The sequence below is a fragment of the Pungitius pungitius genome, chromosome 12 (genome assembly GCF_949316345.1).
Source record: "Pungitius pungitius chromosome 12, fPunPun2.1, whole genome shotgun sequence".
NCBI classification, from domain to species: Eukaryota; Metazoa; Chordata; class Actinopteri; order Perciformes; family Gasterosteidae; genus Pungitius; species Pungitius pungitius.
In genome coordinates this window covers 1,217,422-1,278,369 of record NC_084911.1, presented here as the reverse complement: position 1 = coordinate 1,278,369, position 60,948 = coordinate 1,217,422, and the positions used below count along the sequence as shown (strand labels likewise).

Here is a 60,948-nt window from a genome sequence, read left to right as displayed (position 1 = left end):
AGGCTTCTGTCGATCTGCTTTTTATCTTTTGGGGTTTTCTGCCTGAAGCTGTGAGTCGCTGATAACCTGATTCTCACGGTAGAATTGGTGGGAGGACGGAGCAGATTTTGCTCATCAGATGTGTGCTTCAGTTATTAGTTCAAATCAGCAGCCTCTCAGTGCATCAGTTTGGTTTGTGACAAATTCATGTTTTTGCTGCAAACTGCATATAAAATCACTGTTCAGCAGCTAAATTTCTTTCTTTTTTTGCATATCAGAGGTCATACATTTCAGTTTCTCAAACAAGTCATTTTTATTAATTGGTTTAAAAAAAATTGCACTTCATGGTTTAGGACAAATAAAACTTTTTATTGGTTCGATCTTTGGGGACAGGTTTTACGTGGAGGTAAGTTCATTACAGAAAGAAACCAAATCCCGCTCAGCGTCACTCTCCTAAGTCTTATTTTGGTCTTGTTTCTGGGTTATGCAGGTTGTGAAACGTCTTAAGGCCTTTACACACTGGGAGTGTGACAGTTAAATCACACGATGGATGGTGAATTCTCAAATGCAAAAAAATGTAAATATTAAAACAACATTTTTTTCAAAATAAAGTTTTAAATATATGTCATGAAGACAGAAACTGTTGCCTAAAGCTTTGTTTAAACGGTTATCCTTTACGCGCTGCTTTATTCTCCCAAACACCAGAGGGCGCACAAACTTAATGTAGCAGTAAAAAAAAGTATTCAGTATTAACGAAAAAAAACGCCTATATAGGAAAAATGTACTAATTAATTGATTCCTTAAATAAGAAACCAGACTAAATAAACCATTTATACCTAATGAATAAATCTCAAAGCTCCTCTGGGAGTTTTTTCCCCATATTTCTACTCCGCTCTCCCCACCACGCCGTCGCGGCTCTTCGCCCGTAACTTGTTCAGCTGAGACTCGGCGACGTCGGCTCGCTCCTCCGCCGCCTGCAGCTCGTGCTGCACCTTCCGAGCTCTGGCCGAATGGACGCCGGTTTTCTCCTCCTGGGCAGAAGGAGCAACGCGACGGAAAGATGCACCACGTTGACACTGTATTGATGTGCTTTTTTCTCCCCCCCCCCCGCCTCCTGTTTTCCACTCACCGCCTCCTCACACTGACGTTTGCACACTTGCACCTTCAGCTGCAGCTTGTTGACCAAATCCTGAAGCCTCGCCGCGCTCTTCTTCTCCTCCTCCCTCTGAAACAGTCGAGGCGCCGCGCTCATCACACCTTTCTTTGCATCTGATCTCGCTCTCCTTCATACAACGGGATAAAAAAAATGACTTACCTGGTAGGTGAGCTCCTTGATTTTCCTCTCATGCTTGCGGACGCCCTTCAGGGCCTCGCCGCTGCGCTTCTGCTCCAAGTCCAATTCCTTCTGCAGCTCGCGCACCTTTTAAAACGAAAACACCCGAAGTTAGCTTCTTCGTCCGTTTCCTTCCCCGGGGACCAAGGGTCGGATTCACACACCTTGTTCTCCAGTTTCTGGAGCTCCTTCTTGCCGCCCTTCAGCGCCAGGTTCTCGGCCTCGTCCAGCCGCTGCTGCAGGTCCTTCACCGTCACCTCCAGGCTCCTCTTCATCCTCTCCAGGTGAGCGCTGGTGTCCTGCTCCTTCTTCAGGTCCTCGGCCATCATGGCCGCCTGATCCATGCGGATTATTAATGATTGGAGTTCGGTTTTCCTCATCTGAGGGTTATGAGGTTAAATGCAGACGCTCTCCACTGTGTGGGTGTGTGTGTTGGGGAGGGGGGCTTACATCCATTATGGATTTTTTGACCTTCTCGTCGGCGTTCCTCGCCTCCTGGGCGGAGTCCTCCATCTCTGACTGCAGCTGAGCTAAATCTGACTCCATCTTCTTTTTGGTGTTGAGGAGGCTGGAGTTCTGGCCAACAGGAAACATTCAGATGAATCCACAGTGTGAGTGCTTCAAAGATACAAGACAACTACTGACGTCACGTCTTCACACAAGTCTCATTTTAGAGGGTGTCCCGTCCTGCACATCGTCTCCTGACCTGAGAGTTCAGCAGCTGGATCCTCTCGCTCACGGCGACCAGCTCCTGCTCGGCCAGCCTGCGGCTCCTCTCCGACTGCTCCAGCGCCGCCCCGATCTCCTCGTTCTCGGCCGCCATCAGGTTGTTGCGGCGCTCGGCGATCGCCAGCTGCTCCCTGAAGTCCTCCCGACCCTGGAGCGCCTCGTCCAGATGGACCTGGCCGTCCTGGGAGCAAAACAGGTCAGTATATACGCGCGGATCGCCGTACATCGGCCTCGCGTGCGTCCACAAACCTTCAGCTGAGCCTGCAGGCTCCTCAGCTGCTTGGTGGCGTCGGCCGCCTGCAGGTTGGCGTGGCCCAGCTGCACCTCCATCTCGGTCAGGTCCGCCTCCATCTTCTTCTTCGCCCGGACGGCGTCGCTTCTGCCGCGCGTCTCGGCGTCCAGCGAGTTCTGCAGCGTGTCCACGGCCCTCTGCTGGTTCCTCTTCAGCTGGTCCATCTCCTCGTCCTTCTCCGACACCTTTCTGTCCACCTCGGACTTGATCTGGGTCAGCTCCAGCTGGAGGCGCAGGATCTTGGCCTCTTGGTGCTCCAGGGACGACTGGAGAGAGAAAGCCGGAGCTCGACTGTGGTGACTTTAACGGAGGAACCGTGGCGTGATGTCATTTAAAGACAGAACGACAAACCTCGACCTCTTCCAGAGCTGCCTGCGTTTCTCTCTTCTCCTGCTCCGCTTGCTTGGCAGCTTTCTCCAGCTCGTGGAGAGTTTTAACAGATTGTCCGAGCTGCTCTGTGAGTTCTAGGATCTCCTCTGGGGATGTGACGAAAGCAACAACTTGATCTCTGCGTGTTCAACAACAACAACAACAAACACCACCAAGCGGACGACGCGTGTGCTGCTCACGCTGCAGGTTCTTATTCTCTCTTTTCGTGGTCTCCAGATGATCCACGGCCTCCTCGTAGGAGTTTTTCAGCTTAAAGATCTCTGTGCTGAGAGCTCGAGACTCTCTCTGGGAACCCTCCAGATCGGATTGACTCTCCTCATATTTCTGTTTCCCTTCAAGCAGAACCTGACGGAGGGAAGCGGGTCACCAGCTGCAGACATGGGCTCACGAGGATCCAAAACACCACGCACCTTGTCAAAGTTCCTCTGCCTCTTGTCCAAAGCGGCGCTGGCGGCGTTCGACCTTTCCAACTCCACCACCAGGTCCTCCACCTCCCCCTGCAGCCTCTGCTTGGTTTTATCCAGAGACGCACATTTGACGTTCACCGCCTCGTTCGCTTCCTCGGACTCCTGCAGCCGCTGGGCCAGCCGCTTCCTGACAAACCCGACGGGGGGGGGGGGGGGGACTTTGCTCAAGCGGAAACGACGCGGAGACAAAAACACACAAAAATAAACACAAAACCGGCTCCAAAGGTTCCTACTTCGCCTCCTCCAGCTCCTCGGTGCGGCGGATGGCGTCCGTCTCGTATCTGCTCCTCCACTGGGCCACCTCGCCGTTGGCTTTGGACAAGCAGCGCCGCAGCTCGGCTTTGGCCTCCTGCTCCTCCTCGTACTGCTCCCTCAGCAGCTCGCAGTCGTGGCGGCGCGACTGCAGGGCGTGGGCCAGGGCGCTCTTCGCCTGGAGACGTGAGGACGCACACATGGATCATCTACACTGAGGCCACGCGCAAGGAGGCAGTATGACTCCTCCGAGGAAAAGCCAAAACATCTGGATCGCTTTAGGGAGCGCTTGATTCGCGTTTGAAACGGTTTCCTCTGAGATAGACGGAGAGAAGATTCGAGGCCTTCTCACCTTGATCTCCTCGTCCAGGAGTCCCTTCAACTCCTCCACTTGTTGACTCCCCACAGTCCTGACTCTGCTCAGCTGGGTGAGAGAGACCTCTTTCTCCTCCAGCAGCCGTGTGAGCTCACCTGATCGGAACAAAGGGCAAGATTGAGCAGAAGTTGGATTGTTGTTGCTAACTTCTCCTCACATGGCGTCCTCCACTCACCAGATCAGTCACACGATGGACACACACTCATAAAGACTCGTAATTATGCTGAGGAACGTACTGATTTCTGTCTGTTGGCGGGCGCTGAGCGTGGTGGAGTCACTGAGGGACCTCTGAGCTTCATCTGCTTTGGTTTTATACTCATTCATCTGGTCTTCGAGGCTCCTGCACAGTTTCTCCAGATTGGCCTGAGACAGCGAGCATCGATTACCACAGTTCAAAGGTGGACCAACTCTTTTACGGACCAGGACCCCTGCGTCTCTCACCTTGCTCTTCAGGACGCTCTCCGTGTTGCTCGCCGCGTCGTCGACCTCCATCCTCAGCTCGCTCTTCTCCTTCTCCAGCTTCTGCTTGGCCCTCTGCAGGCCGTCGATCTGCTCGCCCAGCTCGGCCGCGCCGTCCGCCTGCTTCCGGCGCAGCGCGGCGGCGGCGGCCTCGTGGTGCAGCGTGAACTCCTCCAGCTCCCGGCGCAGCCGCTGGACCTCGGCCTCGCGCTTCCTGTGGACCTCGGCCTGAGCGGCGGTGGCCCCCCCGGCCTCGTCCAGCCGCTCGCCGATCTCCTCCAGCTCCCTGCAGAGGTCGGAGCGCTGCTTCTCCGCCTTGGACCGGGCCGAGCGCTCGGCCTCCATCTCCTCCTCCAGCTCCTCGGTCCGGGCCTGCGGGGAGAGGAGGTGGGGGGGGGGGTCACTGGGTGTCAAACGTGCTGACAAAGGTCCACTGTTTGCTTTTTTTTACCTGAAGTTCTTTGATCTTCTTCTGCAGCTGGGTGGAGAGGACTTGCTCGTCGTTCACTTTGCTCTGCAGGCCGCTGATGTCAAAGTCCTTTCTGGAAAAGATTCAAACCATTTACCACCAGGATGTGTGTGTGTGTGTGTGTGTGTGTGTGTCTGCTCCCTCAGATGGATCCATCGACTACATTTTTATTTGTACTTTCCAGATGTGCTCATTGCAGACACAGCTGGTGGAGATCTGCACACAGCTCCACCATTTTGGTAAATTAGGCGTATTGGCTTTCTTGTTAAAGAGAAGATTGATTTTCACATCAAACTGTCCAAATGAAAAACACATTTAAATCTAAGGGGCGTTATTAGTCTTAATTGATCCCATTGTGTGTTTAAGGAGGTGCATTTTGCGTCTACATTAAAACAGCTTCTCACTTCTTCAGTCTCTCCTCCATGTGCTGCCTTATGTTCTCCAGGTCCATGATGGATTCCAGCGACAGCTTCAGGTCCCCCTCCAGCCTCCTCCTGGATCTCTCCAGGTCCAAGTTCACCTTCTTCTGCTGCTCCAGGGAGCCCTCCAGCTGCGAGAGACGTCCAAAAGCAGCACGTCAACCGGTGCAGCGTGGAGGCCCCGGCGGGGAGCGCCCTGCCAACGCGGTGCGGACTCACGTCATCCACCTGCTGCTCCAGCTTGGCTTGGGTCTTCGTCAGGGCGTTGGCTTTGTCCTCCTCGGCCTGCAGGTCGTCCAGCGCCCGCTGGTGCACCTCGTGCAGAGCCCTGATCTCCTTCGAGGACTTCAGCAGTTTTTCCTCCAGAGTTGTGAGCTCCTCTACCAAGTTCTTCACCTGTGGGGGGAGAAATGAAGTGCAGATGGTTTCGTGCCACTTCATCCTTCTGCTCCACCACATCTTTTACTGAAGCGAAAGAACCGAACACTCCCTTCACCTTATTCTCCGTGGCGTATTTCTCCTTCTCCACTTTGGCGATGGTGAGCTCCAGGTCGTCGATGTCCGTCTTCAGCTCCGAACATTCGACCTCCAGCTTCCTCTTCTTGGCGATGACGTCGGCGTTGATCTCCTCCTCTTCTTCCATCCGCTCGGAGAGCTCTTTGGCTTTGGCCTCCAGGTGGATCTTGCTCTTTATCAGGACTTCGCAGCGCTCCTTGGCGTCGCACAGGTTCTCCCTCTCCTGGGGAGCCGTTAAAAGGAAGAGATGAGCTGGAGACGGAGCATTCATCTTGATGATGACCCTCTAAAGTGTATAATCCTATTTATTCATTGTTTAGAGTGTTTGTGTTAATGTGAATATATCTCTGTAACATTGTCCTGTTAAATGGATGTAGTCCCCTCTGATCCCTTCTGTCTCTCACGTACTGCTTGGATTTGAAGGTAAAGGTCGTTCTTCTCCTGGAACAGCGCGACCATCTTCTCCTCCAGCTCCTTCCTCCTGGCCTCCGACTTGGCCAGCTCCTCTTTGAGTCGGGAGAACTCCTCCTTCATGCTCTGCATCTCCTTCTCGGCCTCGGCGCTCCGCAGCAGAGGCTTTATCTTGAAGAAGAGCCTCATCCAGGGCCAGTTCTTCACATTCATGAAGGATCGGATGTTGTACTGGACGACGAAGATGGACTCTCTGCGGAGGGGAAGAGCACAATAAATAAGACCTAGAGATAATTAATTAAATTCAACTGAAGCCACTAGAATGTGACAGAGACCTCTTCTTCGTCATCTCCTTGAGCCGCTGCCTGGTGACGTAACCCCTGGAAACGGCCTGGATGCGAGTCATCAGAACCGCCAGACGTTCGTCCCTCATCTCCTCCAGCAGACCCAGGAGGCCGGCTTTGAAGAACACCTGTTTGTCCACATTGACATGGACCACGAATTCATGTCACTCAGGCCTTCAGAAGCAGATGTTGTAATTTAAGCCTGTTGACCGGCTGATGAGTTCATGAGTTTACATGTATTGTTATATTTAATGTCATACTGGAAGCTGGTGACACATCAAATGCAAGAGAACACCTTTGTGTATCCGAAGCGGTACTGGGCGTGGTCCACGTCGATGGAGGTCAGCAGCTTCTCTGAGGCCATCTTGCTGTCGATGTACTGCCCCTCGGGGATGGCGCCGGCGTTCAGGACCCGGTACCTGGCGCACACACACACACACACGCCGAGGGACAGAGAGAGTTGCCGGTTTCAGCGGCTTTCTGCCCTTTCGACGCGTGGCAACAGGAAGGAGCGCTCCGCGTGTCTTCACCTCTGCTTGAAGTCCCCGTAGAGGATCCGGCTGGGGAAGCCCTTCCTGCAGATCCGGATCCCTTCCAGCACGCCGTTACAGCGCAGCTGGTGGAGGACCAGATGGTGGTCCATGGAGCCTGGGTGGAGGTTACAGTCCGGGTTGATTAAGGAACTAACATGTTGTGACTTCATTATTTATCAACCTTCTATTTGATAGAGTCAACGTGTGTATTGAAGCTTCTTGTTTGTGTGTTGAGGCAGAAGACAAATGACCAGCAGGGGGCGACTCCTCTGCTCCCATAGACGTCTATGAGGAAATGACTCTACTTCTGTGTAGTGACCAGCAGGGGGCGACTCCTCTGCTCCCATAGACGTCTATGACGAAATGACTCTACTTCTGTGTAGTGACCAGCAGGGGGCGACTCCTCTGCTCCCATAGACGTCTATGAGGAAATGACTCTACTTCTCTCTTGACTCCCTCAGTAAACATGAGTTTATGGTCTCAATCTCTAATCTCATGTCTTCTTCAACACAGCATGAGGCCTAAGGGCTTCTTTATACTCTGAGCATAAAGAATGGAAGCAAGGAGACAGCCATCCAGGCTCCGTGACTGTGGTAACAAATCCTCCTGCCAGCATCTCGAGCTAAATAATAATAACGCCATGCTTCATGTTATTTACAAATCTCCTTTATTTGAGGTGAAGACGATGTAAAGAGTGCCATTAATCCTCATGAAAACGTCCCCTCTCACCTGGCGTCTTGGTCTCGTTTGGGACGATGCATCTCACAAAGTGAGGGTGAGTGGACCGCAGGTTGGCCATCAGTTTATTCAGGTTCTCCTGCAGGACATGAACAATCGCGTTGGTGTCAGCAACAGTCGAGCGTCGTGGCTGCTCAGTACATCTGGCAGGTTTGACACCTTTTGTCAAGTGAGGGGACAGAAACATTTCTATATTTCTGTCTCACATTTTCTGTTTAAACAATCCCAAGTTATTAAAAAAAGAATAAATGTTTTCAATGTTTCCCCTCCAGAAAGCTGACAAAACTCAGCACAGGATATCTGGGACAAACAACAGCTTTCACAAAAATAACCAGTTAAAAATCCACCCAAATGATTCCCAATCAACCCATTTTTACCCTGAAGACGGCGGAAACCGTCTGGAAAGACGAGCCCTTTTTCTTGGCGCTCCTCTTGCTTCCACCGACATCTGCGGGGGGAAGAGAAGCGTCATTTCCCCTCAGCGCGGAGAACCCCCTGCGGGGTCGAATCCCGCCGCCGAGAAAAAAAAAAAAAACCCCACCGTCGGCCGCGGCGTAGGCGGCGAAGAGCCGAGACAGCAGCTTGAGCGAGGCCTTCTGGTAGAGCTGCACCACCGTGTCGTTGAGCGGGTCCTTGTTCTTCTCCAGCCAGCCGCCGATGTTGTAGTCCACGACGCCGGCGTAGTGCACCAGGGCGAAGTGGGCGTCGGGCCTCCCTTTGGCCGGCTTGGGCTTCTGCAGGATGCCGCTCCTCCCCAGGTGCTGGTCGTACAGCTTGTTCTTGAAGGAGCCGTCGCTGGCCTTGGGGAACATGCACTCCTCCTCCAGGATGGAGAAGATACCCATCGGCTGCAGGGGGAAAAAGGCCGGTCAGGGGAGGGGGGGGTCCGACGCAAAAAGAAGAGAGGGTACCTTTTCGATGAGCTCGATGCAGGCGGCCAGGTCCATGCCGAAGTCGATGAACTCCCAGTCGATGCCCTCCTTCTTGTACTCCTCCTGCTCCAGCACGAACATGTGGTGGTTGAAGAACTGCTGCAGCTTCTCGTTGGTGAAGTTGATGCACAGCTGCTCCAGGCTGTTCATCTGCATCGAGACACGTCGGTTCAGCCCGCGTCGGGGTTCTCGGACGGGGACTTTTACCGCAGATGTTTACGATAAATTTGGTTCACCTCGAAGATCTCGAACCCCGCGATGTCCAGGACGCCGATGAAATGCTGCCTGGGGAGTTTGGTGTCGAGCTGCTTGTTGATCCGGCTGACCATCCACAGGAACAGCTTCTCGTACACGGCCTTGGACAGAGCGCCCATGGCATTGTTCACCTGGAGGAGGTAGAAGTACCGGTGCCACACTCTGAGGCTTCTGATGGCTCGTTGCATTCAGGACGCATTCAGAAGGAGAAGCCGTACCTGCTGGGGAGTCTGACCTTTGGTGACGTACTCGTTCCCCACCTTCACTCGGGGGTAACAGAGCGCCTTCAGCAGGTCAGCCGAGTTCAGACCCATGAGGTACGACACTTTGTCCGCCACTGTGGGACACACACACACACACACACACACACACACACACACACACACACACGCAGGTGGAGATGTGAGAGCAGCTGGCGCGCCGGCTGTACGTTGGAATCACCTCGTCGCCGCGGCGACGCCGGACTCCGTCCCGTCTCACCCTCGGTGCCGTCGGGCTCTGCCTGCTCCTCGCGCTGCTTCAGCTTGAACTTCATGTTCCCATAATGCATCACGGCGCCGGTCAGCTTGTAGATGCCGACCTTTTCCTCGGCGCTGAACCCCAGGATGTCGATGGCTCTCTGGGCACATGGGCGCACATTTCGTGGCAGGATTAACGATTAGTATTGAACTATAAAAAGTCTAACACGACATGTACATATCTGTATATTTGAGCGTGGAGCACTCACGTCGGTGGCCATCAGCTCCTCGGCGTCGTTGATGCTCAGCACGCTGATCTCGCCCTGGCTGATGAACGGGTAGTCGTACGGGTTGGTGGTAACCAGCATCAATTCTGAAAATGACGCACTGACGCTTGTGATTTCTGTCGGATACACAAACAGTTAACAGCATGAGGACCATATTTACTGATTAAATCGGGCTTCTTGTTGGACAGGATCTGGTAGAAGATGTGGTAGCTCCTCTCGGCCGGCAGCTGAAAGGTCACTCTGGATTTTTCCAAAAGGTCTGAAAAAGATACAAATCAGAACAAATATATGATAAAATAAACTTATAAAGCAGATAATATTCACAAATAGCAGTAGAATCAATGACACAGATGTAAAAAAAAACGTACACGTTTCGATATCAGCTGATGCCAGTTTGCCTTTTGTTCCAAAGTGGATGCGGATGAATTTTCCCTAAAAAAGGTATCAAGTTATTATTTAACTTAATTTCATATGAGTTGGGTTTGATATCAGTTTCAACAATTTACAACTGATAATTGAATTGTATTATTAATAAATAGAAAATTATAAATCATAATTCTTATAATATACACATGTATAAATACATTTGAATTTTTCCATCTAATAATGATATGTATTTTACAGTCTGAAAATAAGCTCTTTTTCATAACAAGTGAATAAAATGAATGGTGAGCTCACGAATCGAGAGGAGTTGTCGTTCCTCACGGTCTTGGCGTTGCCGAAGGCCTCCAGCAGCGGGTTGGCCTGGATGATCTGGTCCTCCAGGGTCCCCTGTGGACATCAGGAGTGAAAAAAAGTGTCTCCTCAGCCTCTCACGCGTCACACCGAGGCGCAACGCCCCCGAACCTGCATCCCGCTGCCCAGCTGCTCCTTCCTGCTGGAGTCCCCCACCGACGCGATGGTGGCGAAGTACTGGATGACCCGCTTGGTGTTGACCGTCTTCCCGGCACCGGACTCCCCGCTGAGGGAGGAACGGCAATAATGAAGAAAACCCGCTCAGGGGATTCGGTTCCACGGAGGATAACGTGTTTGGGGGGGGGGGGGGGGGCGACTCACGTGATCAGGATGGACTGGTTCTCTCGGTCTGATGGAGGCAAAGAAACCGTTTTTTTTTTAAATCAAACACGTCACATTTAGGTCATTTCGTCGAGAAAATCCGTTCATGTAAAAGTTTCATTGTTTTATTGTCAAGTCGTACTGTTACACGTCGTCTTTGCAGCATTTAAACCAGTGATTCTCAACTGGTGGGTCGCGGGCCACTGCATGGGAAAATAAAAATTAGAATTAAAAAAAAAAAAATCACAAAAAAAACCCTCCTGTGATTTTATTTTGAAGGGACTTTTTTAATGCAGCGGAGTGTCTTTTTCTTGCCAGGTTGGGTCAAACCATTGTGATATGGGGGGAGACATTGGGTTTTTAGGATAAAATAAACATCCTGAATATAAAATATACAATTTTGAATAAATTTGAGAAGTTGAGAATGTTCCTCGATTTGTCATTAAGGGCTGATGGTGGGTCCCGGAGCCAGAACCAGCTGAGAACCACTGATTTTCAGCTGGTTTGTTTCCTCCTTCACGTTTCAGTCCCGTTTGAGGACTACAGGTCGTCTCTGAACGCGTGCTGCCGGTGGGACGGGACCTGTGAGCATGTGCTGGTAGGCGCTGTCAGAGATGGCGAAGATGTGCGGCGGGGCCTCCTGCCGCTTCTTCCCGCGGTACCCGGCCACCACCTCGGGGTTGTAGACCGGGAGCCACTTGTACGGGTTCACCGTGACGCAGAAGAGCCCCGAGTACGTCTGCAGAGGAGGACAGAGAGGACAGAGAGGACAGGGAGGACAGGGAGGACAACAAAAAAGAAACCGCCGCGGTGAAGGAAGGGGCGCCATGTTGGATTTTGGGTGCTCTGGGTTTATTCATTTATTTGTTTACGTAGATCATCCAGGCGGCGTAGCGCTCCTTGAGGTTGAAGAGCACGGCCGGCTCGTGCAGGTGGGTCAGCAGGGCCATGTCCTCCAGCTTGTCAAACTTGGGGGGGTTCATGGGACGGATGTCGTCCAGGTGGACCGAGACCAGCTGGGGAGGGAAATTCTGGGTTTATTTTTTCGCACTAAACAACATTTTTTTTAAAAGAGCGGGAAGCAAATAAACCCTGTTTGGCTCACGTTGAAGCCTCGAAATACAAAATCTGAAACTGTCCCAATGTGGTGAGACGCTGGCGGTGTCTCCTTGCCTTTCCGTCCTCCGTCTCCACGGTGACCTTGGAGCCCTCTTGGTTCCTGATCTTCCCCTTCACGTACTCCTGCTTCGGGTCGGGCACAAAGACGGCCGACTTGGCGTCGAAAGGCGCGTTCTGCGCCGCGATCCTCTCCCGCTCCGACCTGCGCAGGTAAGGGGCGGCCACCCCGAACATCTCCATCTCGGCGTCGCTCATTTTTACCCGACGGGACGAAAGCTGCTCCTCTCGGTGCTCCAGAAGAACAGAGCTGACGCCCGTCACCCCCACTGAGGCGCTTTTATAGGCGCCGCTCGGGCCCTTTGTCCCCCCCCCCCCTCCTATATTTGGAGATCTGGCCTCTACGACCAATAAAAAACAAACAGAAAATGTTATTTTATTTCTATGTTTAGCTGTATTGTGTCACTTCTTTTAAGCGGGCCTCGATTGTGGCGTCCATTAAAAAGCAATGAAGGCTAAGGACGCCAGCTTTAGGGAGCTTTGCGGTCCAGGGGGCTCATTCTCCGGGATCATAGTGGGGGGAGGGGGGGCAGATTAGATCCGTTGAGGCATTCGGCCGCCTGGTGGCTCGGGACGGTTCTGGTTGGGCAGCCGGGCGACATTTTCCACATTCCAGACGGATGGAGGCGTCGGAGCCGCGTTGAGCACAAAGAGGTCATTCGGCCATTTTTAGTGATTCGGTGCCGAGGAAAGTTCCGTCGATGTCGGCTTCAAACCCCCCCACTAGTCAGGTTGGGTGTTATTTGCTCGTGTTTTGGAAGCTTTGGGAGAATTTTTATGACAAAGAGTCTGAAGTCTGAATATGACCCGCCAAAAAACAAATAAGGGTTTGGCTGATTTTTGATTTTTTTGTTTTTCAGGCATCGACCAATCACAGGTCTTTAATTAAGAAACAAGAAATTCCGCATTCCGAACCTGTAAACTTTATTTCCCCCTTCAACCTGAACCAGATTCACTCCTTCTGTTCTCACCTTTCACAATAAAAGCCCGTATTATAAGTGTATTATCTGCGATCAGTCTATCATGTTGCATTGTGGGAACTGTAGGATATTTCATATTTATACACATGCACTTATTCCCCCTTGATTCTTGTGGCACTTTAATGAGCTACTTTCTCAGCAGCCAAAGGAAAATCGAGTGTTATTAACTTTGGCGAGACGGAATAAACCTGAGCAGAGGAAACGCATTCCGGAGGGAGGGGGGCGCCGTCTGGCAGCGCATCACAGACGCTCTAATTGGGGCTGATTTAATTGCCCCCTAATGTCACTTGAAGGTCTGACAACAGCTGTGATTACAATGCCCCCCCCCCCCCCCCCCCCGTTAATGTCTGCCTGGGCGTTTGACTGCGAGGAGGCCGATGGGAACGTGGTGCGGGAGAGAGGTCCATGCCTTGGGGGGGGGGGGGGGGGGGGTGTAGATGTGAGGACGGGTGCATGTGGGATTAGGGGTATTAGGGGGGGGGGGGTAACCCGTCGGTCAAAATGTACAGTACAGCAGTAAATATTTTTTGGAATCAACAAGGAATCATTTTCTAATCCTGTTTCTAAAGGGGGGGGGGCAACAGGTGTGAGAATAAATGTAACGTTGCATCGTAAATATTTATATCACAGATTAAACTATGAGCGGAGGTCGTGAGCGAACAGTTTAACCATATTAATAATCAGAGGTCGTCGTCCCCCTCGCACTTATCGGCTTAAAGAGCAGCAGCAGCTTAGAGAGGAACATTAGTAATATATATATATATATACACTCACCGGCCACTTTATTAGGTACCCCATGCTAGTAACGGGTTGGACCCCCTTTTGCCTTCAGAACTGCCTCAATTCTTCGTGGCATAGATTCAACAAGGTGCTGGAAGCATTCCTCAGGGAGTTTGGTCCATATTGACATGATGGCATCACACAGTTGCCGCAGATTTGTCGGCTGCACATCCATGATGCGAATCTCCCGTTCCACCACATCCCAAAGATGCTCTATTGGATTGAGATCTGGTGATTGTGGAGGCCATTTGAGTACAGCGAACTCATTGTCATGTTCAAGAAACCAGTCTGAGATGATTCCAGCTTTATGACATGGCGCATTATCCTGCTGAAAGTAGCCATCAGAAGTTGGGTACATTGTGGTCATAAAGGGATGGACATGGTCAGCAACAATACTCAGGTAGGCTGTGGCGTTGCAACGATGCTCAATTGGTACCAAGGGGCCCAAAGAGTGCCAAGAAAATATTCCCCACACCATGACACCACCACCACCAGCCTGAACCGTTGATACAAGGCAGGATGGATCCATGCTTTCATGTTGTAGACGCCAAATTCTGACCCTACCATCCGAATGTCGCAGCAGAAATCGAGACTCATCAGACCAGGCAACGTTTTTCCAATCTTCTATTGTCCAATTTCGATGAGCTTGTGCAAATTGTAGCCTCAGTTTCCTGTTCTTAGCTGAAAGGAGTGGCACCCGGTGTGGTCTTCTGCTGCTGTAGCCCATCTGCCTCAAAGTTCGACGTACTGTGCGTTCAGAGATGCTCTTATGCCCACCTTGGTTGTAACGGGTGGTTATTTGAGTCACTGTTGCCCTTCTATCAGCTCGAACCAGTCTGGCCATTCTCCTCTGACCTCTGGCATCAACAAGGCATTTCCGCCCACAGAACTGCCGCTCACTGGATGTTTTTTCTTTTTCGGACCATTCTCTGTAAACCCTAGAGATGGTTGTGCGTGAAAATCCCAGTAGATTAGCAGTTTCTGAAATACTCAGACCAGCCCTTCTGGCACCAACAATCATGCCACGTTCAAAGTCACTCAAATCACCTTTCTTCCCCATACTGATGCTCGGTTTGAACTGCAGGAGATTGTCTTGACAATGTCTACATGCCTAAATGCACTGAGTTGCCGCCATGTGATTGGCTGCTTAGAAATTAAGTGTTAACGAGCAGTTGGACAGGTGTACCTAATAAAGTGGCCGGTGAGTGTATATATATATATATATATATATATATATATATATATATGTGTGTGTGTAGGAGTCACACCCTCCTGCAGACATTTAGGGGACAAATCCTCCCATAAAGATCAAACTGCTTGGTGCTGATCAATACACAAATAAAATATCCAACACATTGTTGTATTTTTCTTTTTTTATATCATAAAATCAAAACCACAGGTTATTTCCTCACTCTTGCATCAGGAAATCACAGCTATTGATCTCATCGGATGACCTTTTTTCAAACAGGATGCAGCTGCGGCGTGATGCAGAACGTCCTCGCGACGCGCCGCTCCTTTTAAAAAAGGGGAACGTGACGCTCTTTGTTCAGAATAAATACACGCGAGACGCGTCGGTGGTGATCAAACCCGCCGGTCCGCCGCCAGCTTCCGGTTGGCCGCCGCCTCGGCGTTCTTGTACTTCCTCATGTGCGCCGCGACGGAGTTGGTGATCTCCGCGGCGGTCTTGTTCTGTCCGAAGTACTGCTCGAACTCCCCGTCGGGCGCCACCAGGTACATGATGATGGTGTGGTCCACCTGCGGGGCGGCGAGGGGGCGGGACATCAGACACAAAGACGTGTGTGTGTGTGTGTGTGTGTTTGTTATTCTGAGGTGTGGACTCACGATGTAGTCGTTGTCTTCGTCCTTTGGTCCCTGGCTGTAATAAACCCTGAAGGCTCGGGACACGTCCTCGATGCGATCCTTGGGCCCCGTCAGGCCGATCAGCTTCGGGGAGAACTCTGGAATAAACACAACCAATCGTGACGATAGACGCTCGCGGTCCGCTTATATTCAGTCTATATATAATACTGCGGTTAAATACAAATGAATCAAAAGAAAATGACTAGTTAGTAATTATATCAACATCTGAGGTGGAAGCCTTCGGGTTTCAGTGAAACCTCAGTGGAGGAAACGTTCCTACGTCTGGGTTTAGCTTTGGAGGAAGTGACTTGAGCTCATTGCTTGAATCAGATTTCCCACACGAGGAGAAGCAAAGTGTTTTTTTTTTTTTGCACCTTTCACGTACGCCGCCATGGCCTCGGTGGTGTCCCGGTCCGGATCGATAGTGATGAGGATGGGCGTCAGGTTTGGAAGAGACTTCACCTTCTCTGCAAGAAAAGAAAAAGAAGAAGTTTGACGCAGATTCTCGACGCTAAATCACTCCTTTGTTATAACTCCCCTTTCTTTTTATTTTTTAAATCACCTATTTCGTCCACCACCTCGATCATCTTCTCTATTTCGTCGGGGCAGATGTCGGGACAGTGAGTGAAGCCGAAGTAGATGAGGACCCACTGGCCCAGGAAGTCCTCGCTGGTGGCGGGCTTGTTGTTGTGATCCACGAGGGAGAACGGACCGCCGAGCGCCGGCCGGCCCACCGACCGGTTCCGCTCCTTGTCCAACTCTGCGGTACCAACGATTGAAAGGTTTAGACCCGGAGCTCGTGGCCGTCGTCTGGCTGCTTCTTCGACGCTCACGCGTTCAACAGGAGACGGACACTCACGTTCTTCCTTCTCTTTCTTCAGATACTTCATCCCTCCGAGCAGAGAGCCTCCGATTGCAAATGTGATCGCTAAAGATTTCCACGTGACCGGCTTTAAAAAAAAAAAAGCGAAGCAAATCAAATCATTTCAACACGCTGATCATCAGATTCATATTTTGGGGGGATAAATGGTCACCGATTTGTGTTAAAAATACATTAATTACAACGATAAACCGCATTGTCCCACAAACGCAAAGCAAAATTTTAACAATGTACACAAAAAGCATCAAATAATTTACGACTTTCTCAGACTTTCATACAAATGACACAAAGGACATCTGATGTATCTCACCTGTCAGGTCATTCATTCTTTAATAAAGCCACACACACACACGCATCTTAGTGACGTCACCTCACCCCAGACTTCTTCTTCTTGTTGTTGTTGTTCTCTGATGAAGGCGGAGGAGGCAACGAGGAGGAGAACGTCCTGGAGGAGTGTTCACGCAGCGCTGCTGTGAGCCACTGACTCGCACCGACCTGTTCACCAGCAAACACATCACGGTGGTTATAAAACCAACACGCAGGTCTTATGCCAAACCCCCCAAAAGGGCCAATTCCAGGCGGTGCAACCGGAGGCGTTTCTAACTTTAGGGTTTTTTTTAAATAATGTTGGTAACTAACAAATACAACTGTTATTTTTTCCAATAATTCTCCACGAAAACGTCTCGGTGGCGCGTACGGTGTAAATTGGCATGTTTCTAAACGGAGCTCCGTGTCGCACCTGACGGTCCGGGCGGCTAGCCGTTGACCTACCGGGCGGCAGTGAGCTCTGCGCGGGGACAGCTCGCGCTGCGGTCCGGCGTCTCTCCGCAGGAGGCTGTGCGCCAGTCTGACGGTTTGCGTCCGGGTGCTCGTTCGCAGGAGTTTGACGTTGTATAAAACACTCAGCGCCATGTCTGGACCTTGACGGCGCCGCTGCTCGACGCGGAAGCGGGTTAGAAGTTTACAAAACGCGACGGGCGACGGAGAGGAGGCGCGGCACACCGACCGCTGTCCTCGAGTCAGCTGCTCACATTGGTGCTCAGTCGGAATGGTTGATTCAAAAGTGAAAAGGCTGCTCTCAGATCAGCTTTCAGTTTGCCTTACTTAAGACAGGAAGTGACGTGTTTGTATCTTCTTCTGTTATTGTGTTAGTCACAGCGCACTCTGCTGCCCCCTGGAGGACCCAAAAGCATGTGAAATAAATATTTAATTTCACTTGGTTTTTTTATTCAAAATATTTATAGATTTAAGTTCATTTTACAAAAGATAATGTTCCTGACTTCAAGACCAGAAAATGCATTATGGTTATAAAATACTTTGTTATACAAAATGTAATAAACAAAATTAATGGCACTTACTAAATTACAACTAGTAGGTAAACATTGGAAGAATTCCTTTTTAAATCCTTCATTAAGAAACACCACCTGGTTGGCTCGTGTTGGTATTCAATGAAAAGCAGCAACAGAAGTAATGTTTAATCCACCAAAAAAGTAAAAAGGGGTCTAAATAGCATTTTGACAATGTGAAGGCCAGTTAGATCGGAGCTCCTTGTGGATGTGGTAGTAAAGCCAGGCCACAAAGGGGAACACGGTGATGGCAACAGCTGTCGAGACTCTGAGAATCCCGACCGGAGCTCTGACGGAGAGAAGTGGAGTAGAAATTTAAAAAATACTTTAAATAAAAGACAAAAGTACATTAGATACAAAACAAAAGATTTGAAATTTGACATGTTTCCATCTTCATTTTACCTTCCAGAGTGTCGACACAGGAGAAGCCATCCAGCCGTCAGCACGAGACCAGAAAATTCTCTAAAGGAAGGAATATTTTTATTAAATAATTTATTTCACACAATTAGAATTACCAATTTTTTGTCAATTTAATTTTCAATTTTGATAGTAAAACGTGAATTACAAGATGCAAACTATCGTATATATTATATATTTTACAACATACTTTATCAGTAATTGTCTCCACATTTTCTATTCACTTTTGAGGTTCAAAATATCCAATGTTTACGATTAAAATACCTTATACTTCCCCTTTAACAGCATTAAAAATACTTTCCACAATCAAAACAAGTTTAGTTGATCCTATACTTGACTTCACAGGGACTGCGAAGCATGGGATTACATTTATTAAGAATGAAGTGTAAAATAAAGAACTAAGACTGAAGTTTGAAACAAAGAAGAAAGGAAATCGAAGACATCTCTTCAAGTAAATGCGTAAATCCACCTGCCCTCCTCCAGCTGGAAGATCTCTGACACGGTCTCTCTGTGGAGTCTCCGTCCCATCATGGCAACAACCGCGCTGGAAATCAGCACGTGGAGATCGGCCACGCGCCTCCAGGGCAAAGTCTCTGCGGGTGGGGGCAAACAGACACACGCACACACCTGCAGCTGAGCCGAGCTGCACCGCCACGATAGAACCACGTGGTGGCGTGGCGGCGGTCTCAGAAAGAAGTTGATATCTTGGTGGTTTATTAAGGTTTTAATTCTCAATAAGTGATGAATTCGAAACACCAACACAGATGCTGAGATATCTGTCTACCTGTCAGGTGGGGTGTCAAACCGACGCATGCGCAAAGGACCGCAGGGATACCGTAAGCAACCTGCAGCGGAAACGGGAGCGTTATTGGGAAATAACATAAAGAAAGGGACAAAATAAAATGTTTAAAAAGCTGCCAGCTCACCATCCACACCCCTGCGTCAGGATCATTGATCTGACGTAAAGACACGACGGTTATAGTTAGAGATTATATGACGTAAAATGATGCATGATGGCGTTCTGTGACGAAGTAAACGCTCACCTGGACATACGTTGCGAGAGCGAAGAATAAAGACATTAAAAAGTTGCAGGCTCGCCAAATGACGGAGAGCCAGGCCCCGCTAACTTCGCCCATTGTTGTTTGGAACCTTTCACCTCCCCGCCCGGGCCCGCGGCACATGAAGATATGAGAGAGCAAACGCACTGACCCCCCAGTGCCTCTAGTGAGACACACCGGGGAGGGGTTCGTTTGATATTTCCACGTTGTCTACGTGTTGACCTGAAATGTTTGGCCCTAACACAGATTCTCAATTTATTAAATGTCTATACCCCTCCCCCCCACCACTATACTGAATATCCCTTTCCGATGTGATAGAAACCCACGGACAAGTAATGTAAAATCGTTGCTTTATTTGTGTAATTTCGGTTGTATAACCGAAAGCACATACTGGCACAATAACCAGGGATGCAGACTAATAATGTGATTACGGTTTTGATAACACATTTATCTTCTAATGTGGTAAAAAAAGATCCCAAAACAGCCAGATGTGTTTTTATTTAACGATGTTGAGTTAAATCGTGGATCGTTCTCCGCCCCTGCTGCCCCGTACAACAAAATGAGCACGCATTCTCCGCAGTGACGTCAAGGTACCTCTGCAGCAGAGGTATAACTTCCGGTGGATTTTTACAAAGTAAAACAATTTTCACTTCCAAGTTGTGTTCACTACATCTCAAAGGTAAGTAGTGTGCTTTGTACTACGTATATTTGTAAAATTAGTTAGTGGTTACTTTGAGATTAACACAAATTATACATTTGCCATTAAAATTAAAGTCATATGTATATTCAACCATTAATACATGTCATCCAATATACGTTTTTGAAATGGGCCTTACTGTATTCCAAGTATTTTTATGTTTAGGACTTGAATTGAATGAATATTAAAGTACAAATATAGAATTAATAAAAGGTATAGTCTTCCTTGAGTGGAAATCTGGACGATTTAGTTTATATAAATGTCTGTTTAACTTTAAGTACTGCCATATCTATGTATACCCAGGAATGTGAATCTTTTTATTTTACAATATACAAAAAGATGTAAAAAAAAATGTAAAAAAATTATAAAAAACATTCTGAATTTTATTCTGATAGAGACACAGCCTAATATCTGGCGTCTTCTTGGCTAGCGACCGCTAGCTTGTTGTTAGCTCCGGGACGCTGTGGGTGTTGACATGTCAGTGTCACTCGGTCAGCTGATTGCGGGTCTTAACGCTTCTTGGCTAGTACCGCTAGCCAGCTCAGTTAGCTTAGCCTAGCTGGATGTTTGTTTTTGTTAACGTTACTACACAGCCAACTTTTAACGTCTAAAAGCCGTGTAATTCAACGTATTAAAAAAAAAAATCCCACAGCGGCTTCCGGATCGTCATCGTAAACGTTTCTCGCGGCCCGAAGTTGCCGTTAGTGACGCCGTGATCACCGTGGCCGGGAGGGAAGGGTGAAGTTGCTCTCCGTGTATCTGCATTGCAGCACGGTGCTGCTGATGGAATTCAAACACACAACAATGGCGACTCCCAGTCCGAACAACTCCACAACATCCAGCAGCGGCAACAACGCAGGCTCCGCGGCTTCTCACCAGCACCAGTCGCAGCCGCAGCACATCACCACCATGAGCAGCATGCAGGGTGCGTTTGAATCATCTACGACGGTACAAATAAAAGCAGCGGCTCGCCGTTCTGCTGCAGTGAAGGTTAATGCTAGCTAGCCAGCCAGCCAGCCAGCTAGCTAGCCGGGGAGGCTAACAGCTACTCAGGCTACTCCCATGGCTGAAACTCAGCCATTCCCCAAAGACCGGCCCGCTCGTCGTCGTCTCTTCCCCCCCGCGTATCATTCATTTAAGGGAAATGCTGTTCTTTGTAGTTTATGGGATGTAGGTTAACGTCGTTGCCAACGTTACCGTTTTGGACATTTCGCAGCCACGTTACGTTCTGCTGTTTTTTTATTTTCTTCAACGGACTCCGTTCACATAATTGGCAATTAGACGTCTTGACTCGCGCTTCTACGTCACAGAAGCCAACTGGGGAGTCGCTGGTAAAATCAATCAAACCCTCACCAGGCCCAATCCCGCGTCTTAATGGCGGCACACGAACGCATCTTATTGCTCAACTTGTGAGCCTTATGCCGGTGGTGAATGAGGCCAAATTCATCACAGGCACCTTCACAGTTGACATTTTCTGTCCACGTGACGTTGTGCACGCGTAAGACGAAATGACCGCGATAATAAACCTCGACGGGGTTCTTTCTTTGCCACATGACCGCGCACCGCCGCGTGCACGTCAGCCGAGTGTGGACAAAATGAAGAACTCTTCTCTGCCATCACGCTCCTCCCAAAGCCGTGTTTTCTTCTTATAACAAATGTCTTCTTCTTAACTTTCAGAGTCCAACACCTGCTGGAGATGCCAGAGTGAAACAGGTAGCTACACGCTTCTTTGACCTTTGACCTGGCAGCATAAAGAGCAGTTTGATCAGAAACGAGCTGTGATTTTGATCCAGGTTTTAGCTAGAAGTCCAGAATGATGCTTTTATACATAGATTTACATCTTTAGATTCAGCTGATGTTTTAAATAATCAATAAAACTGGAATTACAGCAGAGACATTGCTTTTAAATCCCTGCTCCCCTTCTTTATAAAGAACGAGATGCCTCTTTCATTCATCCTGACAGTAATAATAATTATTATATTGTGATTTGATAATGCTAATTGATCAAGTTGTGTTCTGCTTTCCTTCACACTCTCCCTGATTAAATGTCACCTCTTTTTATTTGTTTTTGACCTTACTGCTGCTCACTAATGATTCCTAACTCCTGACATGACGCCGGATGACGGTGAGCTGTCCCGACGAAACGTTTCTTAACCTGCAATAGTCTTTCATGATGGGAATTCATCCTTTTTTCATTTGTTTGATTTTATTTTTGATTTGGTTTTTACACCTGTGGTTGTGCCTCTTTAATTTCGCCCTTCATACGCCCGACACGTTTCTCCATGACCAAGTGCTCGTAGCAAAGCAAGGCGAGCCTTCTTTAGAGGGGGGGGGGGTACAGCACTAGTTCTTCCTTGCAGCAGGAGGCCGTTTGTTTAGAAGCAGGGCGGAAACTTCAGGGTCCGACTGAACCGAGACGAGTGTGAAGAAAAATAAAAGCTGTCTTCTCGCCTCTGTAGGGTTTCAGATAAACCTGTCTGGAGCTCCCCCAAGTAAGACAACCCTCTTTTTGCCTCAGCACCAACAGTCCTCATCCCTTTTGTTTTCTGGTTTGGGGGGGGGTTTGGGGGGTGGTCTGTGCTGCCGTTCTCCACTAATCCAAGTCCGGCCCTCTGGCGGGTTCTCGCAGGCTTGTGCCGTTAGCCGTTAGCCGCTAGCTTCCACAGCAGGAAGGATGCAGATGTGTAGCTGTGGGTTTATTAAAATGGGTTTTCACAGATGGGGAGGAGGACACTGCGGCCGGGCCTCCCTCCGGCTGACGTCTTCAAGTTCTCATCGGCACAAGCCTCAAACTCCCAGCTTCCATTGACACCTGGAGGTCCTCCTAACTGGTGTTTACCTGTCGGTGTGGTCCTTTTTAAACTAAAGGAACGCTGGGAATTAAAGCCCCCAATGGGAGCGCAGCCTGAGCGGCTCTCAGAGTGTCACTAACCGAAGGGGGGGGGGGGGACACAGCGGATCCTCCTGTGTGGTTGTTTGTGTTGTCGGCATGGGTGCACCTCAGCAGAGCGCTTGCTTGTCCAGACAAGGTGAGCACGTGTGGTCCTGTCCAGGGTAGTTTTGCTGACGGGGGCGGGGTTCGAGCGGCTCACATTCTTGTGGTTTTTCCGTGGGGGGGGGGCAGTGCGCTACGATGGAGGTGAAGCCGAAGCAGTTGGCCTTGAGAAGCATGTCGTGTGTCAGTGTTTTCTTTTCCCCCTGTGGTGTGTGTGTGTGTGTGTGTGTGTGTGTTCTGTGAATGTGGGTGTGTGCTTTTTAGCAGCATGCTACGTTTCCTTGTCTGCATTAAATAAGGAAACAAGTTTCATCATCAAATCGATTGGATTTGTTTTATAATTTACACAGAGATGACGTACATTTTCTATTGTAATTGTATTGCAAATAAAACAAGATTACTAATTTGAACCATTCCATAATCCTGTCAAGGCCTCATGACGGATCTCCCAGTACGATCAATGGAAGTGTAAAGTACCTGAAGGCTTTAAGCAGACACAACTTTGCAAACGAAGCTGTTTGAAGTCATGAGAAGTACGAGAGCAATTATTGGTGGATGGTATTCTTCTACATTCTTCTTATTGTTGACAGATCCCTTAAAAAGACTAAAACTGCATCTAAAAGCAGGAGGAAATAGTGCATTTGTTGCACTATTTCCAGCAGCGGATGAATCCACATTTGGAAACTCGGCCTATTTGTCATTAGCCACATTCCCTGTTGGTTTAGGACTCGTTAGGATGCCTTCGGTGGCTGTGAGAGCATCATCTCACGTATCTCCGCTCACACCAGTACATTTCTTTCCCTGGTGTGTGTTTTTGTGAAGCATGACGTCACAGACCTCGTTTGTCTCATCACCCTGGGAGCGGTTTCTGCTCTTTGTCTCGACCTTCATCCCGAGCTCTTCTTCCTCTCAAGGTCACGTTGACCTGCGTGTGATATGTGTGCACCTTTTCGTCCCGCTCAGGTAAACGTAAAGCCCTGAAGCTGAACTTCGCCAACCCTCCGATCAAACCCACGGCCCGATTCACGCTGAACACGGCCGGGCCGCCCTTCCAGAACCCGCACATGTGAGTGCCGCTGGTCTCGTCCGGTCCGGTCCCGGCACAAACCGGCCCCCTCGTTTGTGTCGTTACTAATTGCCCCCCCCCCCCCCGGCAGAGAGAGGCTGAGGACGCACAGCATCGAGTCGTCGGGCAAGCTGAAGATCTCCGCCGAGCAGCACTGGGACTTCACCGCCGAGGACCTGAAGGACCTGGGCGAGATCGGCCGCGGGGCCTACGGCTCCGTCAACAAGATGGTGCACAAGCCCAGCAACCAGATCATGGCGGTCAAGGTGATTTATCGTTAGGGGGAGGGACACGACGGGACGGGACGTGGGGTGCGTTAGATTTCCCCGCCCTCACGCTTCCGTGCTGCCGTCCGCAGAGGATCCGGTCGACCGTGGACGAGAAGGAGCAGAAGCAGCTGCTGATGGACCTGGACGTGGTGGTGAGGAGCAGCGACTGTCCGTACATCGTGCAGTTTTACGGCGCTCTGTTCAGAGAGGTGACCTCACGACTCATGACTCGCCATCACTCGTATTATAAGGGTTATTCTGCCTGTTCACTCACGGCTGACTCTGCTTGTGTTTCAGGGCGACTGTTGGATTTGTATGGAACTCATGGCCATCTCCTTAGACAAGTTTTACAAGTTTGTATATTGCTCATTAGACGACGTGATTCCAGAGGAAATATTAGGGAAAATAACATTAGCTGTAAGTGTGCGCCTTTTTTACAAATGAAAAATGAACAAAGAAGCCTGATTTCCTGTTTCTGAACCTCCTCCTGTGTTTCGCAGACTGTGAAGGCACTTAACCACTTAAAGGAAAACTTGAAAATAATACACAGAGGTGAGCCACACGCCTCATCTTATCGCCCTCACTGTTCCACCTCCACTCGCCTCCCTTAACCCCCCCCCGTCCGTCTCCCCCCGTCAGACATCAAGCCGTCCAACATCCTCCTGGACAGGAACGGAAACATCAAGCTGTGCGACTTCGGCATCAGCGGGCAGCTGGTGGACTCCATCGCCAAAACCAGGGACGCCGGCTGCAGGCCCTACATGGCGGTGAGTGACAGACGCATTCTCTGTAGTGACCAGCAGGGGGCGACTCCTCCGGTCCCATAGAAGTCTACGGTAGAAGTAGATTATGGTCCATTACGAGTCAAATGGACCACAGAGAAGGGGATGCTTCAGGGCGGGGCACGCTGTGATTGACAGGTCTCTGCTGAAGACGTATGGCGTCTCTAGGTCCTCCTCAGTCTTAAAGTGTTTATCCAATATTTAAATATATCAATGTTTCTCTTGGACACAGAATGCATAATTATTTCGTTTTTGAAGTCACTGACACACACACACACACACACACACACACACACCCCGTGCAGGTGGAAACATGCTCAGAGGGTGAGCTGTCTTGGTATTCTCGAGGGGGGGCGGCGTCATCCTGACCCGGTATGTTTCCTGCTGTCTGCAGCATAAAGACGTCTTTTAAAGATTGTGAGCTTCAAAAACATTTCTCACATTGAGGAAACTTAACGGCTTTGTACTCTAAAGATTTTCAGCTCAGTGAAGTGAATTTAATATTTACCTCACATGTCAACATGAAACTGCTCATTACTCTTAGTATTGATCATCCTTTCATATCTTTCTGCTGAAAATGGAGGCTTTTATTCTCTTTTCACTCAGGTGCAGAGTACAAATAATAAAGTTTATGCTGTAAAAATGTCAATCTAGAGCACATCGAGGGACTTATTTACCTGAATTGTGTCATTTAATAAAAATGTATAACGCTTGTGTCTTTGAGACTCCAGAATGGATTCCATGTATCTGTGTGCTTTTGTTTTTAGACTTAAACGTGGGTCTGTTTCCTGTGTGGTTTTCTTCTGTTCTTCCAGCCCGAGCGAATAGACCCGAGCGCGTCGCGGCAGGGCTACGACGTCCGCTCGGACGTGTGGAGTCTGGGGATCACGCTGGTGAGTCCGATGGGATGAATGTGTGCTCTTTAAATACAGAACGCGTGGTTTCTCTCACGGAAGTAGCAAGTCCCACAAATAGTAATCTATTTATTAGCAGTTTTTGTTTGTTTTTATGATATTTTCAGAGGTGATGTTTATTTTCTCTGTTATTAAACTCTCTCTAAAGGAAATCAGGACATCAAGTTGATTTCTTTCTATTTGCTCAATATCTTCCCACTGAACTGAGAAATGACTCATGGAGCTGATTGGCTGCCGACTTGCGGCCCGTCGCCATAGTGACTGTTCACACTGGCTCCGCCTGCGTATTATGGGATGTCTAAGCACAAACGGGTGACACATGGAGCCTCCTGCAGAATACTGCAAAGCTCCGGTGGTTTACAGCACCTTTTGAATATGTTGTTTACCGTAGATTCCACTGCTGAATGGCTTCAGTTTAATTTGGTTAAAGGTGCTTTTGTGCCCCCCCCCCCCATCTGAGCCTGTTGTCCGCTGCGTTGCAGTACGAGCTGGCCACCGGGAGGTTCCCCTACCCCAAGTGGAACAGCGTGTTTGACCAGCTGACCCAGGTGGTGAGGGGAGACCCGCCGCAGCTCAGCAACTCGGAGGAGCGGCGTTTCTCTCCCAAATTCATCTCCTTTGTCAACGTGTGGTGAGGAAAAAAAACCCGGCTTTAAACGAGGTTCTGATGTCAGGAGGTCAAACGGACTCCCCCTGGTGGAGAAACGCGTCACCTGCACCCGGCGCATTCTAACTCTTGTGTTTCTCCTCCTCTCAAGCCTTACAAAGGACGAGTCAAAAAGGCCAAAGTACAAAGAGCTACTCGTGAGTTCTGTTTACACTCGTCAAGATGTTTAAAACCGAGGAAATGGCTGACTTTGCTCATCTTTATTTTCTTCATGTTGTTATGTGACCGAGCTCTCGTTCTGTAGCTGTTTTTTTAAAAATCCGTATCATTCCTTCGTTCTCTGCAGAAAGATCCGTTCATCCAGATGTACGAGGAGCGCTCGGTGGACGTGGCGAGCTACGTGTGCCGGCTCATGGATCAGATGCCAGCGTCTCCCAGCTCCCCGATGTACATGGACTGATGGCAGGACGAGAACACACACACACACACACGCACTCACACACACCATTAAATATATTCACCGGTCTGCAACAGTGAACCACATTAAAAACAAAAAGACAAGAAAGTGAACAAAAACAAATCCTTGTGTACATTTGCTTGGTCCCCTTATTGCAGTGTTAAAATAAGAATTGTAAAGCCTAAAAAAAGAAGAAAATCACCATTTGCAATAAAATGGGTGTTTATTTCAGTCATGCCTGTATAATATATCAACACTTTTTTGTTTCTCTTGTTCACACACATGCACAGTGTAATCATAGCAGCAGCTGAATCACACGGTCTTGACTCATCTTAACGAGGACACTCTTCTGTGGTTTTAGAAAGGTGGTTAAAAAAATAAATAATAACGTGGAACTTGTATTTATAGAACCAAAAAAAAAATCAATTCTTCAACACACCGGAATCATGCTCTTTGTGAAATTGTCTCACCTCTTCCATGTACGTAACTGAAAGCATTGTGTTTGGTATCTTAATGGAATTTTGCTTCTCTGGGTATAAAGCAGTTTAAAACGTGTCTGGGTGGGGTTGGACCTGCAGGCCGGTCGGTGCTGAGAGGCCGCTGTCCTGTCCTCGCTGTACAGTGGACTATATGCTGATATATGAATAAAGAAGGAGAGAGGAACTGTGCGTGTGCGTCTCTTCTTTGAATGACTCCATTTTTAAAGGGGACGGTGTGGTGGATTTATTAAAATAAATGGAATATGAAATCAGAAATGAGCAGTGCAATTATGACTTGTGTTTGCAAAACCTCATGAGCCCTTTATATTTGTGCAGGTCTGCAGGGATGCACCAAATCTTTAAAAAAAAATTTAAATCTTGGGGTTGAAACCTTCACGTGATGGCTTAAAGTGCTTAAAGTATTATAAAACAGTTATAAATCAACTGATTTGAGGATAACGTTATTAGCATAAAAGGAAAACTATATATTCACACAAGCAAATTTCTCTATTTTCATTTGAAAAGGAACGGACCATAGTTAAGACTTATTACACCTCTATAGATCAATTCAGAGAATTCTGACATTCCGATGTAGGTTTTGAAAATGAAAGCCCTTCAAAATATTCCTAAAATGACTTGTATAATCTGTCAATGTTCTGTGAAATTTTTGTATTTTTAAGTCCCAGAAAAATGTGTGTACACTGTCACAAAGTTCTTATATCGAGAAACATTTAAATCATTGAGCTGCACCACAGCAGACGTTAGTGGAGCTATCCCCGCCTCCTTCTCCTAGAGCGCCGCTGTGATTGGTTCACAGACCGAGGAAACCATCGCACCCACCAATGAGCGTCAAGATCCCTCAACGTCATCATTAGATGCCGGAAAAAGTGTCACATGTGTGAAAAGTCCGGCTGAATGTGCTGAACCCAGCTACTTTTAGGTAACTTCTTCCTCATTTAAAAGACGTGGACATGAACAAACAACCATTCGCTGGGTGATCGGCGCTGGTCTTTTAAACAGTGTCGTGTGTTTATTATGAATACGGTCCGCGAGAAGCTGGGGTCCATTCCGCTCCTGTTCGTCAAAGGCAGGTCTCTCTCTGCTGTCCCCAGCTGTTACTTTCCTGTCCCCCGGACTGTTTTGCAGTTTTTTCGAACAATGGCTTCTAATGAGAACAAAACCCCAGAGACGAGACAACCCGGTCCGAAGAAGGCCAAGCAGAAGGAGCCCCTGCGGCGGGTCAAGACCAAAGAGGACCGGGTCCGGCGGGGGGAGGGCCACGGACCGTCCACCGCCTACGTGCAGGTGGTCGGTGCCGGAAGCAGAGACAACTCGGCGTCCCTGTACGTCTTCTCCGAGTACAACAGGTAATGGATTCACAAAAGCCTCGTGCTTTTACTTTGAAAACCGGGGCTGCTTTGAGCCTCCCAAAGTGTTGCAGGTCAACTTCTCACCTGACATCATGATGATGATGATGATGATGATGATGTGAAGATGATGATAATACAGATTTACGGTATGCACAGAATATTTAATGGTAGTTTTAAACCATCACTACAAATACAGCTCCATGTACATATTCTTATTCTCTGTCAATCGGGCCCTATTTAAATATCCCAGATGACGTCGTGTGGTTTAGAAACAACGACTACTTGTTCACCTGAATGTCTCTCCTGGTCTCGTCTACAGATATCTGTTCAACTGTGGTGAAGGAACACAGAGACTCATGCAGGAACACAAGTGAGCTGGTTTGGGGTTCGGATGCACACGTATCGTTGTTGTTGATGTTTTTATCGAAAGAAGACGGACAGCATTTACGTCTTTGTGTGTTCCTCTTGACAGACTGAAAGCTGCTCGACTAGACAACATCTTCCTGACCAGACTGAGCTGGGAGAACGTGGGCGGCTTGTCGGGTCGGTGACGTCAAATAACACGGAACCAGACACACGGCGTCACAGTGGGCTTCATTCTTGGAAGCTGATTCCTCTCCATAGAAACGAATGACTGTTTGTCTTCCCTCTGCAGGGATGATATTAACCCTGAAGGACACCGGTGTCCCGGAGTGCGTCCTCTCAGGACCTCCACAGCTGGTGAGCAGCGTTTACACACTTATAATATCACACCTTTAACACGGCGCGTTCCTAACGCCATCTCTCCGTCTCCCTTGGACTCCCAGAAGAACTATCTGAACGCCATCAAGTCGTTCTCTGGCCCTCTGGAGGACATCAAGCTGTGTGCGTCTGAGCTGCTTCTTTTGTCTATTGTCCGTTGTACCGTCGATGGTCGTTGTTTTCACTGATGGTTTGACCCCCCCCCCTTTTCAGCGGTGCGACCCTACACCGAGGAGGCGTACAGCGACGAGACGATGACGGTTCACCAGGTGCCGATCTTCGGTCCGTCCGTCTCTTTCCCTCCGGGACTTTTTCTCAAAGTGTTCTTTTTTTTTTTTTTGTTCTTCTTCCGGCTAACTTCGTCTTTGCTCTCGAAGGTCATTTGAAGGCCGACGGCAGGAAGTTCTCCCCAAAGTCGGGCGCGAGCAGCTCCCCCCCCTCCCCTCCCGGGAGGGACGGAGACGAGCGAGGCGAGTTGGAGGATTTCATGTGATTCACAAAGTGCTTCGGGGGATAATCCCTGTGAATGTTATCTTGTGTTTGCAGATTCATTTCCCACCATCAAAACTATTAAAATTCATGCTGATTGCAATGTGAGGATCTGAATCAAACTACCAGAGGGTTATTGATTATACTCATTATACTTATGTCCTGCGGCTAAAGTCACAGTAAATAATGTCTGAAAAGACTTCATGTTTTTAATGAGTCTAAATTTTAATATATAAAAAAATTCTATGACATATTTAAAATAAGGAGTCTAAAATTACTTGAATATTTGACTAAAATGTCTAGTCACCAAATATTCGGGTGCTGTGTTAATGGAGGCTGTTTTCCCACAATGCATTGCACAGTGGAAATGAAAGCTTGTTTGTTTGTTTTAGGTGAGAAACGCAGAGCGACCCGAGATGACTCTCTGCTGGTTTCCTTCGTCTGTAAGGTAGGAGAAGCTCAGGGAAACGCCGTCCCTTTGGTCTGAAGTCTAAACTCTGTCTCTGAGGTTCTTCCTCTCCTCCTCGTCCACAGCTTCACCCCAAGAAGGGGAACTTCTTAGTGGCTCAGGCGAAGGAGCTCGGTCTGCCTGTGTGAGTCTTTGTTTCATGTGATCACCAACGAGGAGATGGAACCCATCACCTCGAGCCTTAATCATGAACATTCATGCACTCGTTTAGCATGAACAGCACATCATTATACATATATGTATATATAATATTAAATCAAAACATTTAAATATAGTTCACTCTAAAAGTTATGTACACAAATGATTATGATTGGTTTTGTTATTATTATTATTACATTTTGGGTTTGAGTCGAATGGTTTTAACATGCGTCAGTGTGGTAATCAGATTACTGACATCAGTGAGTAATGATTTGTCTCGTGATGCCCCCCCCCCCCCCTCAGAGGCACGTCGGCCATCGGCCCGCTCATCGCGGCGCTGAAAAGCGGCAGAAGTGTCGAGTACGAAGGCAAAGAGGTGAAAACGAAGCTCATTCCACCTGTTTGGGGGCCTTGTTGTTGTTGTTGTTGTTATTATTAAGTCTTCTGCTCTGAATTCTTATTCTTCTCAGATCCGGCCGGAGCAGGTCTGCACCCCCACGGACCCCGGGCCCGTCTTCCTGGTCGTGGAGTGTCCGTCTGAGGACTTTGTGGAGGCCGTCTGCACCAACGAGCAGCTCAGAAGGTACGAGATCTTCCCCCTCGTCATTATTGTGTTTCCCACATATGACATCATAGCAGTCTTCCATAGTCTGGCTCCTCCCATTTCCCTGTGCCTGCCTTGTCGCCGCGTTGAACTCGCCGTGTGGTCCCCTCCAGGCACCAGGCCGCGGCGGGGGAGGACTCGGCGGCGCTGGTGGCCCACATGGCTCCGGAGTGCGTCCTGTCCACGGATCAGTACAGACGGTGGATGCAGAGGTCAGCCTGCCGCCTCGCAGGACACCACGCTGTGTTTGTTGTTGACTTGGAAGGCGGAGTTCCGCGTGTGTGTGTGTTTTTGCAGGTTTCCGCCCACAACACAACACCTGATCCTGAACGAACAGGTCGGCGCCGTCCACAACGTGAGGAGTCACAAGATCCAGGCCCAGCTGAACATGATCCACCGCGACATCTTCCCCGAGCTCCAGTCCTACCGATCCAAGGTGGGGACGGAACTTCATGACTTACTTATAGACATCGTAGGATCTATGGCCTTCAAAGGAATCGCAGTAGATTAATGGAGATGTAGGAAAAACACGAGTAAATTAGAAAGAATGAAAGAAATGACTAGAAAAATAGAAAGAAATAGAGAAATAACTAGAAAAATAATGCTGGTTTACTGTTTACTCCCGAAACAAGTGATCCTCATTTCAGCATCAGAAACTATGGAACAAGTAGCTATGAGACATCAAAGAGAGGTATGAAAATAATACAATATCAAAAGTATATACAATGCAGAAGGATTTAAAATGTAAATGTAGAAAAGCAAACCGAAGACTGCAAAGAAGCATCTAGAATAATTAACAACTGATAAACGATTGTTGTTTTGTGTTAATTTGATCAGAACGGCTCATTTCATTTTTTAAAATATATATTGTTGGTTTCACAAAACATACAAAAGATAATTTCAAACGTCTTTAAGGACTCCTGGAAACACTACATACTACAACATATACATCATCATGTATATTTCTACATCCATTATCATGTATATTTCTACATCTATTATCATGTATATTTCTACATTCATCATCATGTATATTTCTACATTCATCATCATGTATATTTTTACATTCATCATCATGTATATTTTTACATTCATCATCATGTATATTTCTACATACATCATCATGTATATTTCTACATACATCATCATGTATATTTCTACATACATCATCATGTATATTTTTACATTCATCATCATGTATATTTCTACATTCATCATCATGTATATTTTTACATACATCATCATGAATATTTCTACATACATCATCATGTATATTTTTACATTCATCATCATGTATATTTCTACATACATCATCATGTATATTTTTACATTCATCATCATGTATATTTCTACATACATCATCATGTATATTTTTACATACATCATCATGAATATTTCTACATACATCATCATGTATATTTTTACATTCATCATCATGTATATTTTTACATTCATCATCATGTATATTTCTACATCCATCATCATGTATATTTCTACATACATCATCATGAATATTTCTACATACATCATCATGTATATTTTTACATTCATCATCATGTATATTTTTACATTCATCATCATGTATATTTTTACATTCATCATCATGTATATTTCTACATCCATTATCATGTATATTTCTACATTCATCATCATGTATATTTCTACATCCATTATCATGTATATTTCTACATTCATCATCATGTATATTTCTACATTCATCATCATGTATATTTCTACATCCATTATCATGTATATTTCTACATTCATCATCATGTATATTTCTACATACATCATGTACCATCACGCTCCTTCCTCCCCAGGAGGCTGCGGCTGAGCTTCTGGTCCCCAGCGTCCGCGCCGAGTGTCTCCTCAAGTTCCAGCTTCGGCCCGTGATGGAGTGGCAAAGGTCGGTTTGTCTTGGGACAACGAGGACGACCCCCGTTCCGTCCCTGCAGGGTTCTCCTCGTGTGAGGAGAACCGAACCCGCGGTTGACCCCCTTGTTTGTTCCTCCGCCAGAGATGCCGTCCCCTCCTGCTGCGCCGAGGACTTTGTCAAGGAGGCGTCTGAGGTCCCCGGCTTCCTGGAGGAGGTGGAGCGGTGCAGGAAGGTCTGCTCCACCGACGCCGCCCCCCCCCCAGCCGGTGAGTTCCGCCCCCTTCACGCCGGCTCCAGAGCGTTATGGTGGTGGAGGAGTCTCACTGTGGAGGTGCTGTCTCCCTAAAGGGGCGGAGCACCCGGAGGTGGTGTTCCTTGGAACCGGCTCGGCCCTCCCCATGAAGATCAGAAACGTCAGCGGCACCCTGGTGAACATCAGGTAGGAACATCAGCAGGGGGTCTATTCCGTGATCTCAATATTAACAAAGAAATCGTCATGATCACGATAATACTTTGTTGTCCGTTACTAAGCAACCAGCCGCAGACTAGACAATCTACTTCCTGTTTACGCCAGCGTAAAAACATGCGGCCAATGGCGTGGACGAGGAGAAATGTCTGAATGAAAGCTGACGTTGATGTTTTTTTTCACTTTTAGAATGTCTTTTTTTGTACGTTTATTGATTGCGTCTGTTTGTTTGTTTGTTTGTTTGTTTGTTTGTTTGTTTGCAGTCCGAGCCAGTCGCTGCTGCTGGACTGCGGGGAGGGAACCTTCGGTCAGCTCTGCAGACACTACGGAGACGCCGTGGACGAGGCTCTGTGCAAGATCTCCTGCGTGTTCATCTCCCACCAGCACGCCGACCACCACACGGTGAGGGGGCGGAGCCTCCCGCCGCCACAGGAACCCGCTGCGTTGAAACGACCTCTATTCACTATTCTTTTGTTCCTCAGGGGCTGCTCATGCTGCTTTATCAGAGGGAACGCGCACTGGTGAGTACAACTGAGGGGTGAAGAGCTAAAAATCACTTTCCTGTCTTCACTAAGCAAAGGGGGCGCGAATGTTTCCTAGAGGACGTTGGGGAAGACCTTCAGCCCCGTGGACCTGGTGGCCCCCGGCCACATCATGAACTGGCTCGGCCAGTACCACGACTACTGCGAGGAGATCCTCCACCACATCAAGTACGTGAGCACGGGCCTGTTTTATGTATTTATTTATCAAGTGTTTATTCAGCGATATTTACTTTGCACCACTGACGGAAGCTTCTTCAGTCTGACTCTAAATGGACCACCATTCACTAAATGAAGATCATGCTGTAAGACGTGCAACTAGAGGCCATAAACAATGTTTACTGAGGGAATAAATCAAGAGAGAAGTAGTCGTTTTCTCATAGAGTTCTATGGGAGTCGCCCCCTGGTGGTCACTACAGGGAACGCAGCTTTAAATAACCGAAGGTCGACACTCTTCCATCTTCTCGTGTGCACAATGGGGGGGAAAAAGCCCCCTGATGATCAGGAGCATCACAGGTGCATTATTTAACATTGTGTGTGTGTGTGTGTGTGTGTTTTCAGCCTCATCCCCAACAAAGCTCTCTGTGACGGCAGCGAGGCGCCCGGCCAGAGGACCAGCGCCTTGATCCAAGCGCTGCTGAAGAAGAACGATCTGCAGAAGGTCCGCCAACATCACGTCCTTCTTGTCAATAAATGTCCTTTTTGAATGTTTTTATTTACGTGTGTGTGTGTGTGTGTGTGTGTGTGTCTCAGTTCCAGACCTGCGCCGTGCGTCACTGTAAGAACGCCTTCGCCTGCAGCTTCACGCACCGAGCCGGATGGAAGTTGGCCTTCTCCGGCGACACCATGCCCTGCGACGCCTTCGTGCACACCGGTCAGTCCCCCCCCCTGCCGTCTGAATAATTCAGCAGATATCCCATCATGCCTCTGATCACTCTCGGAGGCTCTTCTTTGTGGGGGAGGGGGGCGTGGAAGGGGGGGGGGGGGGCGGTTCATTGACTAAATGGCTCAGCTGGATCCGGTCCAAGCAAAGCCTCCAGAAGACGGACTGATGAAAGGGGGCGTGGCCACTCTCAAATACCTGATTTCCCGTGGGACGGGGGACGGGGGGGGGGGGCAGTTAGTGGTCTTCTGTGATATTTATTTATGTAATATCTGTCAGGAAAGAACGCGACGTTGCTGATCCACGAGGCCACGCTGGAGGACGGGCTGGAGGACGAAGCCGTGGAGAAGAGACACAGGTGAACAAGAACATGGAATCCAATTGTTTGAGTGCCTTTTGAAACATCTTTTACAGGGCCACACATCTTTTTATGTCTTTTGATACTGAGAAGAAGTCGATAAATCTCCCCCCCCCCGTCCCCGTCCCCGTCCCCCCTCCACACAGCACGACCTCGCAGGCCATCGGCATCGGGATGAGGATGAACGCCGACTTCATCATGCTGAACCACTTCAGCCAGCGCTACGCCAAGATCCCGCTCTTCAGCGAGGACTTCAGCGACCGCGTGGGGATCTCCTTCGACCACATGAGGGTGAGCTGCCGCCGCCACATGTGACCTCGTCGCACCCGCCGATCACATGAAAAAATACAGTTTTCTTCTCAGGAGACAGTCGATGAACCTTGAGTTCCAAACCCAATAATTTACCTTAATCTCGTTGTATTGTGTCCACTGAAGCACAGTGCGACTCACTAACCCTTTTACAAATGATTGTAATTCACATAAATCATATATAATGTGTTTTTAGAAGTCAGGGGTAGTGCACACTGGGCGTGTCAGAAGATGTGGTTTTTGGTTTTAAACCTTCATCCCCCGTTTCCCACTTGGCTCAGATTCGCTTCTCAGACTTTAAAATCCTCCCCCGGCTCGTTCCGGCGCTCAAAACCCTTTTCGCCGAGGAGATCGGCGAGATGGAGGTCAGGCGGGAGAGGAGGGAGCTGAGGAACCCGAGAGGAAGCGGCTCCTCCGAGGCGACCAGGAGGGACCGCGAGGAGGCGGAGCCTCAGGGCCAGCAGGCCAAGAGGCCGAAGATCAGCTGAGGCCCCCCAGGGGCCGGCTAAAGAGTGACTTTTAACCCAGAGCCCCATGAGTTCTTTTATTTAAGAGGTTTTTTTCTATTATTTGGCTTGTGTGGTTTTCAATGATGAAATAAAATCCTGTTTATTTCCTGCGTTGCAGTGAAGAAAACTGAGCTATAATTATAGTTTGTTTTCATGTAAACACAATAAAAGGAGATCACACATGTACACTGGAGTTTAAAGAAAACGTTTTTTCTGTTGATTTTCTTGTCGTTCTTTGGATTTTGATTTGAGTTCATTTGACTTTTAAGCACATCGTATTTTTCACATTTAAAGGAAGGAAGAAAGTACCTTTTTTGCTTTTCTTTTTTCCAGGTTCAGATCAATTGTGAAATATGTAAAATATGTCCTTTCATGAACTGGGACGCTTCTCTGCGCGCTGCAGGCTGACATGTTCCCTTTCGTCCACACGGGGGCTCCAGTGAGCCACCGAAGAAGGAGATCTCTGCAACCATGTTTATGAGGCTCATGAAGAAAAGCTCTTGGGGGAGCGTTGGCTCCTCAGAGGAGGAATTTGTCTCAGAGCACAACTTCGGCCCCTCAGAGGAGGCATTGGGCCCCTCAGAGGAGGACCTCGTCCCTCAGAGGAGACATTGGGCCCCTCAGAGGAGGACCTCGTCCCTCAGGGGAGGACCTTGGATGGTCCATTGATTCCCAGCAGCGGACCACCTGCTTTCTTGCTGTTGGACGCAACATTTTCAAGCATGAAGAGAGAGCTCAGTTTGTTTATCCATAATCACCAAAGTGGACTAAATAAGAAAGGGACGTAGTCATGGCAACACTGCGGAGGATGTAGCTGGTGGAGACCTGTCAATCACAGTAGGCCCCGCCCTAAAGCATCCCCTGCTTTATGGTCTGTTTGCCTCTAAATGGACCATCATTCACTAAATGAACATCATGCTGTATTGAAGAAGACTTGAAACTAGAAACTGAGACCATAAACTCATGTTTACAATGTTTACTGAGGGAATAAATCAAGAGAGAAGTAGAGTCATTTCCTCATAGACGTCTATGGGAGCAGAGGAGTCGCCCCCTGCTGGTCACTACACAGAAGTAGAGTCATTTCCTCATAGACGTCTATGGGAGCAGAGGAGTCGCCCCCTGCTGGTCACTACACAGAAGTAGAGTCATTTCCTCATAGACGTCTATGGGAGCAGAGGAGTCGCCCCCTGCTGGTCACTACACAGAAGTAGAGTCATTTCCTCATAGACGTCTATGGGAGCAGAGGAGTCGCCCCCTGCTGGTCACTACACAGAAGTAGAGTCATTTCCTCATAGACGTCTATGGGAGCAGAGGAGTCGCCCCCTGCTGGTCACTACACAGAAGTAGAGTCATTTCCTCATAGACGTCTATGGGAGCAGAGGAGTCGCCCCCTGCTGGTCACCACAGAGACTTAAAATAATGAGGCCGAGCATATTAATCTCACTATGTCTCATTATTTTGAGACAATTTGACTCGTATGGATGGACGGATCTTTTTTGCCAGTCCTCTTTGGATCGTCGTTTAATGACTTCCGACTGAGAGCGGAAGTCATTAAAATACGACATCATCAAACTAACTGGCAGCGCGGGTTCTTCACGTTTGTCACTTTTGTTTACGCGGAGCGGAATGAAGAGAGACAGACCAATCCGATACACACCTCCTCCACCCGAATCCTCCCAGCCGCTACACCCAAAGTCAATCATGCACCCGGGCTGCTGATTGAGAGAGCCCCGCCCCCCGGATTCCTGTCACCTCACATCTCCATCTTCATCGGGGTACGCACGCACACACACACACACACACACACACACACACACCGGCTGCACAACTACAGTTCGTATCTGTTCTCAGACCTTTCTTAAAATCTGGAGAGAAAGACCTTCTTCTTGTCCTTCAAAGGAAGAAGAGGAGGAGCGATCCAAAGCATCAATATTCCACCTCTCCCTCGCCCCCTCTCGCCATTAACAGGCCTTCTGAAGGAGACTCCCCAGGAGGCCTCTGGAGGTCTGATACTCACTCGGCCGCTGCATGTGAATAAAAAGAATATCCTCACCCCCCCACCCCCCCTCCCCCCACCTCGGCCCCCCCCCTCCAACCCGTGAAAAAGCATCAGAGACACATCTGGTGCAGAAGTGAAAGCAGAGACGAGGATGAAGCGACAGATTCCTGCTTGTTTGTTTGCTGCTCTGACATTCAGACTCACGGAGGATTAAGGAGGTGAAAAGATGTCTGACATGCGTTATTTTTAACTTCTCAGATAAAAGTTCCCACGAGAGTGAGCGTGTGGATCGGGGGGGGAGAGCCTCCTCAGAACATCACTCACGCTGACGATTAGGAGGCAGCTGGTTTGCAGCCCTTGTTAAATGGTTTTTTTGTCCATGAAGGAGGACTTGAAGGAGCTTTCTGCTGGGAATACGCCGGCGTTAAAGGACCCACTGACGAGCAACAAGGTGTTAAAAAGTCTCCAGAAAGGTGACTGCAAGGTAAACATCACGTACTTACAGCGCTTCAGTCTCTTAAACACACAAGAGGCCTTGAATAATTCATCAACCTGCACCAAGTGATCTTTGTGTTATTAACTCAACACATTAAACATCCCTCATTAAACTTGTTTCATTCTGTGTTGATTCTTTTGGTCCCGGTGGACTGAAGTGGTCTCGTCCCACCAGGCTCTCACTCTACAGCAGGGCCTGACTGGAGGACCTGGTCCTGTCCACGGTGGACTGGTCTCTGCTGAAGGACCTAGTTCTGTCCACGGTGGACTGGTCTTTGCTGCTGAACCTTCACAATGTCATCTGGTTTCACCAGAATCTGACTCAGTGACATCATTGATGACATCATTAAGAAGAACTATGGAGTCTCTGATGATCTGGTTTACTCCTGGAGGTCTGTAGAGGATCAGGACTAAAGTGAGACTTAAGGTAACAGTTGCTTTTATCTCAGTGGCTCCAGATGTTGATTATTGAAGTCACATGTTATGCAGGCTGCAGCCCGTCAGTCAGTCATGTACTAATTAATAAAATGTGTTGTGAAATAAGCTGATTCAGGTCGCACTGACTTCCTGTAATGAAACATGTCTTTGTTTTGGCCACAACTCAGCAGCTACAAGTTATTGATCGTCACGTTTCCCTTTTAATTATGCCTCCGGACCTCTTCATAAAAATCCATAGTGGTCCGAAGTGACCATAAATCCCATTAAGTAAACTTCGAGGTGGCCATTTGTCACGTGAACAGCCCCCGTGGGCCAATTCCACCTGATCTTTAGCGTCGTCCCCAAACGACTATTTACACCACGGAGTGGTTTCTGATTGATGGATCTACGAGTTCCAACCTTCACGTTGCACGTCCGCCTCCACCTCCTCCAGCGATGGAGGCAGAGAGGAGGCTTTGTGGGGGACGCGGACGACGAGCGGCTCGCATCGCGTGGCACGAAGGAAGGCGGGATGTGAGGAACGGGCGAAAAGGCGGCGTGAAGACAACTGAGAGAGCACCTTCGGCGGGACGAGCACAGGTGGAATTACCCGCCATCACAATGGGTGCCGTCCGTCTCTTTGTTTGTTTTTGTGAATGGGGACTGGCGCCGGCTGAATGGAGACGTTGCTATAGCAACAGCTGCTGCGTGGGACGTCATTCAGAACGACCGCGCGCGTGTGACTCGTCCTTTTAAGTGAAAGAGAATAGCAACTACAACAAGGTGTTAGTTAGTCTCTGGGCGCCATTGTTGCTGCTGAGGACCAAAAACAGCAGAAAACAAGAGCTTTTTTTCACATCATAGTGTGTTTTTTATTATATACACATATCTTATAGCATTCTATTTATTTCACTGTTTTACAGGGATTCATTTATTTGGTCATTTTAATTATTTTGTTTCCCTTCTGAGCCCTTTGAACTGCATTTGATTTGTTCGAAAGCTGTTGCATGAATGATACTTTGATGAATAGTTGAAAGCACTTTGCTTCCTTTTACTTGAGTAAAAAAAACTCCTTCATCAAACAGTCGAATGAGTCTCTGGAACAAACTGTGTGACCTCTTCGCTCCAGGAGCTAACGGTTAGCCTCTCAGTGACCCTGCAGCTAATCGCCCTCATTGGAGCCCCGACGGGGAAGTTGTTTTTAATCTTTTATCTTTACGCCCGGAAAGAGTCTGGTCTGTTATCACCGTGACAGAGAAACACTTTCACAGCGCGCTCGTTAGGAAGCACCTGAGTTCTGCCTTCTCTCAGGTATCAAGGAGGCAACGAGGAGGCATCAGGGAGGCAACAAGGAGGCATCAAGAAGGCAACAAGTGGGCATCAAGGAGGCATCAAGAAGGCATCAAGAAGGAAACAAGATGGCGGTTCCTTCCTCCAACGATAGTTTAGCTGAGGAGATGAAATGAGTTTCACTGCTTGGACTTCTGACCTTCTGACCTTCTGACCTTCTGACCTTGTTACTTCGACGACGAGAAACTGTTTGAAGTTTACAACGAAGATTTATTTTCAACGGATTCCGCATCTTAATGATTCGTTTCCTTTAACATTTCTGGTGTAATTAAAGGCTCTGACGGCGGGTCGGAGATGTTTCCTGAAGGAGAACCGAGTCCTTCCAATGAGTTTAAAGTTTGAAATTCACCAAAAGAGAAAAGCAAGAAGATCTTCTCAACCAAAACGATGAAATGTGACATTGTGTGTTCGTTTCAGGCTTTAACGAGTGAAAATGATTTTAGCCCCGAGTAGTTTCCATTTTGGGAACATTTACATTTCTCTTTTCTATATTGGATGAGACGGCTGTTTTAAAGATGTTCAGTGAGTGGACATTTATTTACCAGCTTTAAAACTAACTTGTTAACTTGTTCGTTGGATCCTTCTGCTCACAAACACCTCTAAATGCCACCGTTCTAACACATAAACCCGTTTATTTACGTCTGCTACATGATTGGCTCCCGACGACGACGACACGGAGACGGATCGACCTCTCACGTTGCTGTCGGCGACGTGAGAGGTCGACTGAGGAAGACGACCTCTCTTCATCAAATGTTTCCAGATGTGATCACAGGGCAGCATTTCAGAATAAAAGGGAATCACTGCAGGGACTCCGCCTGTTATAAGTCGATCGGAAGGGTGGGAAGCTTGACGATGATGACGACGATGATGAAAGTTAATGTTGACTTATTTGTCATGTGACTTTCTTACGTGTTATTTCCATGTTGTGCAGTAAATAATCTCATATTCACCCGAGCTGCTCAATCCGATGGCTTCGTCTTCAAGTCCCAACATTTAACTTTGATTAAAGTGGCCGTTTGTCTCTTTGAATACTCGCTGTTGTTGTCTATTCGTCTCGTCTGAATGATAAATGTCGCTTCGCGCTACAAATGAATGAAATCCCGGGGGGGGGGGGGGGGGGGGGAGGCGACACGCTTCCTTCGGGGGAAGCCGAGGAAGTTGTGATTTATCACGAGGGAGAATCAGAAATGAAGAGAGTTTCTATTGAATGGAGACTTTAGCTGAGGTAAGCGTTCCGGGGGCGCCGTGATGAATCGGCGGCGGCTTATTATCATCGTACAGTGCGGCGATGGAATCTCGACCCGTCCGTAAATCCCCGGCTGTGTCCTTGGTTTAAATTTATAATACGCTACAAAAACTGACTGCAGCAAAGAGTGGCTCGCGGTGGGTTTTTTATTCAGAGGGGACGTAGTCTCCACACAGAGGGGGGGGGGGGGGCTTTAATGGCTGCTGGGCCTGTGTGACCCGTCCAATGGCCCCCGACGCACACAGAGGTTCTGGTTACGAGGTCAGGTTTGGATTTCTTCATCAGTCACCACAGGTCCGCTGCGTGCTTCGAGTGCTGATGTTGTTCCGCTTTTTCAGGTTCGGCGGCGGGAAAGAGACACGAAAAAACGCCACATCCTGTCGAGCTCAGGAACCAGCGCCAGAGACTCCGGGCGTTGGGGGGATTCACACAAACACAAACCTGGCCCGATTTTTCCTGAATGCAGACGTCTGATTTCATGTCAAATTCCCTCTGCAAAGAGCCAATGAGCTGTTTGTTTTCTCCAAGTGAGAGAGATTGATTTTCTCAGGCTTTAACTTGAGTATTTTCTGTTTTTTTTGTTGCTTCGGGACAAAACCGCGCCTTAAAACGCAGATTCTTTTGGAGGGGAAAATGGCCGACGACGCGGAACAGAGGCAGCAATGGTAATCTGAAACTTTACGTATTTATGTAGCGGAACCGGAGAAGAACATCAGAGGGACTCTGAGCAAATATGCTGAGTGCACAGCGAGCGACCTCCAAGAGAAGCACCAGGAGAGGTCGGCTGGTTGTGCAGCAGACTGGATGAAGGTCTGCAGGAGGATGCATCATGTTCCGTGTTTTGTTTCCTCTGCAAACACGTCTTCCCTCGCTGAGCGGGACGCTGCAGCTACTGAAACATTTAAGGTCACAGGAACAACAACGAGGGCCCTGGAGGTTGCTTTTCAGTGTAGTGAATCGGGGGCAAAGGATGCTGTGTCATCATAGATTAACTTCTTTTTGTAGCTGAACAAGCCCTTAAAAAAGCAATAAAAAAAGGAAAACAATACATTTTTTTTTTGTTTAAGTTTTTGACCAAACCCTTTTTTTCAAAACATTTTTCAACCTAAATCTTTGACTTTTTTGTTAAAACATTTTTCAACATGACATTTTTGGAAATTTCTAAAAAATAAAAAAAATGTCATGACATTTTTAACATTAACATGGTTTGATCTTTTTTTCCTATACTATATTATATATATCATATATTTTTTTCACCTAATACTTTTTGTCTATTGAGATCTTTTGAAATATTTTAACCTTTTTTCAAAACCTTTTTTGACCTAATATTTCGTCATTTTTTTTTCTCCTTTTTTGACTTAATATTTTGGATGACTCGATTCTCTGGTCAGTGATTGGCTGACGGGATTCTCTGGTGGCTGATTGGCTGACGGGATTCTCTGGTCGCCGATTGGCTGACGGGATTCTCTGGTCCCTGATTGGCTGACGGGATTCTCTGGTTGCCGGTTGGCTAAAGGAATTCTCTGGTTGCTGATTGGCTGACGGGATTCTCTGGTCGCTGATTGGCTGACGGGATTCTCTGGTGGCTGATTGGCTGACGGGATTCTCTGGTCGCCGATTGGCTGAAGGAATTCTCTGGTTGCTGATTGGCTGACGGGATTCTCTGGTCGCCGATTGGCTGACGGGATTCTCTGGTCGCTGATTGGCTGACGGGATTCTCTGGTCCCTGATTGGCTGACGGGATTCTCTGGTCCCTGATTGGCTGACGGGATTCTCTGGTCGCCGATTGGCTGACGGGATGCTCTGGTTGCTGATTGGCTGACGGGATTCTCTGGTCGCCGATTGGCTGACGGGATTCTCTGGTCACTGATTGGCCGACGGGATTTTCTGGTCGCCGATTGGCTGACGGGATTCTCTCGTCACTGATTGGCTGACGGGATTCTCTAGTCGCTGATTGGCTGACGGGATTCTCTAGTCGCTGATTGGCTGACGGGATTCTCTGGCTGGAGCAGCTCTTCTTAAACGTTGCATGGCGTGTTGTGGTGCAGAATACAAATGCTGAAATTCCATACAGTGAATTGTTTGCCCCCCCCCCCGCCCTCTCCTCCTCCTGCTGCTTCTCTCACTATTTGTTCATTCCTGACCAGAGGCTCTGAAGGTTTCATTGTATTTGATTAAAATCCTCCCGTTTCCTCTCTGCACAGCCTGCAGAGTAAATATGATCGTTCTGCCTCATTGCCTCACAATCCAAATCAAATCGCAGACCCTCCATATCCGCCGCACTCCGAGTTGTTTTTCCTTCTGCGCCTGAAGCAGAAGCAGAATGAAACCAGAACACGGAAAACACAGAGAAACATCACATTTGGGCTTTGGTTGTTGAAACTGAGAACAAAATCACCCTCCTCCAATCAGCCTGAACCCCGACACCACCGAGCCCCATGCAGCTCCTTCTGACTGTGATTTACTCCCCATGCTTTCCTGGGAGGGTGGGGGGGGGTGTCCTAGCAGAGGCATTCATTTCCCTCCAGCAGGCCTACTTAGCTCGTAGTTGTTGCTATTTATACGAGCCCCGGCCCCCCCCGCCCACCACGAGATGTCTCAACGTCGACGAGGCCTCGGACCGGAGGTCGTTGGCTGGGAGGCTGAACTCCTTCTTCTCTCCTCCCTTCCTCCTCCGCTCCTCCTCTGTTCCTGCGATCGGCCTTCGGCGAGGACTCCGAGAGGAGGAGGAGACCTAATGTGACAGGTCGACTCCCCGTTGATATCGATGCTTTTGTCACAGATCGGTTTTGAACCGCCTCAGCCGTCTGGTAGCGAAGGTTCCTGTTGGTCTTCGGCACCACGTATGTTGATCCGATCCAGCGCCGACGGATTGAAACATGACCTTTAGCTACGGACATGTGGTGATGGACGGGCTACTTCACTTCAAGCGGTAAATAGGACCAGAGGTTATTCTCCAAGGGGGAAGCCAACGATCATTATTTCACCAACGGCCGACCAATAGCAGAACTCTTCTTCCTCGTCTGGTGAGAGAACATGTCCTCTCGGAGCTCATTGGCCCGTGTTGGTCACATGACCAGCAGCGCGCGCTTCTTTTTGAACGTTTTTTTCGTGCACGTCTCCATTTAAAATCAAGACGTCGTCATCTCGTCGCGCCCCTCCCCCCCCCCCCCCGCCTGGTCGACGAAGAGTCCGGCACCGAGCAGCCGTTTTCCCGCGGTGACGCCGCCATGACACTGGCGTGCTGGACGTGGGGGCCCTTGATTAGGGCCCGCTGATTGAGCTCCCCCCCGCAGAGAGAGAGGAACAACTTCCACGGGAAGACAAGTGAAGTAAATCACCTCTGCTACCGACGTCTCCCTCTCGCCTCTCCCAATCAGCCGCTCGCCGCACGCCGAGTATTGCCTGTCCGCCGTAATCACAGAGCTGTCTGGTAGCGCGCGGGGGAGGGGGGTGGGGGGGTGGGGGGGGGCGCCTGGCGGGCCGAACGTGACGGACGCGTCGGAGATGAATTGCAGCGTAGTTCAAAACAGAGGAAGGAGAACGCCGCTGTGGGGCTCACAGAGAGAGAGAGAGACAGGGCCCGGTCTTCTTCTTCTTTCATGGACGCATGGACCGTTCACGGCGAACATCACGCTTTCAGGGAGCGGAACGCGGAGATCTCCACTAGGATTTGACTTCGAAGATCGAGGTAAAGCGTTTGCACACATTGATGCCGTGGTCACCAGACCTGAAGCCGGTCCGACGCAGGAGAAGGAGTCGGGCTTTTCTCTGTGATGAATGGAAGCAGTTTAACACGCCGGCTTCTTCTCTGCTGTTTTTCTTCTCGCCGACTTTGACGCAGCGGCATCGTTTGCTCCCGTGTTTCCCGTGTTCTCTCCTCATTACCTGAGCCCGCCTCTCCTCTCGCCAGCATCGGGCTCGTACCGAGTCCATTACTGAGAGGAATATCATTTCCAAGCCTCAATAACTCCCCCGTGGTCTCCGCTGCCCTAATTGGCGGTGCGGGGATATTGTTGTTTTCTCGGCCATAATAGGCCCGGGCAGAGGGGGCGATGGCCGCTGTGCTTCCCCCCCCTCCTCCCCCCACACTCATCCTCCCCTCACCCTTCACTCATTATTCTCTCTCTGCCCGATGGAGGGCGAATCTCTCGGGGAAACGGTATCTAGACCAAAGCCTTCCTCGGCGCCGGCCTCGTAATTAAATTGGCAGATTAAATTCTCTCTTATTGTGGAGAATTTAATGAATATTCTCCCTGCTTTAGGTCGCCCGGGTGACGTGAGCTCTGCTTTAGTTATCTCTTTGACCCCCCCCCCCCCCCCGTTGATCTGCGCCGCATCCAGAGGCTTCTTGACCAGGACCGGTTGGAAAAGTTTGACAAAGTGCGACGAACATCTATTTCTCCAAGGCGTTCCTGACATGTGACCTCGAAGTCACGTGACTCCTCCACTGGACTCGGGTGATCATCTCACCGCAGGTTTTGACTGCACAAGTGTGATCAAACATCACTCAAGTTTAATTGTACGTATAGATGCACTTTTGGAGCATAAAAAGCCCCACAGAATGAAACGCTTTTCACTTAATTAACACAATGCAAACGGAAAGTGACGTGACTGGGGGGGAGGTCGGGGGATTGGGGGTTGGGGGTATGGGGGGATGGGTGGGGGGGGGCGGTGACACCGCTGTGGTTCCGGGGCGGAGGGCGACGGTGTGACAGGTGACAGAGCGTTACCTGTCACACCAGAGGAGCAGCGGCAGGAGGGCCGAGGGGATATTTCTTTGTGGGTGGGTGGGGGGGGGGCGCTCCATTCACGCCACCCGTCGTCCCAGCGGTCAGGCCTCGGTCAGGCCCGTCCAGCCGCTGCCCTGATCCCTTCAGGAACCCCGTCAGCGCGTGCGGTGATCTCTGCTGGGGCCAATGCGATTACGCCGCCTGACGGACAGCCGGGGGCAGCACGCAAGGACAAACCATAGCGAGGCCTGGGGGGTGGGGGGGGGGGGGGGGCAGATAGTGTAGGTGTGTGTGTGTGTGTGTGATCAGGGAGATTAAAGATGGGGGTCCCGTGTGGCTCCTCGGACGGAGGAGGAGGAGGCTGATGGAGCGACTCACACATCCATCTCTGATCGACTCATCGCACTCATGTGGCCAGTTCAACACTTCTGTCTTCAATTCTTTCAGGTCCTCCCTGCTTGTGTCGACCTCTTCCTGGTCCCCTGTTTGCACACCTTGCATGTGTTTGCATGCATGTGTTTGCATGCATTTGTTTGCATGTGTTTGCATGTACGCATTACATGTGCACATGGAGCCGGTCCTCCTCACGGATGCGTCTTCCGCCGACATGTTTCCACCCTCCGGCTCCGACATTTCCCAAATTACACTCTAATCACCCCCCACACTTCTTGCTTGTTTCATTTTTTGATTGGTCACAACGAGGCGCCGCACTCCGCTGATCCAATAAAAAAGGTTGCGGAACGACTCTCTCCGTGGCAACGTGACAGCTGAGCGATGGCGCGGTGTCGTCGCGGCGGGCGGGGTGGTGGCGGGGGGGCTAGCGGCGTCTGAAGCTGTCAGGTCGACCCGGCTTCGTTGTTCAAGGGGGGGAACGACGCGTTCTCTTCTTTGTTCCACGAGCCGGGGGCCCAAAGTCAGAGAGTCCAACCCTTCCCACGTAAATCACACGACCCGGGACAAAGGTGAATAAACTGCCAGGGAAAATAAATCATTTATCACCTCTGGGGGGGGGGCGGTGGAATAGAGGCGGGCCCCCGAGCGCTTTGTCACCGAGCACAAAGGAGCAGGGCGGAGGAGGCCTCGCCGAAGGTCGAGAGTGGATCGAACTCAAGAGTTATTCCTTTTTTTCTTTTTTTTACAGTTTGGGTCGGACTCCACCGGCGGTCTGTACGGGTATTTATTCCAGTTAACACTTTGGGGCCATTGTCGGCGCCCTTAAGCGAGACCAATTCGCCGCGGGCGAGCGGCATCGCGGTGGAAATTGGTTTCAATTAATGCCGAGTGAAGGTGTCGAAAGTTATTTCTCAGAGGTCATCAGCGGGGAAATTTAATTCCCACCGCGGCGTCTTTTCTAACGTGCTTTTATATCACAACACATTCAGCTGCTTTTTTGTATTTTCATCAAAACAAACCCGTCCCTGACACAAAGGAATGCAAATAACAGTAATGTTAACAATTAAAGTAGCAACGACATATATGTAAGAAATATATATTCAAGAATAGAAACATAACAAATGCAATAATGTAAAATGATTTAAATAAAGGGAACTAATATATTTGGAGCATGGTTTTATAGAGAGGATCCGGGTCCTGGTCCATGACGGTTCTGTTTCTACGGCCCACCGGGTCCATGTTCACCTGCAGCGATGAACCCGTTTCTGCCAACACTGGGTTTTAGTTGCTGGTTTTGCACCTTTGCAGTTCCCTCTTATCATTTTCCTTAATATTATGCAAAGTAAATCCCTCAGATCCGAGTCTCACATCCATTTTTATCATTTCTTATGAATTCCTGCCTCATATAGAGCGTCCACGCAGAGCACCGCGTTCACCCCGAGACCCCCCCCCCATCTCCGCTCCCTTTAACCTCCCTTCCTTCCCTCCTCGGGGGAAATCTAAAAACAAAACAAGGAACCAGTCAGCACCTTCTCATTTCCCTCGCATGTATGGCAGGGATCAGAAGGTTCCCCGGACTCTGTGGTGACTAATCGGATCCAGCAGATAATTGCTGAGTGTGACGAGCGGGGGGGGCCTTGATTCATTACCCGCATGCTCCGGTTAACTCCATCAGGCGAGCTGTCGGAAGGCGCGCGGTTCTGACCGGACGGCGCGGGGACGTGGAGGTGTTCGGCTCTCGGGGGCGGGGTGGGGTAGGGGGGGGGAAGGGGGTTGTAAAGCAATTCATTAAACGGACGCGGGCCCGGACTGCAAATGGGGAGATTTCAACACGGCAAACAGAAATTAGAGCTCAGGTGTCGGTGCAGTCTGAGGGAACATGACACCTACGTCCCTCCCTACTGGCCGCTGATTGGCTCTCGGCGGGGGGGGGGAAACTGTTGCACCAATTATCCCTCATTTTGTGATCCGGTGGGAATGAAACAGATAACTCGTCCTTCATTTGAAATAAAAGCTCCGCGTGGGGCATCGATGGTCTTCTCAAGGCCCCTCCCCCCCCCCGTACACCTCGCTCTGTTTCGCCACAGGCCGCGGCGGTGTGCTCCCCCCCCCCCCCCCCCCCCCCCCCCTCCAAAGACGGGCCAAAAGACGATTGCCGGCATCTGATTGGCTGCCCGGTTGCTATGGAGAAGCTGGAGAGGTTTCTCTCTTTTCTTTTCCTTCCACACGTCTCGGGAGGATGTGGTGACGCCGGCGTGGAAGGACTGGAAGGTGATTTGTCTCATGTGTCTTAAATTAGAGGCAGATCGGATGAAAGTTTAATGAATTTTAATGATCGCTGTGAGGAAAATGGGTCACTGCAAATAGTCCTGAAATACTGCAAAGACAAATGTGATGTGATATCAAGAAGCAAACAGAGGAGAAACCTCTCAGTGTTGACAGAGAGAACTTGAGTGTAAATACAATGTGGCCGAGTGCAACTAAACTAACCATCTGCATTATAACAATGTAAATATGTGAAGAGCATTTCAAATACACTACATTTGATTCCATTGTTTTCCATGGCAGAGTTTTAGTAGCTTAATGTTTGAAGCAATAATTTACATTTAAACTCAATAAACGTTGCTTTGTTTACATCAGACGTTCACGGGATTGTTTTTGTCTTTTATGATTTTCTAACAGCGATGATTTGAACTTTGACCCAAACAGAAGAGAAGAAGCATCATGACCCCTGAGACAGAGGACCGTTGGTCTCCTCAGCTGCATCCGTCCTCACCACCGGCAAAGAAAAAGAAGTTGAGAGAAGCTTTTAAAGCGTGATGTAACGACTAATGGGGGGGTGGGGGATGGGGGGGGGGGGGGGGGGGTGGATAACGAACCGCTAACGCCATCCTGTCCGAATAAAACCAACCCAAACCTCCCCATATGGTGAAGCTTCCTCGTTCCGACGGAGGTTTCGTGTCCTCGTGTTCTGTCTTTCTGTCTCCTTGTTTCCCTCCGTGTTCAACAGCCCTGCCCCCCCCACCCTCCCTCCCCGCTGCTGTCAGTGAATGAATGCGTCGGCATTCACACGCCGTCTCTCTGGTTGCGCGTGCAAATCCTCTCTGCCGGTGTGAGGCCCTCAGGGGAACCTTCTCCGAGGAACGTCTGCTAGTGATGGAGGTAAGCAGACAGCTTGTTCCAGACCTCCAGGTCCAGTGGAGTCCAAGCAGAGGGACCGGTTTCGTGGAGGAGGACGAGGTTAAAGTCCGGTGCTCCCTCTCGCTCCCCGTCATCGCCTTCACGCTTCCACCTCCACGCCGCACCTCATTTTCAAAAAGTATCTCCATCGTCTGCGGAAAAGCTAAACTCCCGCTTCGCTGCCTCCACCTTGTAAAATCCATTATAGGTGTTGATCATCTGCTCATTAGAGGGCGCACGTGGCCTGAGACGCGGGGGCGTGAATGTGGACGGCGGCGTGGAATTGATTTGCTGCTCTCAATTTCCAGAGGAATAACAGTGGAGATGAATTATTCACAACGTCCGCACCTCTCAGCGGGGGGCCGACCTTTGAGAAGGACTTCCGCCGTGCTCGTTAGTACCTGAATGATAAAGCCAGGCCTCCTCAGATCCCTCACACGTGGGGGGGGGGGGGGGGAGCCAGGGAGCTTTTCAGGGGGGAAAAACCCACCACAGAAGATCCGAGCGACGCTTGGAATGAATTTATCATCCAGGATGGAGATTCGTGGCAAATGAAGCCCGTTGGTTTTTTGGGGGGGGGGGGGGGGGGGTCGGAAACAAAGTCGGATCTTAACTGGGACTCATTTGTGTGTTTTCAGGCTGCGGTGAGGTCGTGGTGGACGTTCCTCCTGCAGCACGGGAGGAAGAACCAGAGGCTTCTTCTCCAGCCTCCGTCTGAAAGAGAATTAAACATTTCCCCCCCCCCCCCCCCGCTGTCTCCTCTCCAAGTGCGACTCCCCCGGGGCGCCGGCTGTACGCGGCGTCCCACTTTCATGCATCTCTCACAAAGAGGGACGCGATCCAACGGCCGCTGATACTTTGATCGGCCGGCGGTTTGTTTGTTTGTTTGTTTGTTTGTTTGCTTTTCCCTCTATTTTTCCCTCTTTTGCTTTGAGTTGATAAACCATCTGCTCACGGGACAGTTGGGGGTGTCATCCGGCGCCGCGCTCACGTCCTCCAGATGCTGCTGTCAGAGAGCCAGACGGAGCGTCCTGCTGCCCACTAGGGGGGGGGGGGGGGGGGCGTTTACCAGAGGAAGCTACTGGCATCTTGTGAGTGGTTTACTGGAAGCCCCCCCCCGGCCTTCGCCCACAGGATGTCAATCCACGAGACGCTGATGGGCCGCCAGGAGACTCCAGGTGACCTCAAAGCAACACGGAACGAGTGCAGAGAGACACAAAGAGACACAAAGAGACACAAAGAGACACAAAGAGACACAAATGACCACAAACGTAAAGACACAAAGTGTGACACAAGCGTCCTCTTCAAAGGGAACAGAGAGACATTCGAGACAAGGACACGCGGGACAAAGACGCACCATTTAAGTACAAAAGGCTTAGCGTGTCGTTTCATTTCCACGACAACAACTGCACAAAGAGGCCCGACAGCCTGATGGAGACGACAAAAGAGCAACAAAAGGAGCCACGGAGGGAACTCGCTGTTAGATTTCATGTTCCCGGTGGATCGGAGGGCGAGCGGCGTGCGCGCCGGGACGCCGCCGGAGGCCCCCCCGGGTCGACCTCACGCGCACAATCCGCTTCCCTCCATTATTCAGCCGCCTGCCGTCTGAAACGTTCAGCTTATGTATGATTGAACAGGGCTTTATTTTAGATTGGATTTTCTGACAAGAGCACTTGGTATTTTAAGCCCGTGGACTAAAGGACTGTCAGGTGTCCTCAAACAGTGGATATATAGATACAAATATCCACATGTCATGTATGAAATAATACGTGTGTACTGAAACAACATGCAAGACAGACTACTGGCAAATATTATCAAGGTCAAAGAAATATTTAAAGTATTGTAATAAAGTGGAAAAACAAGGTTTGAATATGAATTTGGGACAGAAGATGTTTTTAAGATAAAACACAATCGATTTGACGTCATAATGTTTTCTTTGTTATTGAAAAACAGGAAAAGCGACGCGATCGTCAGCTTCGTTTGTGTAAACGAGTATTTGGACCAACATCTGGGGGCTTTTCAACGTATCACAAGTTTCCTTCATCCTCATCCTCATCATCATCATTAAACTTACCTCCTATTTCCTCTATTTCAACTTACTTCCTCCTGCCCAACGGGAAACTAAGCTTTGACTTCCTCACTCGGAACAGAACAGAATGTTTTCCACAGCTGATAATGAGTTAATGATATCAAGACTCCGTCCACGTCCCTCTTTATTAACCAGGGACACTGAGGTTTGTAAAGAAATACGAGTGTTCTCCGCAGTAAAAAGACCCACAAGGGCTTCAACTTTTACCAAAACGGAGCCGCAAGCCGAACACCGGGGCTCATGATGTGATTATTTAGAAATGTCATTTGTGAAATCAGAGAGAGGTTTTTAATAAGATGAAGTCGTCCCTGAACTGTACCAAATGCTCACAAGGAAGTTGTTGTTTGACAGCGAGCCCAAAACAACAACAAAAAGATAACAAAACTAATCAAATACCCCACATGTGTGATTTGTTCATGTGATGTGTGTTCCGCTTCTTTCACTTCCTGTGTGGGTTTCTACGTCCGTCACCCACTGGTCACCCCCCTCCCATCTTATCCCCCCCCCCCTCTTATCACCACACCCGACAACAAGAACCTGCATTGTTGTCCCCCAATAAGAAGCGACGTAAGGACATCACAACCGAGTAAATCGCCGTGGGTCAAATACACCGTCTGGAATCACAGCCAATATCTTTTAATCCCACCTGGCAAACAACCCCCCCCCCCCCCACCTACCTCCCTCCCTCCCCCCCTGCCCCCCCACCTATGAAAGGGGAAACATGAAGGAAAGCGTTCTTCATTTTAGATACTCATCTTCTTTCTATTTGAAGTGACTAAAGATTGTCGCCCTCATTCTGCAGCCGTCACCTGTCAAACACCTCCTCCACGCCCCCAGTGACAGCGAAAGGGGAGGGGGGGGGGGCATGTCCGGTGAGGGTGTGTGTGAAAGAGGGGGGGGGGGCTCTTGTGCACTTTCAAGAGCACGACACTTACCGTGTACTTTTTTTTTCCTGGAGGGTTTGTCGACCGGTCTTGTCAACCCCCCCACCCCCCCCACGAAGGACACTCGGGGGGAGGGGGGGGGGGGGGCTGGCATGTTGACAAGAGCAGCTGCCTCAGTCAACCCTGAGCCCTGATAAGAAGCAGCACATCTAAAGACTGAATAATGGCCTGCTGTCCTCGCGCCTGCAGATCACTCCCGCGCTGCAGGACAGCAGGGGACAGGCAATCAGCGCTCCATCTCCATGGGGGGGCAGAAATAAATAAAAAATCAGGGCGAGCCGTCCGTGCAGGCAGCGGGGGGACAGGAGGATGTTCACATGATGATGTGTTTACATTGACAACCGCACAACTGGGATCAGGAGGCAACTTCCTCCGTTCTGAAGGAAGTTCTTTAACGCTGCATTCTGTGTAGTGACCAGCAGGGGGCGACTCCTCTGCTCCCATAGACGTCTATGAGGAAATGACTCTACTTCTGTGTAGTGACCAGCAGGGGGCGACTCCTCTGCTCCCATAGACGTCTATGAGGAAATGACTCTACTTCTGTGTAGTGACCAGCAGGGGGCGACTCCTCTGCTCCCATAGACGTCTATGAGGAAATGACTCTACTTCTGTGTAGTGACCAGCAGGGGGCGACTCCTCTGCTCCCATAGACGTCTATGAGGAAATGACTCTACTTCTGTGTAGTGACCAGCAGGGGGCGACTCCTCTGCTCCCATAGACGTCTATGAGGAAATGACTCTACTTCTGTGTAGTGACCAGCAGGGGGCGAGTCCTCTGCTCCCATAGACGTCTATGAGGAAATGACTCTACTTCTGTGTAGTGACCAGCAGGGGGCGACTCCTCTGCTCCCATAGACGTCTATGAGGAAATGACTCTACTTCTGTGTAGTGACCAGCAGGGGGCGACTCCTCTGCTCCCATAGACGTCTATGAGGAAATGACTCTACTTCTGTGTAGTGACCAGCAGGGGGCGACTCCTCTGCTCCCATAGACGTCTATGAGGAAATGACTCTACTTCTGTGTAGTGACCAGCAGGGGGCGACTCCTCTGCTCCCATAGACGTCTATGAGGAAATGACTCTACTTCTGTGTAGTGACCAGCAGGGGGCGACTCCTCTGCTCCCATAGACGTCTATGAGGAAATGACTCTACTTCTGTGTAGTGACCAGCAGGGGGCGACTCCTCTGCTCCCATAGACGTCTATGAGGAAATGACTCTACTTCTGTGTAGTGACCAGCAGGGGGCGAGTCCTCTGCTCCCATAGACGTCTATGAGGAAATGACTCTACTTCTGTGTAGTGACCAGCAGGGGGCGACTCCTCTGCTCCCATAGACGTCTATGAGGAAATGACTCTACTTCTGTGTAGTGACCAGCAGGGGGCGACTCCTCTGCTCCCATAGACGTCTATGAGGAAATGACTCTACTTCTGTGTAGTGACCAGCAGGGGGCGACTCCTCTGCTCCCATAGACGTCTATGAGGAAATGACTCTACTTCTGTGTAGTGACCAGCAGGGGGCGACTCCTCTGCTCCCATAGACATCTATGAGGAAATGACTCTACTTCTGTGTAGTGACCAGCAGGGGGCGACTCCTCTGCTCCCATAGACGTCTATGAGGAAATGACTCTACTTCTGTGTAGTGACCAGCAGGGGGCGACTCCTCTGCTCCCATAGACGTCTATGAGGAAATGACTCTACTTCTGTGTAGTGACCAGCAGGGGGCGACTCCTCTGCTCCCATAGACGTCTATGAGGAAATGACTCTACTTCTGTGTAGTGACCAGCAGGGGGCGACTCCTCTGCTCCCATAGACATCTATGAGGAAATGACTCTACTTCTGTGTAGTGACCAGCAGGGGGCGACTCCTCTGCTCCCATAGACGTCTATGAGGAAATGACTCTACTTCTGTGTAGTGACCAGCAGGGGGCGACTCCTCTGCTCCCATAGACGTCTATGAGGAAATGACTCTACTTCTGTGTAGTGACCAGCAGGGGGCGACTCCTCTGCTCCCATAGACGTCTATGAGGAAATGACTCTACTTCTGTGTAGTGACCAGCAGGGGGCGACTCCTCTGCTCCCATAGACGTCTATGAGGAAATGACTCTACTTCTGTGTAGTGACCAGCAGGGGGCGACTCCTCTGCTCCCATAGACGTCTATGAGGAAATGACTCTACTTCTGTGTAGTGACCAGCAGGGGGCGACTCCTCTGCTCCCATAGACGTCTATGAGGAAATGACTCTACTTCTGTGTAGTGACCAGCAGGGGGCGAGTCCTCTGCTCCCATAGACGTCTATGAGGAAATGACTCTACTTCTGTGTAGTGACCAGCAGGGGGCGACTCCTCTGCTCCCATAGACGTCTATGAGGAAATGACTCTACTTCTGTGTAGTGACCAGCAGGGGGCGACTCCTCTGCTCCCATAGACGTCTATGAGGAAATGACTCTACTTCTGTGTAGTGACCAGCAGGGGGCGACTCCTCTGCTCCCATAGACATCTATGAGGAAATGACTCTACTTCTGTGTAGTGACCAGCAGGGGGCGACTCCTCTGCTCCCATAGACGTCTATGAGGAAATGACTCTACTTCTGTGTAGTGACCAGCAGGGGGCGACTCCTCTGCTCCCATAGACGTCTATGAGGAAATGACTCTACTTCTGTGTAGTGACCAGCAGGGGGCGACTCCTCTGCTCCCATAGACGTCTATGAGGAAATGACTCTACTTCTGTGTAGTGACCAGCAGGGGGCGACTCCTCTGCTCCCATAGACATCTATGAGGAAATGACTCTACTTCTGTGTAGTGACCAGCAGGGGGCGACTCCTCTGCTCCCATAGACGTCTATGAGGAAATGACTCTACTTCTGTGTAGTGACCAGCAGGGGGCGACTCCTCTGCTCCCATAGACGTCTATGAGGAAATGACTCTACTTCTGTGTAGTGACCAGCAGGGGGCGCCTCCTCTGCTCCCATAGACGTCTATGAGGAAATGACTCTACTTCTGTGTAGTGACCAGCAGGGGGCGACTCCTCTGCTCCCATAGACGTCTATGAGGAAATGACTCTACTTCTGTGTAGTGACCAGCAGGGGGCGACTCCTCTGCTCCCATAGACGTCTATGAGGAAATGACTCTACTTCTGTGTAGTGACCAGCAGGGGGCGACTCCTCTGCTCCCATAGACATCTATGAGGAAATGACTCTACTTCTGTGTAGTGACCAGCAGGGGGCGACTCCTCTGTTCCCATAGACGTCTATGAGGAAATGACTCTACTTTTCTCTTGATTTATTCCCTCAGTAAACATTGTAAACATGAGTTTATGGTCTCAGTCTCTAGTTTCAAGTCTTCTTCAATGCAGCATGATGTTAATTTAGTGAATGATGGTCCATTTAGAGGCAAATGGACCATAAAGCAGGTGGTGCTTTAGGGCGGGTCTTACTGTGATTGACAGGTCCTTACAATTGGTCTGGTAGTGCAGGACTTTGTTTTCTAGCTTGAATCCATTCACTGATTGTTTTCAGTTCCTTAGTTATCTGTATCTGTGTGTGTCACATTTTTCATTTGAAATTCGGCATGTAATCTGCTCTGAAAATGATTAACAGCTGATCGTATGTGTGACCTCAGCATCACTGGCGCTACAGCGCACACAGAGGACGACACTCATTGTACATCTGGCGTCTCTGAGCGGCGTCCGCGACGAAACGCGCCCGTTTTCATCTCGTCGCCCTCCTCAGCCTTCTTCTTAAAAACCCCACCTGCGTGAAAAGGAGTCTCTTCCTTCCTGGGGGGGGGGGGGGGGGGGGGGCGGAGCGAGTAAAGCCCTTATCTCTGTCCTTCAAACTGCCTTGTAAACAGGATTTGATGGACTAAAGCTCTCGGATCCAGAAAGCGTCGCTGGCTTGTGATGAGCAGCTGAAGAGCTCCTCGCTCTCAAACTCACCCTCTGCACCAACACGCTCTCCTGCTGTCTGTCAGCAAATAATCAGCGGGTGACAGCCTTATAATTCTGCAGGGACAACGAGATTCCGCTTCACAATCGGAGTCACGGGCGCGTGTGAATATTGCATCACCAGCGCTGCGCTGCTGCGGCTTCACGGAGTGAAAGAGATTCCCGGGATTTACTCCCTTCTGCAGGCCATCGCCGCGGAACCACACGCTGTGTTGTTGTTTTTTTAGTGTTAAACCGACTTACGTAACAAACAAGCCTTCCTCGCTTTCTCCTACCACTGTCCAGCTTTCGCTGTCCTCATCCGACGCAGGCCAAAAAAAACTGGCAAAATGTCAAAACATTTGTCTTCGTGAGGTTGACACTGTCCCTGCAGTGCTGTCAAATCCCACCTTAAGAGCTCCAATGCACCAAAGGGTATCGAGTCCCCCGAGTAGTTAGAAACCAGGAGGTTCGTGTGGAAGATCGGGTCCGGTTTTCTGAGGAAACATTTTATCCGCAAATCCACACAAGATTTCTCTCCTAAAACCACTGAAGCATCACGTTCTGGAAAATGAGGTGAGTCAAAAAAAAAAACCTTAAGGGTTTATCTTCTGGTAAGTTTAGTTGCCACCTAAAGCCAATATGGTTTCTCCTGTGGGGACCATGAATCTGTTGTTTTCCAAGGGACCCATCACTGCGGCTCATCCTCTGGAGACCATGATCCCTATTTTTCACACTAATCTTTTGCGATTACTTCAAGTGATGAACAGAAATTGTGAGCTCATGTGGAGACGAGCGGCGCGACGGCGGGCTCCTCCGCTGGGGATCACGAACGTCGTGGGCAGGTGTCTTGGGTGGATTTCGGTTAGAATGCAAATGCATGGATTCTCTTGCTTGGTGGTGTTTTTTTGGGGTGACGCAGCCGCTGCAGTGAGTCGACGCCCTTTTGTTTCCTCACTCCGTTAAAACAGATAAAACCAGAAGCGGAGAACCTGTGATGGCTTTTCTGGCTTTGAGCCTCGACGTGTTAGGAAATGAATTTCCTGGACTTCAACCCGGACAGTGACTTACGTTCCCTTTTTTTTGTGTGCAGCAAAAGGCAATTAACGGAGGAGTAAAGGCCGAGATGGAGCGGAGCAGCTGAGGGAACCTTCACCGGAATGACAGGAACAAGAACTCCTCCCTTACAACTCGGCACATCAATAGCAAGAACAGCCTTTTAATTTCACAGCGTGTCGCTGCAGGGCGGAAACTAATCGTCACGAGTCTGATCTCGCTGGATGGAGGACAAACGACTCATGTTGTCATTCCTCGATTTATCTTTGTCATTCAATTGTTCCATTTTATCGATGTCTTCTGTTTTAATTAGTGTATTTGTATAAATACCACGCAGTAAGTACCTCGTTAGAATCCCTGCTCTGCTATTGGTTGCTCCCCTGTGGGTGTCGGCCTCTGGTGTTTCCGTTCACACTGACTGGCTGGATTCAAATCAACATTAATCCACATCGCTCCACGTTACATGTGTCACTACTAATGAAAGCACAGCGTTTTCATTAGGAGAGAATAAGAAGAAGAAGAAGAAGAAAGAGGAGGATTCCTCGTGCACGGTTGCTATGGAACACCCCCCCAGCCCCCCACCCCTCCCTTCACACTCTGCAATGCAGCGTTTCCATTCAGGTGCAGCAGACGCGATCAGACGTTCGCTGCAGAATGATTTGGCCTCTCTGATGATACACGGTCGCGCCTTATGCATAATTCATTTGAGATGTATGACCCACAATGCATTCTGCGTCCATTAATGAGACAACGCTCGCTTTTTCCTCCCTGCTTATCACGCAGCCTCACGCCACAAACAGAATCAGTCTGCGTCTTCGTCCCTTCTGTCCCCCGGCAGAACAAAAAAAACAGAAAGCAGAGGGATCGGAGACATCGGAGGGATCGGTCTGCTTCCAGAGGAACCAGAGTTCAGATCAACAGCAGGTAGCGAAAGACCGCCGCGGCCAAGACAAATGTGTGTTTCTCCAGGACCAACAATTGAGCATAAATAGCCCGTCCCGTGAAAACTGAGAGAGGAAGAAGAAGATGAAGAAGAAGAAGGACCACTGATATTCCACCTGTGGCATAGGACCTGCTAGCAACACCCCCCTAGATGCTAGCAGGGCCTTTTGCACCTTCTGCTCGTGGCGATGGGAAATCTGTTACCAGCAGAACGCACGGAATCAATAGACAATCAGGTTATCCAGTTGCTGTGCCTGGGTTGGGTAATTACTGCCTTTAATGCCTCGCAGGGCATCGGGTTGCGATCGTCCGTCTGTGTCTGCAAAAAAACACAGAGATGCAGTTTTTACCGCGACTTTGAATCTGCTTCGTTTGAGACGTGAGAAGCAAACCGCGACCAAATCAAGTAAATCAGACTTTATTTTAATCTTAATACAGGTTAGCAGACATTTTGTTTATATATATATATATATATATATATATATTTTAAATGATTATCCCCACATTCTGTTCCAGACCGGCCACATTTGAATGGAGCAATTTCAACATTGTTGACCTGACTACAATCATTGATTTGTTTTGTTCCACCTGGACCTGAAAACTCTGTCGATTGAGACCATGAACTCATGTTTACAACGTTTACTGAAGGAATAAATCGGGACAAAAGTTATTTCTCTGCAGACGACACACTTTGAACCTTCACTTTTCCCTTTAATGCTCAAATATACTCTTCAGAGAGGATAAACGCTACTTCCATTAACCTATAAAACACCTGTAGAGAGTATTCAATCAATACAGTTAATCAGAGTTGATGGACGGAAACAGTCCATTGTGAGTCGAGTGTGATGATGATGATGATGATGATTGAAGTTGTGTGATGCAAAGGTCGGAAGTCTAATAAACGCTGACTCTGGGATTTCAGTCCACATCTGTGACCCTTCTCTCCACTTTTAACCCCCGAATGAACCGCCTCCCTGCGGGCCGTGACATCTGCCGCGCCTCGGGCCTCATTCAGCGAGGGAGGGGGAGGGGAGGGGGGCGGGGAGAGGGGGGGGTGTTGTTTTTGGAATGATGGAAGCCTGGATAGGCAGCCTGATCATTTCCCCAGCAGGATGTCCTCCACAAAGTCAAGTCACACCTCAGTGGCCAATTTCCTTTCTTCAAACAAGTGTGTGTGTGTGTGCTTGTTTAAGTGTGTGTGTGTGTGTGTGTGTGTGTGTGTGTGTGCGTGCGTGTGTGTGTGTATGTGCGGCCGGAGAGGTGAGCACCGCCATGCAGATGTGGAGCGATGTGCAGGGCGGCCGGGCTCTTAACTGAAAGTCAGACTGTTTTTTCTCATTTATACTTAAATCCCCCCTCCCTCCCTCTGCCCCCCCCCCCCCCTCCCTCCTGTGTGACTCCCCTGACCCCCCGTCTTCATGAGGAGGTGCTCTCTTTCAGGTGACTGTCAGGTGGAAAAACAACTTCCTTCTGTTGGCTTGTTCAGCCGAGGACGACACTAACGACTGAATCAGCGCTATGTGGCCCCCGGGGGAGGAGTGTGTGTGTGTGTGTGTGTGTGTGGGGGGGGGGGGGGGGGGGGGGGCGGGGGGGGAGCTGCTTGAAAAGCTTCTTCTTTTTTTATAATTGCGAGTGAGATGGAGATAATTTATTCATCTGAGATAGATTTGTAGTATTTTGACCCAAATGAGGAATTGAAGGCACACATCACAGGCTCTTCACTGGAAAGCAGATGTCCGCCATCTTTCTCCTGAGCTTCAGCTGGCAAAGGAACCTCAGGCTCGTTATCCTGAGGAACTTCTGGACTTTACTGATAACATCGGTCCTCGTGTGAGCAGCTGCACGAGGACATTTTTAAAAGTAACATCACTAAATGCTAATTACAGAGAACTTATCACAAGTTACTTCAAGAATATTTGTGAAATGCTTTAAGAATTTTTGCTCTGGTAGCTGCTTTATGGTCTGTTTGACCATCAGGTACT

The 60,948-nt window shown here is 49.2% G+C and overlaps 5 protein-coding genes and 1 long non-coding RNA gene across 11 annotated transcripts in view; 3 read left to right on the top strand and 3 right to left on the bottom strand.

Moving 5' to 3' along the window:
* Positions 1-287: 287 nt before the first annotated feature.
* On the bottom strand, positions 288-12,180 carry LOC119220598 (myosin heavy chain, skeletal muscle, adult-like). The gene is made up of 38 exons (XM_037476704.2): positions 11,869-12,180; positions 11,568-11,711; positions 11,278-11,434; positions 10,696-10,723; positions 10,486-10,600; positions 10,318-10,410; positions 10,008-10,071; positions 9,800-9,898; positions 9,622-9,725; positions 9,375-9,513; positions 9,113-9,231; positions 8,876-9,025; positions 8,619-8,789; positions 8,249-8,555; positions 8,085-8,155; positions 7,699-7,786; positions 6,967-7,084; positions 6,732-6,855; positions 6,428-6,564; positions 6,090-6,345; positions 5,662-5,904; positions 5,385-5,561; positions 5,151-5,296; positions 4,729-4,819; positions 4,260-4,649; positions 4,055-4,181; positions 3,795-3,913; positions 3,424-3,620; positions 3,134-3,317; positions 2,903-3,068; positions 2,685-2,809; positions 2,291-2,599; positions 2,019-2,222; positions 1,763-1,888; positions 1,477-1,647; positions 1,295-1,399; positions 1,109-1,204; positions 288-1,010 (listed from the first exon to the last, which is right to left on the bottom strand). Exons 1-38 carry the CDS (start codon positions 12,067-12,069, stop codon positions 864-866), a joined length of 5,808 nt encoding a protein of 1,935 aa, XP_037332601.2. The 5' UTR covers positions 12,070-12,180; the 3' UTR covers positions 288-863.
* A 2,760-nt stretch (positions 12,181-14,940) lies between these two features.
* LOC119220595 (protein SCO1 homolog, mitochondrial) lies at positions 14,941-17,421 on the bottom strand. The gene is made up of 7 exons (XM_037476700.2): positions 17,143-17,421; positions 16,747-16,866; positions 16,351-16,441; positions 16,054-16,251; positions 15,866-15,958; positions 15,474-15,589; positions 14,941-15,386 (listed from the first exon to the last, which is right to left on the bottom strand). Exons 1-7 carry the CDS (start codon positions 17,281-17,283, stop codon positions 15,213-15,215), a joined length of 933 nt encoding a protein of 310 aa, XP_037332597.2. The 5' UTR covers positions 17,284-17,421; the 3' UTR covers positions 14,941-15,212.
* A 159-nt stretch (positions 17,422-17,580) lies between these two features.
* tmem220 (transmembrane protein 220) lies at positions 17,581-19,347 on the bottom strand. The gene is made up of 6 exons (XM_037476703.2): positions 19,178-19,347; positions 19,061-19,090; positions 18,919-18,979; positions 18,604-18,727; positions 18,120-18,179; positions 17,581-18,006 (listed from the first exon to the last, which is right to left on the bottom strand). Exons 1-6 carry the CDS (start codon positions 19,313-19,315, stop codon positions 17,874-17,876), a joined length of 546 nt encoding a protein of 181 aa, XP_037332600.2. The 5' UTR covers positions 19,316-19,347; the 3' UTR covers positions 17,581-17,873.
* Positions 19,348-20,341: 994 nt separating this feature from the next.
* Positions 20,342-27,647, top strand: map2k4a (mitogen-activated protein kinase kinase 4a). Of its 5 annotated transcripts, XM_037476693.2 has the most exons (14): positions 20,342-20,814; positions 21,567-21,602; positions 21,997-22,014; positions 22,349-22,381; positions 23,848-23,950; positions 24,042-24,216; positions 24,309-24,428; positions 24,517-24,636; positions 24,720-24,771; positions 24,859-24,986; positions 25,817-25,894; positions 26,398-26,546; positions 26,674-26,719; positions 26,869-27,647. In XM_037476693.2, exons 1-14 carry the CDS (start codon positions 20,673-20,675, stop codon positions 26,980-26,982), a joined length of 1,314 nt encoding a protein of 437 aa, XP_037332590.1. In that variant the 5' UTR covers positions 20,342-20,672; the 3' UTR covers positions 26,983-27,647. The 5 variants fall into 5 exon arrangements, with proteins under 5 accessions (XP_037332590.1, XP_037332591.1, XP_037332592.1 ...); XM_037476694.2 differs by lacking the exon at positions 21,997-22,014 and having other exon boundaries at positions 20,343-20,814; XM_037476695.2 differs by lacking the exon at positions 22,349-22,381 and having other exon boundaries at positions 20,343-20,814.
* A 713-nt stretch (positions 27,648-28,360) lies between these two features.
* Positions 28,361-36,393, top strand: elac2 (elaC ribonuclease Z 2). Of its 2 annotated transcripts, XM_037477453.2 has the most exons (25): positions 28,361-28,398; positions 28,605-28,825; positions 29,148-29,198; positions 29,301-29,371; positions 29,484-29,548; positions 29,635-29,692; positions 29,783-29,851; positions 29,947-30,039; positions 30,451-30,506; positions 30,593-30,651; positions 30,969-31,041; positions 31,136-31,248; positions 31,383-31,481; positions 31,567-31,705; positions 33,090-33,175; positions 33,287-33,411; positions 33,494-33,584; positions 33,875-34,013; positions 34,094-34,132; positions 34,212-34,321; positions 34,712-34,811; positions 34,904-35,024; positions 35,313-35,391; positions 35,538-35,682; positions 35,982-36,393. In XM_037477453.2, exons 2-25 carry the CDS (start codon positions 28,617-28,619, stop codon positions 36,186-36,188), a joined length of 2,397 nt encoding a protein of 798 aa, XP_037333350.2. In that variant the 5' UTR covers positions 28,361-28,398; positions 28,605-28,616; the 3' UTR covers positions 36,189-36,393. The 2 variants fall into 2 exon arrangements, with proteins under 2 accessions (XP_037333350.2, XP_037333349.2); XM_037477452.2 differs by having other exon boundaries at positions 28,367-28,825.
* A 20,519-nt stretch (positions 36,394-56,912) lies between these two features.
* LOC134133017 (uncharacterized) overlaps positions 56,913-60,948 on the top strand; it is a 5,781-nt gene continuing 1,745 nt past the window's right edge. The window contains exon 1 of the long non-coding RNA XR_009957157.1: positions 56,913-57,544. This is a non-coding gene — a long non-coding RNA (uncharacterized LOC134133017). The remainder of the gene's footprint in view (positions 57,545-60,948) is intronic.

What these genes read in the sequence shown, in the direction of transcription:
- LOC119220598 (XM_037476704.2), bottom strand. Translation starts at nt 12,069, where the DNA reads ATGAGCGACGCCGAGATGGAGATGTTCGGGGTGGCCGCCCCTTACCTG. An exon ending in AATACGCCACGGAGAATAAG is followed by an intron (nt 5,562 to 5,661) that starts GTGAAGGGAGTG and finishes CTCCCCCCACAG; the next exon opens with GTGAAGAACTTGGTAGAGGA. An exon ending in TCAAGGAGCTCACCTACCAG is followed by an intron (nt 1,205 to 1,294) that starts GTAAGTCATTTT and finishes CGACTGTTTCAG; the next exon opens with AGGGAGGAGGAGAAGAAGAG.
- LOC119220595 (XM_037476700.2), bottom strand. Translation starts at nt 17,283, where the DNA reads ATGGCGCTGAGTGTTTTATACAACGTCAAACTCCTGCGAACGAGCACC. An exon ending in ACAAGAAGAAGAAGTCTGGG is followed by an intron (nt 16,442 to 16,746) that starts GTGAGGTGACGT and finishes TTTTTTTTAAAG; the next exon opens with CCGGTCACGTGGAAATCTTT. An exon ending in CGAGGTGGTGGACGAAATAG is followed by an intron (nt 15,959 to 16,053) that starts GTGATTTAAAAA and finishes CTTTTCTTGCAG; the next exon opens with AGAAGGTGAAGTCTCTTCCA.
- tmem220 (XM_037476703.2), bottom strand. Translation starts at nt 19,315, where the DNA reads ATGTGCCGCGGGCCCGGGCGGGGAGGTGAAAGGTTCCAAACAACAATG. An exon ending in TTCCAGCTGGAGGAGGGCAG is followed by an intron (nt 18,180 to 18,603) that starts GTGGATTTACGC and finishes TCCTTCCTTTAG; the next exon opens with AGAATTTTCTGGTCTCGTGC. An exon ending in CTGTGTCGACACTCTGGAAG is followed by an intron (nt 18,007 to 18,119) that starts GTAAAATGAAGA and finishes TCTCTCCGTCAG; the next exon opens with AGCTCCGGTCGGGATTCTCA.
- map2k4a (XM_037476693.2), top strand. Translation starts at nt 20,673, where the DNA reads ATGGAATTCAAACACACAACAATGGCGACTCCCAGTCCGAACAACTCC. An exon ending in GGAGTCTGGGGATCACGCTG is followed by an intron (nt 25,895 to 26,397) that starts GTGAGTCCGATG and finishes GCTGCGTTGCAG; the next exon opens with TACGAGCTGGCCACCGGGAG. An exon ending in CAAAGTACAAAGAGCTACTC is followed by an intron (nt 26,720 to 26,868) that starts GTGAGTTCTGTT and finishes CGTTCTCTGCAG; the next exon opens with AAAGATCCGTTCATCCAGAT.
- elac2 (XM_037477452.2), top strand. Translation starts at nt 28,494, where the DNA reads ATGAATACGGTCCGCGAGAAGCTGGGGTCCATTCCGCTCCTGTTCGTC. An exon ending in TGGTTTCCTTCGTCTGTAAG is followed by an intron (nt 30,507 to 30,592) that starts GTAGGAGAAGCT and finishes CCTCGTCCACAG; the next exon opens with CTTCACCCCAAGAAGGGGAA. An exon ending in CGCCGCCCCCCCCCCAGCCG is followed by an intron (nt 33,412 to 33,493) that starts GTGAGTTCCGCC and finishes GTCTCCCTAAAG; the next exon opens with GGGCGGAGCACCCGGAGGTG.